General features: G+C 43.8%; 4 protein-coding genes and 1 pseudogene across 5 annotated transcripts; 2 read left to right on the top strand and 3 right to left on the bottom strand.

Annotated features, from left to right (window-relative positions):
• Window positions 1-4,134: 4,134 nt before the first annotated feature.
• LOC311104021 (protein Hook homolog 2-like) lies at window positions 4,135-21,087 on the top strand. Its single transcript, XM_084145669.1, has 22 exons — window positions 4,135-4,292; window positions 5,246-5,328; window positions 8,576-8,648; window positions 8,802-8,852; window positions 9,052-9,184; window positions 9,579-9,646; window positions 9,896-9,958; window positions 10,165-10,245; window positions 12,046-12,209; window positions 12,325-12,465; window positions 12,586-12,787; window positions 12,922-13,032; window positions 13,213-13,300; window positions 13,464-13,530; window positions 14,514-14,651; window positions 15,351-15,438; window positions 16,070-16,104; window positions 16,221-16,303; window positions 16,423-16,526; window positions 18,300-18,407; window positions 18,498-18,569; window positions 18,740-21,087. The coding sequence occupies exons 1-22, from the start codon at window positions 4,248-4,250 to the stop codon at window positions 18,869-18,871; spliced, it is 2,130 nt and encodes a 709-aa protein (XP_084001795.1). The 5' UTR covers window positions 4,135-4,247; the 3' UTR covers window positions 18,872-21,087.
• Window positions 21,088-33,519: 12,432 nt separating this feature from the next.
• On the top strand, window positions 33,520-35,589 carry LOC311103393 (telomerase RNA component interacting RNase-like). The gene is made up of 3 exons (XM_084144959.1): window positions 33,520-34,368; window positions 34,732-34,809; window positions 34,897-35,589. Exons 1-3 carry the CDS (start codon window positions 34,105-34,107, stop codon window positions 34,999-35,001), a joined length of 447 nt encoding a protein of 148 aa, XP_084001085.1. The 5' UTR covers window positions 33,520-34,104; the 3' UTR covers window positions 35,002-35,589.
• Window positions 35,590-35,870: 281 nt separating this feature from the next.
• Window positions 35,871-47,557, bottom strand: LOC311104280 (ubinuclein-2-like). The gene is made up of 17 exons (XM_084146070.1): window positions 46,972-47,557; window positions 46,470-46,601; window positions 46,235-46,342; window positions 45,440-45,550; window positions 45,223-45,329; window positions 44,576-45,041; window positions 42,403-42,473; window positions 42,148-42,277; window positions 41,875-41,981; window positions 41,613-41,723; window positions 40,599-40,742; window positions 40,450-40,500; window positions 40,290-40,332; window positions 39,031-40,158; window positions 38,392-38,596; window positions 36,709-36,777; window positions 35,871-36,481 (listed from the first exon to the last, which is right to left on the bottom strand). Exons 1-17 carry the CDS (start codon window positions 47,281-47,283, stop codon window positions 36,414-36,416), a joined length of 3,363 nt encoding a protein of 1,120 aa, XP_084002196.1. The 5' UTR covers window positions 47,284-47,557; the 3' UTR covers window positions 35,871-36,413.
• A 628-nt stretch (window positions 47,558-48,185) lies between these two features.
• On the bottom strand, window positions 48,186-62,211 carry LOC311103917 (intraflagellar transport protein 56-like; annotated as a pseudogene). The gene is made up of 19 exons: window positions 62,176-62,211; window positions 58,670-58,803; window positions 54,648-54,740; window positions 54,440-54,554; window positions 54,305-54,354; window positions 54,040-54,185; window positions 53,551-53,722; window positions 53,312-53,386; window positions 53,106-53,208; window positions 52,928-52,983; window positions 52,640-52,678; window positions 52,451-52,504; window positions 51,124-51,187; window positions 50,913-51,001; window positions 49,130-49,213; window positions 48,944-49,012; window positions 48,742-48,848; window positions 48,500-48,633; window positions 48,186-48,297 (listed from the first exon to the last, which is right to left on the bottom strand). The product of its transcript is annotated as an intraflagellar transport protein 56-like (transcript).
• A 4,055-nt stretch (window positions 62,212-66,266) lies between these two features.
• LOC311104325 (small ribosomal subunit protein uS2-like) lies at window positions 66,267-69,204 on the bottom strand. The gene is made up of 8 exons (XM_084146139.1): window positions 69,168-69,204; window positions 68,632-68,792; window positions 68,182-68,300; window positions 67,571-67,816; window positions 67,178-67,306; window positions 66,872-67,031; window positions 66,567-66,614; window positions 66,267-66,418 (listed from the first exon to the last, which is right to left on the bottom strand). The coding sequence occupies exons 2-8, from the start codon at window positions 68,762-68,764 to the stop codon at window positions 66,324-66,326; spliced, it is 930 nt and encodes a 309-aa protein (XP_084002265.1). The 5' UTR covers window positions 68,765-68,792; window positions 69,168-69,204; the 3' UTR covers window positions 66,267-66,323.
• Window positions 69,205-70,352: the final 1,148 nt, after the last annotated feature.

Here is a 70,352-nt window from a genome sequence, read left to right as displayed (position 1 = left end):
CCGAGGACTGCAGTTGCCCATCCCTGGGCTACATGAAGGAGAACTTGAGAGCTAAGATGTTTGCTCTTTATTCTTCTTATACACCAGTGCCAGATCAGCATGACATTATGATAGCCTTCAACAGAAGAACTCTGAATCATGTGCTCTGTACATGTGTGTCTATGCCATGGATAAAGTTGCTGAAACCTGTATTGAAAAGGCTATGATGTGAAAACCGGGAAGCGTGTAGGTCCGTGAAGAGTGAATAAGGAACCATCCCCAAATAGTTTTCTTCCAACCGAAGAAACCACAACATTTGAAAAAATTAAATAATTACCCAATCTTTTTCTGATTAACTTCCCTGCCTCCACCCCTCCTCACTTCCCTGGAGGACGCATGTGCGTCAGACTGGGTCGTAAAAGAGGAGAAGTACTGCTTTCTGACTTTCAGGAAGGAAACACATCTGGGGAATAAGGAAAGAAAGAACAAGTAAAAAGAGGAATTAGAGTGAAGGAGGGGGAGTGGGACAAAAATAGTCAACCTCCTCTCAGGCCTCACCAATACCCCCAGCCCACGTCCCATCACTCGGTGTTAGTCAGCAAACCCCTCCCTCAGTGGATGACTAAACCACTGGACCCCCAGCCATGAACCTCACTTCCTTCCAGGTCTCATACTCTTACTTTGGTTTATTCAGGCTGCGGCCCCCTCTCTCTAACCAAACATACACACACCCCTGAAGTGTTCCCCACAGTGGTCGGGGAGTGGGGAGTGGGGGAAAGAGAGCTGGTAAATATACCTCACTGAAAATCTATTCGGTGTCAAAACCATTTCCACAAAGGGTCATGTAAACTCAGTACTATAGTGTTGTACCCTACCTACAGGGGAACATTTAATTTGTTAACTGGCAGGCACACATATTCTTATAAAATATAGTTTTTTTTATTATTATAGTGAATACAGTGCCTTCGGAAAGTATTCAGACTCCTTGACTTAATCCACATTTTTTAAATGTCCATAGCAATCTACACACATTACCCCATAATGACAAAGCAAAAACAGGTTTTTATAAGTTTTGCAAATATATTGAAAAAAATATATATGTATATATCACTTATTTACAGAAGTATTCAGACCCTTTGCTATGAGACTCTAAATTGAGCTCAGGTGCATCCTGTTTCCATTGAACATCCTTGAGCTGTTTCTACTTGATTGGAGTCCACCTGTGGTAAATTCAATTGATTGGACATGATTTGGAAAGGCACACACCTGTCTGTATATATAAGGTCCCACAGTTGACAATGCATGTCAGAGCAAAATCCAAGCCATGAGGTCGAAGGAATTGTCCGTAGAGCTCCAAGATAGGATTGTGACGAGGCACAGATCTGGGGAAGGGTGCCAAAAAATATCTGCAGCATTGAAGGTCCCCAAGAACACAGTGACCTCCATCATTCTTAAATGGAACAAGTTTGGAACCACCAAGACTCTTCCTAGAGCTGGCGACCTGGCAGAACTGAGCAATCGGGGGAGAAGGGCCTTGGTCAGGGAGGTGACCAAGAACCCGATGGTCACTGACAGAGCTCCAGAGTTCCTCTGTGGAGATGGGAGAACCTTCCAGAAGGACAACCATCTCTGCTGCACTCCACGAATCAGGCCTTTATGGTAGAGTGGCCAGACGGAAGCCACTCTTTGGTAAAAGGCACATGACAGCCCGCTTGGAGTTTGCCAAAAGGCACCTAAAGGACTCTCACACCATGAGAAACAAGATTCTCTGGTCTGATGAAACCAAGATTGAACTCTTTGGCATGAATGCCAAGCGTCACGTCTGGAGGAAACCTGTCACCATCCCTACGGTGAAGCATGGTGGTGGCAGCATCATGCTGTGGGGATGTTTTTCAGCGGCAGGGACTGGGAGACTAGTCAGGATCGAGGCAAAGATGAACGGAGCAAAGTACAGAGAGATCCTTGATGAAAACCTGCTCCAGAGCGCTCAGGACCTCAGACTGGGGTGAAGGTTCACCTTCCAACAGGACAACGACCCTAAGCACACAGCCAAGACAATGCAGGAGTGGCTTCTTAATGTCCTTGAGTGGCCCAGCCAGAGCCCGGACTTGAACCCGATCTAACATCTCTGGAGAGACCTGAAAATAGCTGTGCAGCAACGCTCCCCATCCAACCTGACAGAGCTTGAGAGGATCTGCAGAGAAGAATGGGAGAAACTCCCCAAATACAGGTGTGCCAAGCTTGTAGCGTCATACCCAAGAAGACTCAAGGCTGTAATCGCTGCCAAAGGTGCTTCAACAAAGTACTGAGTAAAGGGTCTGAATACTTATGTAAATGTGATGTTTCAGTTTTTTTGCAAATAAAATGGGGGGCGGGGGAACGATTTAATCAATTTTAGAATAAGGCTGTAACTTAACAAAATGTGGGAAAAGTCAAGGGGTCTGAATACTTTCCGAATGCCCTGTATCCCTGAATAAATACCATGGGGATATTGTATTATACTTCTATAATGGATACATTAAATAACATCTAAACACATTTTTGAGACTATATTGGTAGATGGTGGGTGGGCAGAGTTGTAGTCTATAATGGACAGAGGATAAACATGTGCAGTCATTTACACAGAACATTGGCTCTGGTGGTTAGACAAATATGGTTACTATTCGGTAGTGACCAAATAAAGTAGTGACCAAACAAAGTTGACAGGCAGGTCGGGCTGGGAGAGAGGAAGTGAAACAGACATGTCACACAGGTAGGTGTTCTAGGAGAGCAGGTAGCCTACAGTGGGCGGGCCGGGGACGAAGCATGACTTGTTGGGCTGGCCAGAGCAAACAGGAAGTTGGCAAATACATCAGGTTGAACTGTGAGTATTGGAGAGATAAGGGAGAGGTGTAGACAGGGAGATTACTAGAGTATTATTATTAGAGTACTTAGGAAAATAAGTGTGTGTGCGTCCCTCACATTGAGTTGATAAAGCACATTTTCTCAGGTGTCAGATCAATGTGAGAGCTATGCATATACCTAGAATAGATGGTCTACATATATCAGCACTTAGGCATAGTGAATTAAGACACTGGAATAATTTTGAAACCATTGGGCTAATTGCTGTGATACATTAATGTGCCTTGCTTTACAGCCACTAGATAAACACATTTTGACAAAGTGAGATCGTATTTTTTTAAATATATCAATAGGAGGGAATGGTGTTTTTCTATTTTAATTGCTAAACAGAATGGATTTATGTACTTGTTTCTGCTAGGCTAGCTACATGATCTGAGTTTCGCTAGAAGGAGACACCTGTACTCCTCAGTTCTGTGTCATTTTGTCAACTTGAGCCATCTACTGTTCTTTTGTGGGACTATTTCTAACAAATTCCTTTTTTAATTACAAAAAAAGCATGATAAAAGTTTTACTCATTTTCGAAACATACACAATATAACGGCCACAAATTATCTCTACAATACCGCTCTGTTTTGAGCATCAGACATGCGAGACAACCACAAAGACAGTATGAAGATAGGCAGAAACCGCTTCTGCAATAGAATTCCCCGATCACGCTTGTAGGCGATGTCATGACGACGCTGGCCAGCTAGTGCCGCGTTCAAGTGCTAGTTGGAACTAGGAAACTCGGAAATGTCCGACTTTCTAAATGGTTGTAGTTATACACGTACCGCGTTCAACGAATCAGTAAGTTGGAAATATCGGAGTTTTCTAGTTCCAACTAGCATGTGAACGCGGCATCTGCTCATGCGCAGAAACACATAATCGTAACGGTCGTCTCGCGCCAAACTTCGCAAGTGCAATAAAAAAATTAAACGTGTCAGTTTGTCACTTTCACGAGGTTGGAGTAATAACATGTTGAAATACTTAAGACATTGGCTCGAATCTAGGATGTGCCTTTAGAATTTGTAACTTCTCTCATTGACTTCTCAAAGCCCAAACCCCGACCTGGTCTGCTTGGTCTGCTTCGCAAGCGTTCCCAGAAGTCTCGCGATGTTGCGTGCGTCTCTGGGTTTAGAAACTATGTGACAACAACACGTTTTTTGCGTCACCAAAATAGTAAATAGGGTCATGTGTTGCCATGACAATGTTCTTAATACGGAGGCTCACTCGGATTGTTTATGGAGCTAAAACGCGAAAGTCAAGCTAGCTAACAGGAGGCCAAGGTTTGCTGACGTGATAGCGCAAGCTAAAAACAAACTTGAAGCTGAAAGTCTCCCAATCGATTGCTAGTGTGCTAACTGCAGAGTATCAGCAGACAAACCAAAATGAGTCTGGATAAAGCAAAGCTATGCGATTCGTTACTAAATTGGGTAAGTTTTACAAAGTTAAATATGAATGCCAAGTTAGGTAACGTTAACTGGGATAGTTTGCTACCTCAGCTAGCCAGACTGAGTCGTCATCCAAAGCGACCTCTCGCTAGCAGTGAAATGTAGCTCAAACGTGGCGATATGAAATTAGGTGTTAACAATTAAACGTAGCTAGGCATTTGATCGTTAATAGAGCCTTTAACCAGCTCAAATAAAAAAAAACACAATTAGCTAGCTGTCACTATGAAATAAAGTTAGATAACTCTGTGCTAGCTAAATTGTTTTGGTGGTCTACTGTCCACATCAGACATTTTCTTCGTGGACAAGCTCCAAAGTTTCCAGCCAGCAACTGAGTTAGCCACTATCTAATTCAATCAGTACAAAGGTATAGCCAAGCCCCAGCAAGCCAAAGTCACTCTCCTAGCTTGCCTCAAGCTAACTTTCTCAACTCTACGATATGTACCATTGAGATGGTACATATCGTGTAGTTTAAAAACTCAGCCATGAACCCTCCAAATATAGGTTGTTTAGGCTATTTTAAAATTAGCTAGAAATGTGGAATGATCTCTTAACTTGCATTACAAACAACTTGCCAGCTAAGTAGCTAGCTGAGGTATATAATTTAGTGGTTAGCAAACACTTTAGCTGTAGTAATAAAATAAAGGGGAGTATATATATAAAAAACAGAAGTAAAATGGCTTTCCAGCACTTCTAGAAGCCACAGTCAATCAAATGTATTTTATAAAGCACTTTTTTTTTTATCAACAGTTGTCAAAGTGATAGATACCCAGCTTAAAACACCAAATAGCAGGCAATTTGCCCCACGTGTTGGCAGTAGCATTTGCATTGGCAGTAGCAATGATTGTCATGTGAAGTAGAATAAATGAAGACTATTTTTTAAATAAAAATAATCACTAACAAATGTTCTTCTCATTCCTCATGTCCAACCGTTCCAGCTACAGACATTTCAGGTGCCCTCATGCACCAGCAAGCAGGACCTGACAAGCGGAGTGGCTATTGCACACGTTTTACACAGGATGTAAGGGCACAACCTGTTTTTTGTGTGTTTTGAGGTTGGTGATAGTGGTGGTGGGTTAACACAAATCACATTTTATTTGCCACGTGCGCCGAATATAACAGGTGTAGACATTACAGTGAAATGCTTACTTACAAGCCCATAACCAACAATGCAGTTGTTAAGGGTGGCAGGTAACTTAGTGGTTAAGAGCGTTGTGCCAGTAATCGAAAGGTCGCTGGTTCTAATCCCCGAGCCGACTAGGTGAAAAATCTGTCGATGTGTCCTTGAGCAAGGCACTTAACCCTAATTGCTCCTGTAAGTCGCTCTGGATAAGAGCGTCTGCTAATTGACTAAAATGTAATGTAAATGTTAAGTAAAAAATAGATATGTTAAAAAATAAAGAGCAGCAGTAAAATATTTTAAAAAAAACATTTTTTAGTCATTTAGCAGACCCTCTTATCCAGAGCGACTTACAGTGAGTGCATACATTTTCATACTGTAACAGTAGGGAGGCTATATACAGGGGTTACCGGTACAGAGTCAATGTGCGGGGGCACCGGTTAGTCGAGGTAATTGTGGTAATATGTACATGTGGGTAGAGTTAAAGTGACTATGCATAAATAATAAACAGAGTAGCAGCAGCGTAAAAGAGGGGGTTGGGTTTGGGGTGGGGGGGCAATGCAAATAGTCCGGGTAGCCATGATTAGCTGTTCAGGAGTCTTATGGCTTGGAGGTAGAAGCTGTTAAGAAGCCTTTTGGACCTAGACTTGGCGCTTCGGTACCGCTTGCCGTGTGGTATCAGAGAGAACAGTCTATGACTAGGGTGGCTGGAGTCTTTGATAATTTATAGGGCCTTCCTCTGACACCTCCTTGTATAGAGGTCCTGGATAGCAGGAAGCTTGGCCCCAGTGATGTACTGGGCCGTACGCACTACCCTCTGTAGTGCCTTGCGGTCGGAGGCCGAGCAGTTCTCATACCAGGCGGTGATGCAACCAGTCAGGATGCTCTCGATGGTGCAGCTGTATAACTTTTTGAGGATCTGAGGACCCAAATCTTTTCAGTCTCCTGAGGGGGAATAGGCTTTGTCGTGCCCTCTTCATGACTGTCTTGGTGTGTTTGGACCATGATAGTTTGTTGGTGATGTGGACACCAAGGAACTTGACGCTCTCAACCTGTTCCACTACAGCCTCGTCGATGAGAATGGGGGCGTGCTCAGTCCTCTTTTTTTTTTCTTCCTGTAGTCCACAATCATCTCCTTTGTCTTGATCACGTTGAGGGAGAGGTTGTTATCCTGGCACCACACGGCCAGGTCTCTGACCTCCTCCCTATAGACTGTCTCATCATTGTCGGTGATCAGGCCTACCACTGTTGTGTCGTCGGCAAACTGAATGATGGTGTTGGAGTCGTGCCTGGCCATGCAGTCATGGGTGAACAGGGAGTACAGGAGGGGACTGAGCACGCACCCCTGAGGGGCCCCCGTGTTGAGGATCAGCGTGGCAGATGTGTTGTTACCTACCCTTACCACCTGGGGGCGGCCCGTCAGGAAGTCCAGGATGCAGTTGCAGAGGGAGGTGTTTAGTCCCAGGGTCCTTAGCTTAGTGATGAGCTTTGAGGGCACTATGGTGTTGAAAGCTGAGCTGTAATCAATGAATAGCATTCTCATGTAGGTGTTCCTCTTGTCCAGGTGGGAAAGGGCAGTGTGGAGTGCAATAGAGATTGCATCATCTGTGGATCTGTTGGGGCGGTATGCAAATTGGAGTGGGTCTAGGGTTTCTGAGTTAATGGTGTTGATGTGAGCCATGAGCAGCCTTTCAAAGCACTCCATGGCTACAGACGTGAGTGCTACGGGTCGGTAGTCATTTAGGCAGGTTATCTTAGTGTTCTTGGGCACAGGGACTATGGTGGTCTGCATGAAACATGTTGGTATTACAGACTCAGTCAGGGACATGTTGAAAATGTCAGTGAAGACACTTGCCAGTTGGTCAGCGCATGCTTGGAGTACACGTCCTAGTAATCCGTCTGGCCCTGCGGCCTTGTGAATGTTGACCTGCTTAAAAGTCTCACTCACATCGGCTATGGAGAGCGTGATCACATAGTCATCCGGAACAGCTGATGCGCTCATGCATGCTTCAGTGTTGCTTGCCTCGAAGCAAGCATAGAAGTGATTTAGCTTGTCTGGTAGGCTTGTGTCACTGGGCAGCTCATGGCTGTGCTTCCCTTTTGTAGTCTGTAATAGTTTTCAAGCCCTGCCACATCCAACGAGCGTCAGAGCCGGTGTAGTACGATTCAATCTTAGTCTGGCTCTTTGCCTGTTTGATGGTTCGTCTGAGGGCATAGCAGGATTTTTTATACGTGTCCGGGTTAGAGTCCCGATTCTTGAAAGCGACAGCTCTACCCTTTAGCTCAGTGCGGATTTTGCTAGTCGGAACTAGGAAACTCAGAAATGTCCGACTTGCTGATCCGTTGAACGCGGCACGTGTTTTACTGCAACCAGTTAGCAAGTTGGACATTTCAGAATTTCCTAGTTCCGACTAGCATGTGAACGCGGCAAAAGGTCCTTACTTGTAGAACCCATTACCCTGTCACAGTGTCAATTGGCAATAGTACGAGATTTGTGGAGTCCATTCAATCCCAGTCATTATCAATTCCCAGACTGTTTTGCTTGTTAGTTACACACTGACATTTTGATTTCGGCCTTCAGTTAACTACTTTGAATAGAGCCTGATCAGAGCAAATTCAATCATCTATTCAAAAGCCTTTTTGTAAAGTTAGCGGATGGGCTGTTAGTCTGTTTTATTTATATTCCTATGCTTGATAGGGAATAGGTCTACATTTCTCAAGGCCTGGGTCTGGCAGATTGTGCCTAGGTGTGATTTTGTGCAAAGGCTTGTCCATTTTAGGGACTGTCTGTCCAAGCCAAATGACCTTCATACCTCATCTGCTGTAGTATATGTGTGCCTTTCTGTCCACACACACCACACCACACAGAAATGTATCTGTTTTTGTGTCAAACTGGAAACAAGCAGTGTTTTTATCTGAAGGTTAGTTGAATTGGGTAATGGCAATTCTATGATGCCTGTCTTTATATGATAACTCCATATCTGGCCTCAAGCAAGTTTCCAATGATGGCTTGCTTGTTGTGACATTCATTGAGAGTATGACATTAGGGAGTTTGCATTTTCCAGTTTAGAAATACTCTGGCCTGTGGCTTCCTGTGTATTGTATGTCCCTAGAATATGTCTTGTTAAGTGTTTCATCTCGTCAACAGAGACCCCTCCTGGTTTAATGAGGCATGGCTGGGCAGGATCAAGGAGGAGAGTGGGGCCAACTGGCGCCTCAAGGTGCAGTATGAGACAGAAAGATATGACACAGTGCCTCAAGGTTGTCACCTAGGCAACTTAGTGACCACTGGCCTCACTGTTAAAGATGGTGTATTTTCACCAAGGCAAAGATGCCTTTATTCTCCAGCTCAGATTTATTTCATGTTCCTCCAGGTCAGCAACCTGAAGAAGATTCTTCAGAGCATGCTTGAGTACTACCATGATGTGAGTAAAGGCTTTTCCTCATTGATGATCAGAAGGAAGGGATGGATGGTATATGCACGGTTCCTGCATTTCTTTTATGAGCTCAATCTCCTCCAGAAGTTCCTCAGTGTTTCCACCTATCTTAGTCCATTTGAAATGTCATTGCTATATGCATATATTTTCTCACAATCCCCCATTGTCTCCGTCCCTCCATGAACAGGTGCTTGGCCACCAGGTAGCAGACAAGCACCTGCCAGACATCAATCTGATTGGGGAGTTTGGAGATGTGACTGAACTTGGCAAGCTGGTTCAGCTAGTGCTTGGCTGTGCTGTCAGCTGTGAGAAGAAGCAAGGTGAGCTAGCTGGGATAGAGGAGGCCCTGCTGGGTAACAGGAAGCCACCTATGGAGAAAACGCAGGATTAACTGGAGTTAAATCATAACAAATGAAAACGAATGTCTGTAGTTAGCCACGGGTTAATGCAATGACCTGATTGTCACATGAGTTGATAAACTGAGCATTCACTGGTTCGTTCCTACAAAGCCCCAACCATGTACTGTATACAGATGATGATAAAACAGAGTTTTAAAAGACAATGTGGTCCTCAGAGGAACAAGCTAGTGGGTCTGATATGTGAATGCAGGAGAAACCGTTGCACTGTGTGTAAAGCAGTGTGTTTGAGTGTCTGGCTGTCAGACGTGGACGTGATATTCAGTAGACTCTTCCTGTATGATGTTTTTTCTCCTAGAGCAAATCCAGCAGATTATGACCCTGGAGGAGTCCGTCCAGCACGTCGTCATGACAGCCATACAGGAGGTGAGTGGTCAGAGCCTTTTGGACATTTTCCTTTTGTAGATCGGTCTGTCCTCTTGTGAGATTGCACCTAAAAGCACAATTCATTGCTCCCTGAAACTTTTTGATATTTAACAGAAATATACACTATAAAACAGGCAATAGCTCACTTATTGTCCTGCTTACCTCTATATTGACAATGGGTTTCACCATGTGATCTGTCTTTCTGGAGTTTGAACCAGCCAATGACTATATTTTGTTGTTGTGGTGTAGCTCCTAGCTAAAGAGCCAACTGTTCCAGGAAGTCCTGAGACCTATGGGGACTTTGACTACCAGGTGGGACCCGCTCTCTTTTTACCCTGCTGCTCTGAATACATGGAACTTTCACTCCCCTGCAAGTTGGTTTTGTTTCTATTCTTCAATTGCCATCTCATTTACATGTCTTTTGTGGTCTCTCTCTCTCTCTCTCTCCCCCCTTTTGTGTTCTCTACCTCCCTCTGTGCTGTCTATAACCTCCCTTGTGCCTCTCTCTGTGTCCCCAGTCCAGGAAGTATTATTTTCTCAGCGAGGAGGTGGAAGCGAAGGAGGATCTGGGCCAGCGCTGTCGGGACCTGGAGCACCAGGTGGGCAGAGAGGACTGTTTGTTAGTTAGCATGCGGAGTGTGTAACTGCAGCTCTTTGCCATGAGTGAATTGATCCTATTTATTCGCTTGGCTAAGGATTGTTGTCCAGTCTGACTGATTCCTCCTGATGGTTTGTTGTGTAAACGGTGCATAGAGAGTCGTAGAGGACTCTTCTTTGTATCTGTCCCATTATGGCTTCTGTGAGCGCACGGGCAGCGCCATTGAGGCCAACTCCATTTTGAAGAGTGGAGGCTGGTGGGAGGAACTATAGGAGGATGGGCTCATTGTAATGTCTGTTATGGAATAAAAGGAACAGAGTCAAACATGTGGTTTCCATATGTTTGTGTTTGATACCGTTCCATTTATTCCATTACAATGAGCCTGTCCTCCTATACCTCCTCCCACCAGCCTCCACTGATTTTGAAGTAGTCCATTTTCTTCTACTATTTCTATGAGTTAGTAAACAAACTGAGCGGGTGCATACTGCCACCTGGAGTGTGTTGTTTGAACAGGTATAAAGCTAAGATTGGCGATGTACTGCCACCTGCAGTTATGGAATGTTTGCTCACGAATATGATTCATTGGCTGATCCCTCCTGATGTCCTGGATGGAATTATGTGATCCTTCCTTAACCCATAGGAAGTCCCACCTAGTTGACTACTTCAAAATTGTGAAAGTTCTCAATGGCACTGTACATGCTAAAATGGCCTTTTGGGTACTAGAGTCCTCTATTATTCTCTATGAAACAGTGCTAACTGTGCTACTAATGCTGCCTCTGATTAGGAAATGTCATTGGGTACATATACTTAAGTCATTGATCCCCAATAATTACGTTGCATTTAGCTTAGTATTTAGGATTTGAAGGCAATTACCACTGTGTTATGCATTCAGCACATTTCTTAATATGTTAACATATTCTTCACATTAAGAATTTCTCAGTAGTTTTTGTAGTTCTTTACTTTCTCCCTGGTATGATGCTAAAGCAAGCCATTTGTCCTTAAAGTTCAGTGTAGGGTTTTGCTGTGCTCAAACTGGAAAGATGTCCAACGGGTAAGTAATAGACGCCCCCTTTTTAATATTGGAATGCCCGCTTGCCTAAACCACAAACATAGTCAGGGTGGACGTTTTACCCTAAACCACCAAACAACATTCTTGTCCATGTATGGTAACCCCAAGGATAGTTCCTCTTTCTCTCATCAAGCCTCACTAGCTTGAATCCTTAATCAACATCCCTTTCTGAACCCACTCTCCAGTCTCCCCACTTTGTAACAGTTAGTCAGACTGTCTCAGACCTCTGTTTTTCTAGTAATTTCTGTCATGAGCGCCTGGTTGTGACCTGGAGGGGTAATGCTAACAACTGCTCCATTGAGAAAGTGGCCCACCCAACTGAGAACTTAGCAGACCAGCTGACTAACTGTGCTTTGATGTTTGTGCATGTGAAGTTACCACCAAACCCTCATAAAAAAAACATTGCATGTGTTGCAAGAAATGTACAGTGTCTGTTGCTGGATATGCGAGTGTGGCTCTTTTCTTTGCCACTTGTGGAGTGTCTTTTTTGTGTTCAGCATTTTCATGAGTAAATGAGAGGTTTTTGTTTTTTTTGGCCGGTGTTCAGCATTTTGAAGAATGTGTATTTTTTAAAATTTGTGCTCCGCACTTTCTATGTCTCAATGTGTGACTGTTTGTTCGTTTGTCTCTAGGTCTCCTCCCTCTCTAGCCTTGGTTACATGCCATGTGTGACTGGTTCTCTCTCTGTGCCCTCTCCACCCCTGACTATATCTGTGTGTGTTTGATCCTCAGTTGGCAGCCGTCCTGGAGGAGAAGTCTTCCCTGCAGGTGGAGACACATTCCCTTAGGGAGAAGCTCAGCCGCTGTGAGCCACAGGACGCTTCCACCACCATCACTGGCAAGAAGCTGCTGCTGCTACAGAGCCAAATGGAGCAGCTACAGGAGGAGAACTACAGGTCAGAGTCATGCCCTCAACACAGACCTCCAGACTAAATACATTCTACTCTGTACCTGTACTCTTTTGATACAATGAATTGATCATTTTCTATTTGCCCCCTGTTTGTGACACAGACTAGAGAACAGCCGAGATGACATGCGTGTGCGAGGGGAGATTCTAGAGCGTGAGGTTTTGGACATCACTCACCGCAACGAGGAGCTGACCAGCCTCGCCCAGGAGGCCCAGACCCTCAAAGATGAGATGGACATCCTCCGGTGAGCCCAGGGGGAGAGCAGCCTCTCAGTAGTCTGTTGCCTCCTATCCTTCTCTCCTTCCCTTTCCTCTTGCCCCACCCTCAAAACGGCTTCCCCATCTCACCCTCTCTCCTCCCACAGGCACTCGTCTGACCGGGTGAGCCGGCTGGAGGCACTGGTGGAGATGTACAAGCGTAAGCTGGAGGACCTGGGGGACCTGCGCAGACAGGTGCGTCTGCTGGAGGAGCGCAACACTGTCTACATGCAGCGCACATGCGAGCTGGAGGAGGAGCTACGCAGGGCCAACTCAGTCCGCACCCAGCTGGACACATACAAGAGACAGGTGGGCAGAGATGGCAGGGGAGAGGGCTAGAGAATGGGGGAGGGTTAACAAAGGTGTGGAGATGGATGTGTGTATGACATAGGATGCTATGAACTCTCTTCAGACCCTGAATGTGTTTGACTCCCTGCTGTCAGGTCCATGAGCTTCACACCAAGCATTCGTCAGAGGCACTGAAGGCTGAGAAGTGGCAGTTTGAGTACAATAACCTTCACGACAAGTATGATGCCCTGCTCAAGGAGAAAGAGGTGAGAGAGAGGACCTGAGACAACTCCCCTCCAGACAAAGATGTGTTCCTTACAAGGGCATGTCGTCAAAGTGGATATGGATTTAAAATCTGTGAAATTCTGAGGCGGTCACTTTGAACACTTCTAGTAGTATCACATTGAGTGCAGTCTAATCTAATGTTATCCCAATGTGTTTTCCAGCGTTTGATCTCAGAGCGAGACACACTGCGGGAAACCAATGATGAGCTCAGGTGTGCACAGGTCCAACAGAAGGGCCTCAATCAACCAGGTGAGTCCATTGAACACAACTAACATCCTGAATCCTCAGTTTTTCTAAATAACAAGATGGTGCAGGGGGGTTGTTTGTCCTTTTGTGGCAGTTGATAAGACTACTGTCAAAACAAATGTGATATATTTTCTCCTGACATCTTGGCTCTCTCTCTCCCATTCAGGTGGATTATGTGAGGACTCTGGCACATTGGGAAACCTGGCCTCTGAGATGATGCCCACAGAGTTCAAGTATGTGAGTGTGTGTACACGTGAACGTGATCGCTTCATCTGTTATGTGTTATCTATCTGACCTATCAATAGACATACAGTGGTTCAGAATTCAATTGCTCATCAATGTGCCTCATATTAATTTTCAACTGTAGGCTTGGGTGGTATACCGTATACCGGGGTATTTAGAAATGCAGACAGTAGGATTTTATTTATACCATCCAAATAATTTTTTTAACAAAAATTCAGTTGAGCCAGTCACATGGTATATTTGTCTACAAAGAGCATGTGGAGCAAACTGAAGTGTTGTGACGACCACTGTTGAGCAGCACAAGAGAGGTGATCAAGTTACACTTGAAATTCACTTCTAATGTTTGCCAGCTGAAAATCTTAACTGTAAGTTAACTATCTCTGTGCCAAATACATTTTCTCCAGCGCATGGCTCCAGCTATGCATTTGGTTTGCTAACTTGCTAGCTATAGGTGGTTAGCTTGCAAGATCACGCTTCTTGGTTACAGCATAGACAATCAATTCCCTCCTGGATCAAGTGTGAGTAGCCTTTTGAAATGGTTGTTTATCCCTATGAGCTGGGTTCTGTCTTTGCATTTAGTTTGTTCGCTTGCGCTTGTTAGCATTTAGCTAGTGTCCGCTATGGGAATTTGTTAGCATTTGTAAGCGTTTGGACAGAAATTATGCCCTTTGTGTGCACTGCCGTTAATACCGTAAACCCGGTATGGTTCAGGAACTATCTGGATACCGCCCAACCCTAGTGTTCAGCTGTGACAAATGGCAAAGATCTTATTCCTCAGCCACACTCTATTTTTAGAACCAGAATGTGCCCTTGGCTCCATGAATAGAATGGCTCCCAGTCAGATGGCACTGCTGTTAAATTGGCTGAGGCGGAGTTGAATAGTTATTTTGGTGTGTAGTGTACAGACCTTTGCCTCTCTGCCCCACTTCCCTGCCTTCTCTCTGTGACCCCATCCCTTCTGCTTCCTCCACAGGGAGACGGTGGTGCGTCTGCAGAGTGAGAACAAGATGCTGTGTGTCCAGGAGGAGAGCTACAGACAGAGACTGGTGGAGATACAGGGTCAGCTGGAGGAGTCTCAACGCAGCCAGAACACCCTGGAGACACAAAACAGGTGTGTGTGTAGCCATGCGTAACAAAATTATAATCATCTATACGAATACCACTGCATCTCATCCACAAAAGTAAAATGAAGTGTTTTTAGTTCTGCACATTGTGATTTGAATGTATGTATCAAGGTCAATCAGTGCCAATATTAGTCACAGTATATATTGCCAGAGTTTCTGTTTGAGTTTCACATTTGGCTAAAAGGAGGAGTGATCTAGCTAAATGTCAGCTCACCCTCTGGTCTGTGTGTTGAGTTGTGTTGTGTTGTGTGGGCCGGAGCGGAGGATGGACAGCAATGGGCCAGATTGTCCCCCAGCTGTCCGTACAGCGTGTGTGGGGGCTGTTTTTCTGAGTGGACCGTGTGTGACGATGGGTCCAGAGTGTGGGAGGCAGGCAGGCATCTTCAGCAGGAGGAGGAGGAGGAGGAGAGCGTCCTGATCTGTGGAGTACGAGTATGGCTGAAGTGGCTCAATCTTCCCCTAATTAACCACAACACACAGAGAGGAGAGGGGAGTGGGTGGGCGGGACACTGCTAGAATGGATTAATGCAGCGGTTGATGTGACCTTGTATGCATCGCCAGCCTCTTCCACCCACTCACATCATAACCAGCTTAATGGTTTCTTCATTCTCTCTTCCCTTCCCCTGCTCTCCCTCCTACTTTTCTTATCCATTCCTCTCTTTGTTCCATCTCTCTCATCTCTCCAGGTTGAACCAGCAGCAGATCTCTGAGCTGCGGTCCCAGGTGGAGGATCTCCAGAAGGCTCTTCAGGAGCAGGGCAGCAAGGCTGAGGATGTGAGTGGAGAGACAGACCCTCCTCCTCATTTACCCCTCCTCTCCTCCCCTAACATCCTCTTACTCCTGTTACCTTGTCCATACCAATCACTGAGTGGACCCAGTCTTCTCCAATCAAAGACGATAGTATACTGAAAATGTATAGGAATCAGGAATGGAAATGACCAATCTCTCTTAATCGGTTTACCATCTATGGGTCTTAATTCAAATATATATTTTGTTCTCTGTTTTTAATCATTTTAGGTAATTTGTAGTCATTATAATTGGAAAAAAGAGACCTAGACCTCAATATAGTCCTTGGCCCTTGAGGACTGTTGTAGAGTGTATCCTTCTCTCCCCTCCGTTGACTGCCTGCCTGTGACTGTGCTCTCTGAGATTTTGTGTGGGAACATTAACCCTTGTTTGCTGTGTTGATTCACCATTAACGCCTGCCCCTCTGTCTCTCTCTGCCTGCCCCCACCGACCGACATTCTGCCAATCAGGCCATCGTAAGTATGGCCCATCCCTGCCTGGGTTCTGATTTGACTTTGACTACTTCAATTGTGTATTATGCTTGTTATTTGTGTCTGTCTGTCAGAAGTCTGTTTCTCAGTAGTTTGAGTGTTGACTTACTTTCTTCCTCCCTGTTCAGTCCTCCTTACTGAAGAAGAAGCTTGAGGAGCACCTGTGAGTACTATTATCACTGATGCTTGTACACTGCACCTGTGAAGGGAATATTATTATCGCTCTGTAGATTCTTGCACGTCCGGCTCCTCCATGCTTTTCCTCTGTCCTCCTGCCAGGGAGAAGCTCCATGAGGCCCACTCAGACCTGCAGAAGAAGAGAGAGGTCATTGATGACCTGGAGCCCAAAGCGGACGGCAACAGTAAGCAGCCTCTTATTTCCTGCCCTTGGGAGCAGTGCTATCAAATAGTATCAATCTAAGAGCACTCTCAAGCTCTGAAAATGCTGTTAATATTTCCTCTTCAACCTCCCTCCTGTCAGTGGCGAAGAAGATCGATGAGCTGCAGGAGATCCTGAAGAAGAAGGATGAGGACATGAAGCTGATGGAGGACCGCTACAAGCGCTATGTGGAGAAGGCCAGGACGGTCAGTCAACACTCTGCCTGACACTAAACTCATCTGTACAGCACAACAGTGCTTGGCTGCCATCTTAAATCTGAGTTGCCGATATCGTCAAAGATTGTCATGCACATCGTGACATACAGTGGGGGGAAAAAAGTATTTAGTCAGCCACCAATTGTGCAAGTTCTCCCACTTAAAAAGATGAGAGAGGCCTGTAATTTTCATCATAGGTACACGTCAACTATGACAGACAAATTGAGGAAAAAAATTCCTGAAAATCACATTGTAGGATTTTTAATGAATTTATTTGCAAATTATGGTGGAAAATAAGTATTTGGTCAATAACAAAAGTTTCTCAATACTTTCTTATATACCCTTTGTTGGCAATGACACAGGTCAAACATTTTCTGTAAGTCTTCACAAGGTTTTCACACACTGTTGCTGGTATTTTGGCCCATTCCTTCATGCAGATCTCCTCTAGAGCAGTGATGTTTTGGGGCTGTCGCTGGGCAACACGGACTTTCAACTCCCTCCAAAGATGTTCTATGGGGTTGAGATCTGGAGACTGGCTAGGCCACTCCAGGACCTTGAAATGCTTCTTACGAAGCCACTCCTTCGTTGCCCGGGCGGTGTGTTTGGGATCATTGTCATGCTGAAAGACCCAGCCACGTTTCATCTTCAATGCCCTTGCTGATGGAAGGAGGTTTTCCGTCAAAATCTCACGATACATGGCCCCATTCATTCTTTCCTTTACACGGATCAGTCGTCCTGGTCAATTTGCAGAAAAACAGCCCCAAAGCATGATGTTTCCACCCCCATGCTTCACAGTAGGTATGGTGTTCTTTGGATGCAACTCAGCATTCTTTGTCCTCCAAACACGACGAGTTGAGTTTTTACCAAAATGTTCTATTTTGGTTTCATCTGACCATATGACATTCTCCCAATCCTCTTCTGGATCATCCAAATGCACTCTAGCAAACTTCAGACGGGCCTGGACATGTACTGGCTTAAGCAGGGGGACACGTCTGGCACTGCAGGATTTGAGTCCCTGAAGGCGTAGTGTGTTACTGATGGTAGGCTTTGTTACTTTGGTCCAAGCTCTCTGCAGGTCATTCACTAGGTCCCCCCGTGTGGTTCTGGGCTTTTTGCTCACCGTTCTTGTGATCATTTTGACCCCACGGGGTGAGATCTTGCGTGGAGCCCCAGATCGAGGGAGATTATCAGTGGTCTTGTATGTCTTCCATTTCCTAATAATTGCTCCCACAGTTGATTTCTTCAAACCAAGCTGCTTACCTATTGCAGATTCAGTCTTCCCAGCCTGGTGCAGGTCTACAATTTTGTTTCTGGTGTCCTTTGACAGCTCTTTGGTCTTGGCCATAGTGGAGTTTGGAATGTGACTGTTTGAGGTTGTGGACAGGTGTCTTTTATACTGATAACAAGTTCAAACAGGTGCCATTAATACAGGTAACGAGTGGAGGACAGAGGAGCCTCTTAAAGAAGAAGTTACAGGTCTGTGAAAGCCAGATATCTTGCTTGTTTGTAGGTGACCAAATACTTATTTTCCACCATAATTTGCAAATAAATTCATTAAAAATCCTACAATGTGATTTTCTGGATTTTTTTTCCTCAATTTGTCTGTCATAGTTGACGTGTACCTATGATGAAAATTACAGGCCTCTCATCTTTTTAAGTGGGAGAACTTGCACAATTGGTGGCTGACTAAATACTTTTTTTCCCCACTGTAGCTGAGAAATTCCACACCAAGTAAATGTGTGTGTGTATGTGTTCATTGTGCAGGTGATCAAGACTCTGGACCCCAAGCAGCTGCCTCTGACTGTGTCCCCTGACCTCCAGGCCCTCAAGAACCAGTTGACTGAGAGAGACAGGAAGATCCAGCACCTGGAGGTAAGCGCCACCCTTCATTGACTGAGAGAATGCAGATGAGTGGTGCATTGTCTGACCCTCCATATGCATGAACAACTCCTCTGTGTGCAGCATGACTATGAGAAGAGCAGGTCCAGTCATGACCAGGAGGAGAAACTCATCATAAGTGCCTGGTACAACATGGTGAGTAAGCAAACCTCTGTCCGAATGTGCCTAATCTACATAGTAAATTATTAAAGCAGTTGGCATTATATGGTGCTACAATGCAAGCAGTGCAATGACTTGTATAATGGTCTTGGTTTTTCTGGTAGTAAGACATTTACCTTTCTTATGTCTCTATTCCTCTCTCCCAGGGTATGGCCCTGCATCAGAAGGTGGTGGGGGAGCGGTCGGGTCCGTCCAACCAGGCCCAGTCCTTTCTGGCCCAGCAGAGGCAGTCCACCCACGCCAGGAGAGGCCTCGCAGCCCGCCACCAGCCCAGATAAGACATATCCACCCTGGGGGAGGATGTGCTGAGGAGAGTGGAGATGAGGAATGTAAAGGAGGCAAGACATTGTCTATATCTGAGTGTTCATTTCTTCCACACTCCTACTCACTGCTCTGATGCCTTGACGTCTCCTCTGGGTGTTTTGTGAAGATTGCTGCTGCTGCCCCCTGCTGGTCATTCCTGGTACAGGATCTTCTGGAGCATCAGCGATGCAGAGCTACTTACTTACTGCACCTTCAAGTGCATTCAAAGCTGTTAGGACTCATTTGAACAAAGATGAGAGAAATGGGTCTAAATGAGAGCTGGAATGAAGGAACATGAAGTGGATAGAAAGAAGCTGAGCAACTAATCCTTTGTCATAGATTTCTTAGACAATGTTTTTAGCTATAATGTATTATGTTTTCTAAAGGTTTAGATTAGGACATTATGAGAATCAATGCTTTGGAAGGCCACAGTGATGACGAAGATGGAAAGGGATGATTTATGCTGTCAATAGGGTAGGGGTCTTTACCTTCCCCTCCTACTACTTTTATATATTTTCACCCTTATTGTCCGGTCCACTGTCAGGCTAAATAGATATTATCCTCTTACTGCGACTATGACATGGAAACACTAATAAGAGATGCCTATGAGTTGAGATCATGGTGAATTTGTACTATTTGTATTCATTTGTGCCCAAGTCATTTGGAGATTGTGGCTTGTGCTGTGTCTCCTGACAATTTTAAATGTACATGGTGAGAGAGACTGGTGAATCTGGATAATTTTTTTTGGGGTGGGGGGGGCGGTGCGGTGAACTCAATATACTTTTAAATGACTAAAACCAAATTCGAAACTGTAGAAATGATAATGGACCTACGTTCATATAGTTTCTTGACTGTGTCCAGCTCGCTAATAATCACCGAAATGAAAGCTAGACAGTCGGGGAGCATCAAATTCCAAAAACAATGGATGGAGGACAATTGTTTTGCACATTTTGATGGCGAGGAAATGTTGTTGAAGACCGACTGCGTCTCTGGGGAAAAATGAGTTTGTCACCCCTGATCTAGAAGAGCTCAATACCTCTACGATATAAAGGAACACATTTTCTCTGCACACAGTCATGACCTCTTTTTATTTCTGTGAATGGGTTTAGACTTTTCTTTCATGCTGTATCATCTACTTGATTTGAAGAGCAGGAAGAATAGCTTTCTAGACATTTATTTTTGTTTTGTTCAAAATTAACCTCAGCATTTTATGTAGTTGTGTTAGTCTGTATAATAATGTGCAGCAAGGGTACACAGTGTACATAACATCACTTTTCCTCCCTTTTGATAATGGTTCAGTTCATTGCCTCGTGAGAAACTAGAAAAATGTCCCTGAATCTGTTAGGGTAACTACTTTTAAAGACTGCACTTTTGTATCAAATTCCTGCTAGGAGAGTTATGATGTTCACATGTAATGGCAGAAGTTCTGAAAGACTAGCAGATATGGTCCTCTTTTATGTCATGACCATTTTACTGGAAGTATTCGCACAGACTATTGAACAAGCTTTTGTTTCAAGCTGTAATATGGGAATTTAATCTTTGAATGATTGACTAGATTTTCTGATGGACTACATTTTGTGTATTTTTTACTTTTAATTTATCCCCTCTAAAGAGTGAAACTGGGTGTTTTAAAAATATAATTGATTGCACACACCACTTTAGACTGATGTGAATGTAGGAAACGCTGGTGCTTGTGAGAACCAGAATGTGGGGTTATTGATTCCCATTTAATTGATATGCGTGGGCAAACTGGCCTCACTGGATGTTGTCATTGTGTAATCCTGTAGGAAAATAAGGTTTCAAGCTAGCAATGGTATGTAGCTTTTCTCTCATTCTCAGCAGAAGCACTCAACTATAGATGCTTCTGTTCACTGACACTGGAACTTAACTAGCTAATGAACAGACAATGTGTACTCTTTAATGTCATCATTTTTTACAACTGACTATGTTAATTTTTACCTGACATTGTCTCAAGATGAACCTGTGAAGGACAGCACTATTGTTGAACACTACATCTATCTGATTACTTTGACAGTATCCGCTTAAACATGTAACTTCTCTTTGGTACCCAATCTGTCTCATATCAGAGAAACTGCTCTCTGACTTGTACCTAACCTTCTAAGTGTGTAACTACCTGTGCAATGTTATTTACCAGGCTATAAAACCACGACTGTGTGTACATTTAACTTCACTTAGTTTTTTACTCTTTAAGTAGATGTTTATTTGGTATTAAGTTAGGAAGTCAGACTTTTAATTTCAAAGTAGTGAATCAACATTCCAACTGAACTGCTATGTTCAAGCACTGAGATATGGCCTGCACAATTCAACCTGTCCTTTTTGTGACTGGAAATCCCCATTCACATATATATATTGGTAATGGACACTGTCCATTAGCAATATATTACAATGGGCATTTACCATCATAAATTGGACATGCAGGTACATTGCTGTGATGCCCAATCGTCGTTGAACTCAGGATGGTTCTCAGAGCTAGTTGTGCCTCGCTCTTTGGTGTTGATTTCAGCCTGTCAATTTGGTGATGGTAAATCACTGCTTAAATATATTGGAAATGGACAGGGTTCATTAGACACATGTTGCTAGTGCCAACATTTGCATTATGAAATGTTGGCACTGGCAATATATCATGTCTAATGGACACTGTCCATTGGCAATATATTGCAATGGTTTTGTGACAACACAATGCCATAGATGTCACAAGTTTTGAGGGAGCGTGCAATTGGCATGCTGACTGCAGGAATTACTTCCAGAGCTGTTGCCAGAGAATGTAATGTTAATTTCTCTACCATAAGCCACCTCCAATGTCGTTTTAAAGAATTTGGCAGTATATCAAACCGGCCTCAGAACCGCAGACAACGTGTATGGCTTCGTGTGGGAGAGCGGTTTGTTGATGTCAACATTGTGAACAGAGTGGTGGGGTTATGGTATGGGCAGACATAAGCTACAGACAACGAACACAATTGCATTTTCTCTATGGCAATTTGAATCCACTGAGATACCGTGACAAGATCCTGAGGCCCATTGTCGTGCCATTCATCCGCCGCCATCACCTCATGTTTCAGCATAATAATGCACGGCCCCACGTTGCAAGGATCTGTATACAATTCCTAGAAGCTGAAAATGTCCCAGTTCTTCCATGGCCTGCATACTCACCAGACATGTCACCCATTGAGCATGTTTGGATGCTCTGGGTCGACGCATACGACAGCGTGTTCCAGTTCCCACCAATATCCAGCAACTTCACACAACATGTCCATTAGCAATATACAGTATGAGTCAGTGTTTCCTCTCCCTCACTCTTAAGTGGTAATTTCAGTCTGTTTATTTTGTGATGGTAAATCCCTGTTCAAATATATTGGCAATGGACACTGTCCAATTGCAGTATAACATGTTGACACTGGCAATATATCATATGTGTAATGGACACTGTCCATTAGCAATATATTACAATGGCCATTTACCATCACTAATTGGACATGCTGTTACATTGCTGAAATGCCCAATTGTCTGGCTTGTTGAACTCGGGAGGGCCTAGCAGTGATTGATTCCTCTCACTCGCTCGTTGGTGTTGATTTCATCCTGTCAATTTGGTGATGGTAAATCACTGCTTAAATATATTGGAAAAGGACAGTGTCTGTTAGACATACGATATATTGCCATTGCCAACATTTGCAGTATGAAATGTTGGCACTGGCAATATACACTACATTACCAAAAGGGGCTTAGCCCAAACCAGTCAAGCACTTTTTTTTTGTTGATGTAATCTAGTCTTATCATTATGACTAAAATATACAGTGGGGAGAACAAGTATTTGATACACTGCCGATTTTGCAGGTTTTCCTACTTACAAAGCATGTAGAGGTCTGTAAACTTCAACTGTGAGAGACGGAATCTAAAACAAAAATCCACAAAATCACATTGTATGATTTTTAAGTAATTAATTTGCATTTTATTGCATGACATAATTATTTGATCACCTACCAACCAGTAAGAATTCCAGCTCTCACAGACCTGTTAGTTTTTCTTTAAGAAGCCATCCTGTTCTCCACTCATTACCTGTATTAACTGCACCTGTTTGAACTCGTTACCTGTATAAAAGACACCTGTCCACACAATCAAACAGACTCCAACCTCTCCACAATGGCAAGACCAGAGAGCTGTGTAAGGACATCAGGGATAAAATTGTAGACCTGCACAAGGCTGGGATGGGCTACAGGATAATAGGCAAGCAGCTTGGTGAGAAGGCAACAACTGTTGGCGCAATTATTAGAAAATGGAAGAAGTTCAAGATGACGGTCAATCACCCTTGGTCTGGGGCTCCATGCAAGATCTCACCTTGTGGGGCATCCATGATCATGAGCAAGGTGAGGGATCAGCCCAGAACTACACGGCAGGACCTGGTCAATGACCTGAAGAGAGCTGGGACCACAGTCTCAAAGAAAACCATTAGTAACACACTATGCCGTCATGGATTAAAATCCTGCAGCGCACGCAAGGTCCCCCTGCTCAAGCCAGCGCATGTCCAGGCCCGTCTGAAGTTTGCCAATGATCATCTGGATGATCCAGAGGAGGAATGGGAGAAGGTCATGTGGTCTGATGAGACAAAAATAGAGCTTTTTGGTCTAAACTCCACTTGTATGATCTCTGTAATTGCAAACAAAGGTTTCTGTACCAAATATTAAGTTCTGCTTTTCTGATGTATCAAATACTTATGTCATGCAATAAAATGCAAATTAATTACTTTAAAATCATACAATGTGATTTTCTGGATTTTTGTTTTAGATTCTGTCTCTCACAGTTGAAGTGTACCTATGATAAAAATGACAGACCTCTACATGCTTTGTAAGTAGGAAAACCTGCAAAATCGGCAGTGTATCAAATACTTGTTCTCCCCACTGTAATTAAGTCATGTTTTTGTCATTTGAATAATAATTTAGTCTAGTTAATTTCAAAATTATGAAAATAGTGGGCCATTTTAGTCAACTAAATGTCCTTTCATTTTAGTCACATCATATTTGTATTGCCTCATTAACCTATAGTAAACATAAATCACTGACTTCCATGTGCACATACATAGCCTTGTCCTACCAACATATATTTCTGCTGTTGGGAAGAGAATAGGATGTTATGCAGAAAAATGACAAACAATAACAAATTCAGTTTACACAGATATTGCACATTACATTTAAATAAACAGACACGCTTGAGAGTAGCAAAATCACCAGTGTTACAGGATTTGGTTTTTATATTTTGAGGTTGGATGTTAGCAGGTGGGGCGCACCGATTGGTGTCATCTCGTTAGTCAGTCTGTATTACACCTGTGCTGGTTGGTCATCTCATTAGAGGGAATGTGTTTCACCTGTGCTGGCCCAGGTGCTATTGAAGAGTGGCTGGCCCAGTGCTCCAGTTGTCTTGCAAGACCTTCCTATTTGATTTGATTTCTAGACAAGCAATCCTTTATCTGATCTTCCCTGTTTTCGTTGTGTGCCACTTTTTTGACCAGATAGTACCAGTCAGGCAGCCAGATTGGATTAGTCTGCCGCCGAGTGTAAAAATCGTCTGTCCTCGGTTGCAACACTCACTACCGAGTTCCAAACTGCCTCTGGAAGCAACGTCCGCACAATAACTGTTCGTCGGGAACTTCATGAAATGGGTTTCCTTGGCCAAACAGCCGCACACAAGCCTAGGATCACCATGCGCAATGCCAAACGTTGGCTGGAGTGGTGTAAAACATGTTCTCTGGAGTGATGAATCACGCTTCCTATCTGGCAGTTGAACGGCCGAATCTGGGTTTGGCAGATACCAGGAGAGTGCTACCTGTGCCAATGCATAGTGCAGTTTGGTCGAGGAGGAATAATGGTCTGGGGCTGTTTTTCCTGGTTCGGGCTAGGCCCCTTAGTTCGAGAGAAGGGAAATCTTAACGCTACAGCGTACAATGAATTACATTCTAGATAATTCTGTGCTTTCAACTTTGTGGCAACAGTTTGGGGAAGGCCCTTTCCTGTTTCAGCATGACAATGCCCCCGTGCACAAAGTGAGGTCCATACATTTTAGTCATTTTAGCAGATGCTCTTATCCAGAGCGACTTACAGTTAGTGAGTGCATAAAAAAAAAAATCATACTTTTTCACACATTAATGGTTTGTCGAGATCGGTGTGGAAGAACCTGACTGGCCTGCACAGAGCCCTGAACTCAACCCCATAGAACACCTTTTGGATGAATTGAAATGCAGACTGCGAGCCAGGCTAATCGCCCAACTTCAGTGCCCGACCTCACTAATGCTCTTGTGGCTGAATGGAAGCAAGTCCCTGCAGCAATGTTCCAACATCTTGTGGAAAGCCTTCCCAGAAGAGTGGAGGCTGTTATAGCAGGAAAAGGAGGACCAACTCCATATTAATGCCCATGATTTTGGAATGAGATGTTTGACAAGCAGGTGGCCACATACTTTTGGTCAATGTTAATAGTTGGTGAAAGCATAGACTCCACACATGATAAGGATATGTTATTTGTCCGCCTGTGACCTACGATTATCGATTTGCAGCCAGGAGAGTCAAGGATTTCATTTTATACTAAACAACAAACCTCTTCCAAGGTAAACTTCGATTTGGCCTGAGTTTGCGCTAGAGCTACATTGCACGTGTCAAATGAAGCGTTAGGTTATTACGAACTAAAGTAGCCTATTGTCAATGCTCTACGATAATGTATGGGTGAATTAGAACATCAAATGTCCACCCAGTGACAAGATTTTTACGCACGAAAAGCGTGGTGTTTTTATCGTTCAATCTTTTGTGTAGCCTTAGACTGGGAAGGGGGTAAAAGGAAAGATGGACAGTCATGTAGCAAATAAAATAGGCCAGATGGGGAGCGCCGGCCGGACAGGTAGGTAGGTCCGGCCGGGTAGGTAGATGGGACCAGTCGGCCGGCCAGGTAGGTAGGTAGGGCCGGCCAGATTGGACTAGTCGGCCGACTGGTACTAGATAGATAGGTAGGTATCTAGTAACAGCTATCTGGCAACCCATATCTACGCCTTGTACTAAGACACTGTAACCATTTGCTCAAGTGTCAGGCAAAAGCAAAACACCCTCCAAAATGAAGGACCGGGCCGCCCCAGTATCTTCCCCGGCTGCTTAACAGCATCGCCACTTTTTTGTTTGTTTTTTGTAACTCAAGCATGCATGGTGTGAAGGGGTTGGTGGTTTTATATCTGTATTTTTCATTGTATCACTTTTTAATCATTGCATAGAGGGTTATATAACAAATTAAGATATGAGACAAGTTTGTAGTCCAGTCTTTTCTACCATTTTCAACTACAAATAAAATGGGGACTAAAGCTACCACAATACTGGTGCTTTGTTTATGTAGCTCACTTTAACTGCTTTATAATAGAAATACCTACACAGACTCCGTTGATTTGACACTTCAAAAGATGAAGGGACATGGGGACACAGAATTGGAATATAATACTATAATATATTATGGGAAGCCATGGCTAATACTACTGAACGGATTCATTCGTGTCTCCTCTGTCATGAAAACAGGTTGTTTGGGCTAGTTGTCCTTGTATAAATGTCAGGAAAACAATATAAATGTGTTCACTGGCTCTGAGCTGTTTAATTAAATGAGAAAAGAAAGAGGGCTTCAGCCACCTGTATTTGAAAAAGCCAGTGATGAGGATAGTTTTTGTAAGTTGGCCTCCAGTACGGTAGAAGGCGCCATATGCATTAATTTACTAGGCTGATTGACGTGACTGAGGTGAAGAGCTTTTTGAGTCGATGCGACATGGTAGCGATTCAAGAAACATGAACCATTTGAACAGTTTGCTACTACAGCAGATGAAGGAGCAGAAAGATCGTGGAGATATGGGTATTGACAGTGAGGAAGAGGGAAAGGACCTCAGGGAAGCGGTAACAATGCAGAGAGAAAGAAAATAAAGAAATAATAGATACACAATGAGTAACGATAACTTTGCTATATATAATGGGTACCAGTACTGAGTCGATGTTTAAAAAAAAAAAAATGTTTAACCTTTATTTAACCAGGTAAGCAAGTTGAGAATAAGTTCTCGTTTACAACTGCGACCTGGCCAAGATAAAGCAAAGCAGTGCGATAAAAACAACAACACAGAGTTACATATGGGGTAAAACAAAACATAAAGTAAAAAATACCACAGAAAATATATATACAGTGTGTGCAAATGTAGCAAGTTATGGAGGTAAGGCAATAAATAGGCCATAGTGCAATATAATTACAATTAGTATTAACACTGGAATGATAGATGTGCAAGAGATGATGTGCAAATAGATACTGGGGTGCAAATGAGCAAAATAAATAACAATATGGGGATGAGGTAGTTGAGTGGGCTAATTTCAGAAGGGCTGTGTACAGGTGCAGTGATCGGTAAGATGCTCTGACAACTGATGCTTAAAGTTAGTGAGGGAGATAAGAGTCTCCAGCTTCAGAGATTTTTGCAGTTCGTTCCAGTCATTGGCAGCAGAGAACTGGAAGGAATGGCGGCCAAAGGAGGTGTTGGCTTTGGGGATGACCAGTGAGATATACCTGCTGGAGCGCATACTATGGGTGGGTGTTGCTATGGTGACCAATGAGCTAAGATAAGGCGGAGATTTGCCTAGCAGTGATTTATAGATGGCCTGGAGCCAGTGGGTTTGGCGACGAATATGTAGTGAGGAGCAGCCAACAAGAGCGTACAGGTCACAGTGGTGGGTAGTATATGGGGCTTTGGTGACAAAACGGATGGCACTGTGATAGACTACATCCAATTTGCTGAGTAGAGTGTTGGAGGCTATTTTGTAAATGACATCGCCGAAGTCAAGGATCGGTAGGATTGTCCGTTTTACGAGGGCATGTTTGGCAGCATGAGTGAAGGAGGCTTTGTTGCGAAATAGGAAGCCGATTCTAGATTTAACTTTGGATTGGAGATGCTTAATGTGAGTCTGGAAGGAGAGTTTACAGTCTAACCAGACACCTAGGTATTTGTAGTTGTCCACATACTCCCGTCGAGAGTAGTGATTCTAGTCGGGTGGGCGGGTGCCAGCAGCGTTCGATTGAAGAGCATGCATTTAGTTTTACTAGTGTTTAAGAGCAGTTGGAGGCTACGGAAGGAGTGTTGTATGGCATTGAAGCTCGTTTGGAGGTTTGTTAACACAGTGTCCAATGAAGGGCCAGATGTATACAAAATGGTGTTGTCTGCGTAGAGGTGGATCTGAGAGTCACCAGCAGCAAGAGCGACATCATTGATATACACAGAGAAAAGAGTCGGCCCAAGAATTGAACCCTGTGGCACCCCCATAGAGACTGCCATAGGTCCAGACAACAGGCCCTCCGATTTGACACATTGAACTCTATCTGAGAAGTAGTTGGTGAACCAGGCGAGGCAGTCATTTGAGAAACCAAGGCTATTTAGTCTGCCAATAAGAATGCGGTGGTTGACAGAGTCGAAAGCCTTGGCCAGGTCGATAAAGACGGCTGCACAGTACTGTTTATTATCGATCATGGTTATAATATCGTTTAGGACCTTGAGCGTGGCTGAGGTGCACCCATGACCAGCTCGGAAACCGGATTGCATAGCGGAGAAGGTACGGTGGGATTCGAAATGGTCGGTGATCTGTTTGTTAACTTGGCTTTCAAAAACTTTCAAAAGGCAGGGCAGGATGGATATAGGTCTGTAACAGTTTGGATCTAGAGTGTCACCCCCTTTGAAGAGGGGGATGACCGCGGCAGCTTTCCAATCTCTGGGGATCTCAGACGTTACGGAAGAGAGGTTGAACAGGCTAGTAATAGGGGTTGCGACAATTTCGGCGGCTATTTTTAGAAAGAAAGGGTCCAGATTGTCTAGCCCAGATGATTTGTAGGGGTCCAGATTTTGCAGCTCTTTCAGAACATCAGCTGTCTGAATTTGTGTGAAGGAGAAGCGTGGGGGGCATGGGCAAGTTGCAGCGGAGGGTGCAGAGCTGGTGGCCAGGGTAGTGGTAGTCAGGTGGAAAGCATGGCCAGCCGTAGCAAAATACTTGTTGAAATTCATCGATTATTGTAGATTTATCGGTGGTGATAGTGTTTCCTAGCCTCAGTGCAGTGGGCAGCTGGGAGGAGGTGCTCTTGTTCTCCATGGACTTTACAGTGTCCCAAAACATTTTGGAGTTAGTGCTACAGGATGCTAATTTCTGTTTGAAAAAGCAAGCCTTTGCTTTCCTAACTGCTTGTGTATATTGGTTCCTAATTTCCCTGAAAAGTTGCATATCGCGGGGGCTATTCGATGCTAATGCAGTACGCCACAGGATGTTTTTGTGCTGGTCAAGTCTGAGGAGAACCAGGGGCTATATCTGTTCTTAGTTCTGAATTTTTTGAATGGGGCATGCTTATTTAAGATTGAGAGGAAAGCACTTTTAAAGAACAACCAGGCATCCTCTACTGACGGAATGAGATCGATATCCATCCAGGATACCTGGGCCAGGTCAATTAGGAAGGCCTGCTCGCTAAAGTGTTTTAGGGAGCGTTTGACAGTGATGAGGGGTGGTCGTTTGACCGCGGACCCGTTACGGCGCAGGCAATAAGGCAGTGATCGCTGAGATCCTGGATGAAGACAGCGGAGGTGTATTTAGAGGGTAAATTAGTCAGGATGATATCTGTGAGGGATACGAGGTATCCCGATGTGCAGGGGTACGAGGTAATTGAGGTAGATATGTACACTACCGTTCAAAAGTTTGGGGTCACTTAGAAATGTCATTGTTTTCCATGAAAACATACATGAAATAAGTTTGAATAGGAAATATAGCAAAATGAATAGGAAATGTAGTCATTGACAAGGTTAGAAATAATGAATTTTAATTGAAATAATAATTGTGTCCTTCAAACTTTGCTTTCGTCAAAGAATCCTCCATTTGCAGCAATTACAGCCTTGCAGGCTTTCTAGTTGTCAATTGTTGAGGTAATCTGAAGAGATTTCACCCCATGCTTCCTGAAGCACCTCCCACAAGTTGGATTGGCCTGATGGGCACTTCTTATGTACCATACGGTCAAGCTGCTCCCACAACAGCTCCTATAGGGTTGAGATCCGGTGACTGTGCTGGCCACTCCATTATAGACAGAATGCCAGCTGACTGCTTCTTCCCTAAATAGTTATTGCATAGTTTGGAGCTGTGCTTTGGGTCATTGTCCTGTTGTAGGAGGAAATTGGCTCCAATCAAGCGCCGTCCACAGGGTATGGCATGGCGTTGCAAAATGGAGTGATAACCTTCCTTCTTCAAGATCCCTTTCACCCTGTACAAATCTCCCACTTTACCACCACCAAAGCACCCCCAGACCATCACATTGCCTCCACCATGCTTGACAGATGGCATCAAGCACTCCTCCAGCATCTTTTCATTTGGTCTGCGTCTCACAAATGTTCTTCTTTGTGATCCGAACACCTCAAACTTCGATTCGTCTGTCCATAACACTTTTTTCCAATCTTCCTCTGTCCAGTGTCTGTGTTCTTTTGCCCATCTTAATCTTTTCTTTTTATTGGCCAGTCTGAGATATGGCTTTTTCTTTGCAACTCTGCCTAGAAGGTCAGCATTCCTGAGTCGCCTCTTCACTGTTGACGTTGAGACTGGTGTTTTGCGGGTACTATTTAATGATGATGCCAGTTGAGGACCTGTGAGGCATCTGTTTCTCAATCTAGACACTCTAATGTATTTGTCCTCTTGCTCAGTTGTGCTCCGGGGCCTCCCACTCCTCTTTCTATTCTGGTTAGAGCCCGTTTGCGCTGTTCTGTGAAGGGAGTAGTACACAGCGTTGTACGAGATCTTCAGTTTCTTGGCAATTTCTCGCATAGAACAACAATAGACTGATGAGTTTCAGAAGAAAGTTCTTTATTTCTGGCCATTTTGAGCCTGTAATCGAACCCACAATTGCTGATGCTCCAGATACTCAACTAGTCTCAAGAAGGCCAGTTTTATTGCTTCTTTAATCAGCACAACAGTTTTCAGCTGTGCTAACATAATTGCAAAAGGGTTTTCTAATGATCAATTAGCCTTTTAAAATGATCAACTTGGATTAGCAAACACAACGTGCCATTGGAACACAGGACTGATGGTTGCTGATAATGGGCCTCTGTACGCCTGCCTATCTAGATATTCCATTAAAAATCAGCCGTTTCCAGCTACAATAGCCATTTACAACATTAACAATGTCTACACTGTATTTCTGATCAATTTGATGTTATTTTAATGGACAACAAAATTGCTTTTCTTTCGAAAACAATGACATTTCTAAGTGTCCCCAAACTTTTGAACGGTAGTGTATACATATAACTAAGAATAAAATGACAGGTAGAAGTTGTTCAGGGTCCTGTTGGTTCCAGACATGGTGCATCGGTACCGCTTGCCTTGCGGTAGCAGACAGAACAGTCTATGATTTGGGTGGCTGGAGTCTTTTACCATTTTTAGGGCCTTCCTCTACCACCTTCGTGTCGTCTGCAAACTTAATGATGGTGTTGGAATCATGAGCAGCCACGCAGTCGTGGGTGAACAAGGTGTACAGGAGGGGACTAAGCACACCCCTGAGGGGCTCCCATGTTGAGGGTCAGTGTGCGGATGTGTTGTTGCCTATCCTCACCACCTGGGGGCGTCCCTTCAGGAAGTCCAGGATCCAGTTGCAGAGAGAGGTGTTCAGTCCCAGGGTCCTTAGCTTAGTGATGAGCTTGGAGGGCACAATGGTGTTGAACGCTGAGCTGTAGTCAATGACCAGCATTCTCACGTCGGTGTTCTTTTTGTCCAAGTGGGAAAGGGCAGTGTGCAGTGCAATACAAATTAAGTCATCTGTTTGGGCGGTATGCGAATTGGAGGGGGTCCAGGGTGTCTGGGATGATAGTGTTGATGTGAGTCATGACCAGCCTTTTTAAAGCATTTCATGGCTACAGATGTGAGTGCTACGGAGCGATAATCATGTAGACAGGTTACCTTGGCGTTTGTGGTCACAGGGACTATGGTGGTCTGCTTGAAACGTAGGTATTGCAGACTGGGTCAGTGAGAGGTTGAAAATGTCAGTGAAGACACTTGCCAGCTGGTCAGCGCATCAAACAGGCAGCTCTTTGTAAGCGGCATCTCTAGCCTTTAGCTCTGTGCAGATGTTGCATGTCATCCATGGCTTTTGGTTGGGATACTGTATGTCCGTACGGTCAATGTGGGGACGTTGTTGTCGATGCACTTATTAATGAAGCTGGTCACTGATGTGGTAAACTCCTCAATGCCATCGGATGAGGCCCGGAACATATTCCAGTCTGCGCTAGCGAAAGAGTCCTGTACCTTAGCATCCGCTTCATCAGACCACTTCCGTATTGAGCATGTCACTGGTACTTCCTGTTTGAGTTTTTGCTTGTAAGCAGGAATCAGGAGGATAGAGTTATGGTCAGATTTGTCAAATGAAGGGCGAGGGAGAACTTTATGAATTTCTGTGTGTGGCGTAAAGGTGATCTAGAGTTTTTTCGCTTCTAGTTGCACAGGTGACATGCTGGTAGAAAATTTTGAAATCACCGGCCACTAGGAGCGCCGCTTCTGGATGAGCATTTTCTTGTTTGCTTATGGTGGTGAATAGACGTAACAGCTAACAAAAATATAGATTAAAACTCTCTTGGTAAATAGTATGGTCTACAGTTGATGACGTATTCTAACTCAGGCGAGCAGAACCTTGAGACTTCCTCATAGCCGCGGGATGTAGGGGTCTTGAGGGTGCTGCAGCACTCCCTGATTTAGCTTCAATATGTACTTTTTTAGGTGCATTTATCATGTAGTGTGTGTGGCTGGTGTTACGAGACTATCCTGGTGACTGACCAATTGGACATGGCCAGCACTGAGTATGCACACTAATAGGATTGTCAAATTAGATTAATATAATAGTTTGATTTAAGCATTTAGCCTACATGCTGAGCAAGAACAATGATTTCCCTATAAATAATCTTGTTTACATGACACATCTGAAATCAGGCTACCTGATGTGATGTTAATAAATGCACAAAATTGCCAATCAAAATAAACGTTCTACCACAGCGAACATATTATTTTGAGGAAGCCTATTTGATTTAGTGTTTGGACATTCACTCTGGAAATACCTTCGGTCTCTACTGAGTTAGTAAATCAGCTTTTAGTTTTCTTGTACTGTTCCACAAATAAATCATAAAAATGTTCTTACATTTTATGTTTTGGTTCCTCTAGGGTCAATTCAGAAAGTTGACTGAGGACCCTATTACTGATGAATGTGTTTGTTTTTTATGACCGTGATTTTCTTTCTGCTTGCATTTTGTGATGTGTGTCGTTTCTGTCATTCAGGGCTCATCTGTAAACGAGACCTTGGACTCAGTATGACTCCCTGATAAAATAAAGGTTAAATAAAAAGATAGGGCCAAGTAGTGGAATAGTGGTGAGGTTTTAATGGGTGACGTGTTAGTTGGTAGGGCAATTTTTCTTCCCTTTTCATTTCACCAAGTGTAATGAATTCACACTCCAGAACAGTAGGCGGACACAGCTCACACAGTAGATGGCGGCATGCACCTCTAACGAATGTTTGCGGACCACCATAATACCATAGAATAAGAAGATTGACGTGAGGTGCTGACGTAAATGATAAAATGAAATGCAACATGGCGGATAGCAAGTTAAAGAAAACCACATTTGGACAAATGTAGCCAATATATCCGTAATATACTTCACTTTGAGAGTCGTTAAAAAATATATATTATATATAGCTAATGTGGTTAATTTTTGTATTATGCAATAGTTTAGCTACTCATGACTTCACATAATTGTTTGGTCATTAGCTAGCTGACATTTTTCGAATAGCTGGCTACAACGCTTACGTTAGCTAGCCACCAACAACAAGCCTGCATTTTTTTTCGCCGTGAGGACATGTGCTAGCTAGCTGGGAGGTGGACAAGTGTCGCTCCGATTAATTTATGGATTTCCAAGTTTTTACTTTGAGACGCCCGTTCTTTTTTTAATTAGACGGCTTCGTATGCTAGCTACTTTGGCTCAAAGGTTGCTGCTTAGTTTGGGGCTCGGGTGGAGTCTGTCAACGATAGCATTTTTTTTGTCAGGTAACTAACTAGTTAGCCGGCTTTAGTTTGTGTTATTGACACAAACGACCAGAGAGCACAGTTGCAGAAAGGAACTAAGCCCTGCTACGTCGAAAAAAAGTTAACATGGATCCGAAGCGTGGATACAACAGAAGACATCAAAACAGCAGCGATTCGAGCAGTAACAGCCCGGGGTCGCCTGCCAGTCCTGCACCGGGAGTCAGCAAAGCAGCGGCGGGCAATTCATTTGCCAATGATGGAAGTTTTATGGAGATGTTCAAGAAAAAAATGGAGGAAGAGAAAAGGAAAAAAGAAATGGACCAAGATAAAAGTACTGCTGACGAAGGACAGTCGACACAGGAAAAGAAGACTCCAAGTGTGACCAGCTTTGTAAGGGGTTTGGCAGTTGTTAGCTAGAGATTGTAGCCAATGGGATGTCTCAATTAACAAATTACAAACATGATTTTGTTTTTTATCCACCACACACAGCTCACGTTAGTGAATAGTTACGTCACCACCATAGGGATACATTCACACGTGAAGAGGTGCACTGCAGTGTCACCAACGATTAACCTGAAATCCACATCAGGTCTAGACATAGGAAAGCATTCATTAGCTACTCAAGACTTCAGGGATGTTTCCCGTGATAACATAGGCTTGTTCTGTGTTCTCTCGTCTTGTGTAGTCTCCATCATTGGCAGTCCACCCGCAAGGGCTCGTATAACGGTTTCAGTCTTCTATCCCCTAACCCAGGTGGGGAAGCGCAGAGGTGGCTCTAAATTGGCCCTCAAGACTGGCATGGTTGCGAAGAAACAGAAAGTGGATCCTGAGGTTCAATAAATATTTTTTTCCAGATTGTCTTCATGAAATACCACTTGTGTCCTCTAAGCCCTTGTCTAATTATTTATTGTTTTCCAGATGGAGGGCAAGGGGGATGGCTGGACAAAATACATGGCAGAGGTGAAAAAGTATAAAGCCCACCAGTGTGGCGATGATGACAAAACCAGGCCTCTGGTCAAATAGACTCTGGAGAACCTTTAGAAAGAACAATCAACAGGAATTGGGACAGCCATCAAACCTTCTGCCAGACTTTTTACTCATTACAGCTGTATAATTTGTCACCTATTTAATATTTGTTTAATCTTGTTTTTCTCGTTTGCGTTTTGGGTTTAAATGAATGTCAGCTTGTGTGCTGTGTGGGGCAATAGTAGTTTGATGTAGAGTTAAAAAGGCTTTTGGGACTATTGGAGTACATTAATGGTCCTGCCTGATTATTTAAGGTTTATACTGTCAGGATTGTAGCTCCTGGATTAAGTCATGAGTTATTTTTTGAGTTCGGTTGAGATATGGCATTTGATGTCAGCTAAATCAAAGTTGAAATTATAAGCACCGCCCATTGACCTGTGTGTTGTGCCTTGGGTGTGTTGGCTTTGTCTGGACCCCTAACCCTAAAGAACCTCTGCTGTTTCAACCTCAGTCTGGAGGAAGCACAGAAAGTTGTGCAGCCTTGAGTGTTGATTCATTTGCCTTTTTGGGCTGCTTCAGATAAGCAACCGTCAGGCAGTTTCTCCTGTTTGTTACCCCTGTCAAATAAACTTTTGATTAATCAGACTCCATTCCTTTACTCCAGGTAGCATGGCAAAGTGTTTCTTGGCAATACTGACCATTTATGGATTTTAAGAGCCGATATTGAGACTTACTAAAAGTATATCCGAGTGGGAAGAACTAACTTTCCACTATGTGGATGTTACTGGCTTGTTTTCCATTTTTATAGGTTATGTCGTGTTGTAGCACTTCATAAAAGCGAGTGAAGGCACAAGACATGAGGGAACCGACTTACCCATGCTGATGACCATAGAAAGTCACCAATATACAATTTTGTTATAATCCTGCATAGTTCATGGCTTTTTGTTTTATTGAATTTGGTGGAGTTATGTACAGCAAGAAATACAGCTCCAGTCCCTAAACAAATTCAACAATGTTCGCATTAGTATGCTTTCTTACAGGTCTTGATAATAATTACACTGAAAAAGAAGCACCAAATAGACACACTAACCCAGGTATCAGAGAGGGTTACACAAACATATTTGCACACTGACCCTAAAGAATAGTGCATTCACACACACACACCAACAAGCAGACCACTCATTCATTATCCCTCCCTGACCACAGTGATAAAGGTCTGTTCTGTAAACATTGACAAAAACAAACTTGTCATTAAGCCTTACAATTTACAATATTAAAACCGATATCAAATTGCTGTTAAAATAAGTAACGCAGCCGGAAGATTATCGAGAGGGTCCAATTCCCCATTTCAGCCCCATCCTGCGTTTGGGCAGTTCATCTGTCAGTCATTCAAAGTAGTCCTAGTTCCTGATTTGTCCTGATAGCTGTCATATCATAGTGGATGTCCTCAGTGTTCCAAACAGGTGTGGTCAAAGAGACTTCCTCTTCACATCCCCTCCTTGGGTTTGATTGACATCTGGACAGGAAGAGTAGAGTTCTTGAAATATTGATAGGAAACAAAAACAAATATTTAAACACATAACACAAATAACAACCACTGACATGACTAAAGCGACAGGCATGCAACCCACCACCAAACAAGCACAGAGACTACGGAGGGACAGACAGGGAAGATGTCCCCAAGAAAGAAAGAAAACACCAGACATTTGAAGTGACAGCGGGCTGAGAGCAGAGAGCGGGGTCACAGGGAGGGACAGATTTTACCTGAGAAAGCGAGCTGTAAGTGAGGAGGCAGAGCAACCTGAGACCCTGACTGGAGACTCTTTATCAGATCTGAGGAGAGACAGGAGGACATGGGAGGGAGGAGACGACACACAGAGGAGAGTGTAGGTCAAGGGCATGGTGGGATAGGAAAGGCAGTGTAGACTAAACAAGAATGGGAGGCAAGACAAGAAAACAAGTTGAAAGGAAAAAAGATGAGCCAGGTCAAATAGTAAATGGATGTAAAAGCACAGGAGAGCAGTAGATTAATGGAAGAATGACATTTTAAAGAAGAGGCACAGAGGGAGAAGGGGAGAAATGAACCAAAGAAACTATATGTGAGAATGTCAGACAATGGAGAAAAACATTGCATGCTTCCAGACACAACATGGGGATTTAACACAATGGTCCAACAACATAAAATACACAAAAACAAACTCTACACACATACCAAGACATCAACATACACACAGACTAGATTAAAGCAACCCCATCTCAATCAACAGCTGTTCTACATTCATCAACTCCATTCACCAAATGTCATAATCCTTAACGGGAGGATACAGGGCATTCGGAAAGTATTCAGACCCCTTCACTTTTTCCACATTTTGTTAATTTACAGCCTTATTCTAAAATTGATTAAATTGTTTGCCTCCCCCCTCATCAATCTATTCACAATACCCTATAATGACAAAGCAAGAACATGTTTTTAGATTTTTTGGCAAAAAAACAGTAATTTACATAAGTATTCAGACACTGTTCTTTGTTGAAGCACCTTTGGCAGCGATTACAGCCTCGAGTCTTCTTGGGTATGACGATACAAGCTTGGCACACCTGTATTTGGGGAGTTTCTCCCATTCTTCTCTGCAGATCCTCTCAAACTCTGTCAGGTTGGATGGGGAGCGTCGCTGTACAGCTATTTTCAGGTCTCTCCAGAGATGTTCAATCGGGTTCAAGTCCGGGCTCTGGCTAAGCCACAAGGAAATTCAGAGACTTGTCCCGAAGCCACTCCTGCGTTGTCTTGGCTGTGTGCTTATGGTCGTTGTCCTGTTTGAAGGTGAACCGCCGCCCCAGTCTGAGGTCCTGAGCGCTCTCTGTACTTTGCTCTGTTCATCTTTCCCTCGATCCTGACTAGTCTCCCAGACCCTGCTGCTGAAAAACATCCCCACAGCATGATGCTGCCACCACCATGCTTCACTGTAGGGATGGTATTGGCCAGGTGATGAGCGGTGCCTGGTTTCCTCCAGATGTGACGCTTGGCATTCAGGCCAAAGAGTTCAATCTTGGTTTCAACAGACCAGAGAATCTTGTTTCTCATGGTCTGAGAGTCCTTTAGGTGCATTTTGGCAAACTCCAAGCGGGCTGTCATGTGCCTTTTACTGAGGAGCGGCTTCTGTCTGGGCACTCTACCATAAAGGCCTGATTGGTGGAGTGCTGCAGAGATGGTTGTCCTTCTGGAAGGTTTCTTTTTTCTTTTTTTACATTAGCAAAAATGTCTAAAAACCTGTTTTTGTCATTATGGGGTATTGTGTGTAGATTAATGAGAACAATAAATAATTTAATCAATTTTAGAATAAGGCAGTAACGTAACAAAATGTGGAAAAAGTGAAGGGGTCTGAATACTTACCAAAAGCACTGTACATTTTTCAGTTTTTCATGTTTCTGTGGCCTGGCTGTGTCACTCACTCTGGGTCAGGGAGAATGCTGAGCTGTTGCTGGCTGAGGAGCCACTGGCCCCGGTGCTGGAGCCGGCTGTGCCCCCTAATGGGGGCAGGTTTAAGAGTGAAGGGAACTGGAAGGGCAGGGAGACGGGAACCAGCCCCCCCAACATCCCAAAACCCAGTGGGAGAGACGGAGCAGAGCCAAGAAGGCTGCTGCTGGCTGAGGACACCTGGAGGACAAAGGCATATAATTAAGCAATAAGGCCAGAGGGGGTGTGGTATATGGCCAATATACCACGGCTAAGGGCTGTTCTGGATACAGCCCTTAGCCATAGTATATTGGCAATATAACACAACCCCCTGAGGTGCCTTCTTGCTTTCATAAGCTGGTTACCAACGTAATTAGAGCAGCAAAAATTAATGTTTTGTGGTACTCGTGGTATACGGTCTGATATACCACGGCTTTCAGCCAATCAGCATTCAGGGCTTGAACCACCCAGTTTATAATTAGAACTACAGACCCAGACAAAATATAAAACATACACATAGATCAAATACATAAATACACAGATAACACAAACCACACAGACGATAAACTCATTTTGAACATTTGCTGCACCATGACCTTGTCCCACCCATCTACCCTCTCCTACTTCTCACTTACCTGTGGCAATTGAGAAGAGACAGACTGTGTGGAGACAGATTTAATAGGCTTAGCCCCCTGAATGGTTCCACCTGCCGGCCTTTGTCGCTGATTGGTCGAGGTTGTGGTAGGGGAGGGACTGGATCCCGAATGCTTGCTGATGGATGAGGTGTTGGTAAGGCTGGTGTTGGCGCTGCTGCTGATGATCTGAAAGGGGGTCTTCTGCCCTCCTGGAGGGGTGTAGCTGCCCTGGACAAGTTTGGCTGGCCCTCCCGGAGCACCTGAGAAAGGTGGGCGGAACCCTGCTGGGCTTTTGGACGAGTACTGGTGTATACTGGAAGCTGCCTGAGGCCTGGGATTGGGGGAGGGTGAGGAGAAGGTGGTGGGCGTTAAGGGGTTGGGGAGGCGAGGGGTGAGTTTGATGATGGGTGAGGTGCTGCTGTGGGAGGACTTGGTGAGAGTGGCCTGCATGGGGGTGATGAAGTTGGACTGCTGCTGAGCTTGGGCTCCTGAGAGAGAGTGGGAAAAGGAGGGAGAGGGGGAGGAGAGGGGGGGGTCACCGCTGTTGGCTTTAGTATTATTGCTGCCAAAGCCCTTCTGATTGGGGGGCGGCCGTGGCTTAGGCTGGGAGTGAGAGCCGGGAGTGTTGGCTTTACTCAGGCCCATCCCAGCAGGCCTCTGAGTGCTCAGCACTGATTGTCTGTGAGCCTGAGCCAAGGCACCTCCACCCTTCATCGACCCCAACCCCTCGCTCCTCACTGAGGACAGAGAAGGGGAGACGGTGGGAGGCCGAGAGAGAGAGGAGGGGGAGGAGGTAGAGACGTAGAGAGGTGTGTTGGAACTGGGCGTGTTGATGGTGTTCTTCTTGTGCTTCTGGAGAAGAGGTGAGGCGTGGAGGGAGGACGGGGCGGTCTTGGGCCTATCAGGGGAGGGGGGGCTGTCCCCTTGGACCAGGCCCTTGGCTGCGTTGCTGAGGAGGGCCAGGGCCTGGGAGATGGAGTCCAGGGCGGGGGCGGTCAGCTCTTCATCCAGGGAGTCCAGCAGACAGATGGGCTCAGCGGGGGACTGGGAGGGCCGACAGGCCACTGGGGCTACAGGGGAGGGGGTCGCACCAACTGAGGGGGTGGATCTCTGGACCCAACCACCCTCCTGGAACACCAAACAACATAGGAGATAGAAAGAGCAAACAATTAGTGTGATGATCTAAATCTATTCAAACAACAATGGTATTGAAATTACAAGCATGCAAGTAATGCATCAGTAGACTGCAAAACACTAACCTTGGGTTTAGACTTGGGAGTGGGAACCATCTTTTTCTTTGCTCTGGATAACAGTGAAATCAAAAGGAAAATGAGTGCATAATTAAGAACACCAGTGTTAACCTTCACTTAAATATAGTGATTTTTAAAATAAGCAAAGTATATCAAAGTAATGACTCACGGATTGCCTGTGAGGTGACCATGGACCATGAGGCTCTCTTTGAATAGCATCCTGAGGAGGAGAAGAACATGGAGAGATGTGGTGAAATGCAAACTAGGTTAAATGGTCAAATGTTACACTTCAACATGCAAACACACACACACACTGACCTGGCCTGCATCCAGCCCTTGGGCCACAGTGGTTTCACCTCAGTATCCATGAAGACCTTGAGATAGTCCTCTGGAGACAGGGAGCTCTGGCCCTCCAGCTCATAGCAGCCCAGCTTCACCCTCACCAGGTTACACAGCAACATCCTACAGACCAACACACGTTTCACCAACTATGCATTACAATTTGTGCTCCACTGTTGGCGAATGATTTGTTCTTTTTACTGAGTCATGATTCGCTTTTCTGAGTGACTCGTTCATTTTAGTCATTCGTTTGACTTGCTGGCTGCATTTAATTCTACAGCAGGATTCATACGCACTCCTTCTGTGACTCCGGAGATGTGCTCCGACCAACAACTGTTCGTCATATGCGCGCAGGCAAAATAGATAATGCTGCAAGCAGCATAGAGAAGAAAAAATACAAGTTTAGAACTGATAATTGATTGCATGGTGCAAGAATGAACACTATGATGGACACAGCTTTTTAGAACCAAAAGATACACAGCTTCTGCTCAACGAACTCGAGAACGAATCGTTGTGAACTGCAAACGATATTGTGCTTATCACCCTCACACCAGTCAAGCAATGCATTCCGCCAAGAGTTTTTCACAATCTAGTCCGGTTGCGGCCACAACTAGACCTTGTTTCAAATGTACCAAGAAATAATTGTATTTGTATGTCTAGAAATCAACAAATATACATTGTTTAAATCACACTTTTACAAGTCTGTCACAAATGACAGCTCCAATAAGCCCCTTATGGTGAACGACCTATGAACGAGAGGCTTGTAGAATCATGACTATTTCGAGTTTTCAGTTTATCGTTCGCCTGGGGTCCTGCGTGCTCTGGGCATTACTGATTCAAATGAACGAAATGAGTCGAAAGATTCATTCATTTGACTGAACGAGTCGAAAAGCTCTGAGTCAGTAAAAAGAGCCGAACTTCCCATCACTACACTAAACCAAAACACCTGTATAACATAATTGTATGACATTACATTCACAAATGAGAGCTCACCTGAGCTTCTCATCCCAGACAAACTTCTTGCGAGGTCCCATCACTCTCTTCCCAGGCTTCTCCTCATCCTCCTCTTCTGATCCGTTCTTCTCCCCCTCTTCTGACTGCTGCCTGTAAATACACAACCCAGAGAGAACACTGACGAGGCATGGAAAAATAGACAGCAAGGGACAAAAGGGTGAGGACAAAAGGGGAGGTAGGAGAGGAAATAAGAGGTGAACAGAATGCAGGAGAAGAAAGGAGCCAGAGGAGAAGGCCTTACTTGGCCACTTTGGCGATGCAGTCCATGTTGTATCTGGCGATCTGCTCTGGCATCACGCTGCACACAGCCAGCTTCAGCTTCAGTAGAGGGGAACGCAGACGGTCATCCTGGATGACAGCGGATGGAAAGGGTTACAATCACACACACCAGATGACACTCACGCCACACACTCCGTTAACAAACATAATCTACAATTAGATAGAAGCCAAGAACAGGCATATGTGCACACACAAACATACACATAAAATGTCAAACATTTTAGTGCATACACACCTGGATATTGAGGCTGAGTTTCTTTAGGCGTTTGAGCAGAGCCTCCTTGTTGCAGGGCACAAAGGCCTCGAGATGGGAGTAGACTGAAGAGCGCACTGCTGCCGGCTGCTCCTGAACCTGCAACTCAATACTGGCCAACACACAGAGGCAGAGGGTTAGACATTAAGATAAACACTGACTAACACATGCAGAGAGATGGTCAGGGGAGGAAAGACAGTTTGTACAGTTGTAAAGACACTCAGAACTAAGACTCACTCCAGTAGGATGTTGTTCATGTCCAGCGTGAAGAACTTTTTCCTGCCCTCTTGATCAAACTGATGAGAAGCCTGTTTGTTGGAGAATAATTTAAATTCAGAGATTCTATAAAACAAAATAAATTATGCTCAATGGACACTGAAATGTAATGCACCGTAATACAACTTTGCTTCTTTAGTTTAGATTACCTATATCACTGGATACAGTGAGGGAAAAAAGTATTTGATCCCCTGCTGATTTTGTACGTTTGCCCACTGACAAAGAAATGATCAGTCTATAATTTTAATGGTAGGTTTATTTGAACAGTGAGAGACAGAATAACATGTCAAACATGTTATGAATTGATTTGCATTTTAATGTGGGAAATAAGTATTTGACCCCCTCTCAATCAGAAAGATTTCTGGCTCCCAGGTGTCTTTTATACAGGTAACGAGCTGAGATTAGGAGCACACTCTTACAGGGAGTGCTTCTAATCTCAGCTTGTTACCTGTATAAAAGTCACCTGTCCACAGACGCAATCAATCATTCAGATTCCAAACTCTCCACCATGGCCAAGACCAAAGAGCTCTCCAAGGATGTCAGGGACAAGATTGTAGACCTACACAAGGCTGGAATGGGCTACAAGACCATCGCCAAGCAGCTTGGTGAGAAGGAGACAACAGTTGGTGCGATTATTCGCAAATGGAAGAAACACAAAATAACTGTCAATCTCCCTCGGCCTGGGGTTCCATGCAAGATCTCATCTCGTGGAGTTGCAATGATCATGAGAACGGTGAGGAATCAGCCCAGAACTACACAGGAGGATCTTGTCAATGATCTCAAGGCAGCTGGGACCATAGTCACCAAGAAAACAATTGGTAACACACTACGCCATGAAGGACTGAAATCATGCAGTGCCCGCAAGGTCCCCCTGCTCAAGAAGTTTGCCAATGAACATCTGAGTGTTGTGGTCAGATGAGACCAAAATCGAGCTCTTTGGCATCAACTCAACTCGCCGTGTTTGGAGGAGGAGGAATGCTGCCTATGACCCCAAGAACACCATCCCCAACGTCAAACATGGAGGTGGAAACATTATGCTAAGGGGGTGTTTTTCTGCTAAGGGGACAGGACAACTTCACCGCATCAAAGGGACGAGGATGAAAATGGGTCGTGGATGGGTATTCCAGCATGACAATGACCCAAAACACACAGCCAAGGCAACAAAGGAGTGGCTCAAGAAGAAGCACATTGTGGAGGGAGCTGAAGGTTCGAGTTGCCAAACATCAGCCTCGAAACCTTAATGACTTGGAGAAGATCTGCAAAGAGGAGTGGGACAAAATCCCTCCTGAGATGTGTGCAAACCGGATGACCAACTACAAGAAACATCTGACCTCTGTGATTGCCAACAAGGGTTTTGCCACCAAGTACTAAGTCATGTTTTGCAGAGGGGTCAAATACTTATTTCTCTCATTAAAATGCAAATCAATTTATAACATTTTTGACATTCGTTTTTCTGGATGTTGTTGTTGTTATTCTGTCTCTCACTGTTCAAATAAACCTACCATTAAAATTATAGACTGATCATGTCTTTGTCAGTGGGCAAACGTACAAAATCAGCAGGGGATCAGATACTTTTTTCCCTCACTGTAAATAAATCACCTGCCCTTTCACCCCTCCAAGCCTCACCTTATTGTCTAAGCCTCTCTTTGACTCCCTTCGTTCCAGTACCTCTCGCTCTTGGCCTCCTCTCCTCCCTGCCTCCACTCCTCCTCTCTCTACCTTTCTCTCCTCTTCCTGATATTCCTCTCTTGCCCTTTCCCTTCACCCTCACCGTTCTGTCAGAGAAAGAGTGGGAACTTGTTTTCCCCTCATCACCTCCCTCAAAGAACATCACTGCTCTCTTGTTGCCACAGCAACCTCTACTTCTCACTCCTACTTGTGCCCCTGAGAGAATGCCTGTGTTACTCTTGTCTCTTTATGGAAGGAAATATCAGAACGGTGACAATCATCACTTTCCATTTTTAAGGGGGAAAAAAATCAATGCATTCCATGTAATGTGCTTGAACGTTTTCAACGAGCAGTGAGGGCCTTCAGACCCTACAAATCAAACAAAGAAACTGACTGAAGACCTAAAATATCTCTAAATATGAAATATATCTGCAGCTGGATATGATTGAAGATGTCAGTCACTTACCACTCGGAGGTCCTCAATGCGCTTACTGAGAGGAGCAGGCAGTCCATTGGGCAGAGGAGGAGGGGGCAGGAGACCTCCTTGTGCCCCCTGGACCCTACCCTGGACCCTACCCGGAACACCATTCTCCCCCTGTGCAGGGCTGGAGGGCTGAGGAGAGTCCAGCAGCCCAAAGTCCAGGTCGCCCATCATGTCCTGCAGCATGTCATTGTTATTGGCCGAGCCCAGCAGTGACATCATGGCAGGGTCGTTGGCCAGGTCGGCCATGCTGATGTCATTGGTTTTAGGGTGGGTGTTGAGTAGGGCACTGTTGGCGTTGTGCTGGCCACGGGGCAGACAGGGGTTCTTTTTGCGGTTCTCCTCCTTCTCCCGTGTGAAGCGGCGGAGCATGGCGGCCAGATTCAGAGAGTCCTTCATCAACTTCTTCCTCTTCTTCTTCTCTGGCCGGTGGACATTCAGGCCAGACACTCTGGAAGATAACATAAGACCGTTGCGTTGATACATGGAGGTTGTTACAAGCCATAGACATATAGAATGAATATGAAGCACACGGCTCAAGTCAAAGTTGGGCAATAAGTTCATACATCAAATATGAGCTTATACATCAGATAACTTCAGAAGTGGCACAACAGACGTATAACATTGCTCACCCTTGCTTTGGCATCCTGATCTTCCTGGGCTTCTTCTCATCCATGTTACTGCCATCTTGCTTTTTCCTTCGCTTCTTTATCACATGCTCCTCGCCATCTTTCAACTTCTACAGACAAGAGGAACAAAAACTGAGCTTGTCACATGATATAGAAATAGAGTTTAACGCTGAATAATATTTGTTCATATATTGAAAAGGCATGTGTGTGTGTAACCCACCTTGAAGTCCTCTCCCTCTGACTCGGAGGCTGCTCTGAACTGCAGGGTGCCAGTGTTGATGTAGAACCCTCCCAGCTTGGTGTTGAGGGAGGCTGGCACCAGCTCATCATACTGAGGGGGTGAGAGTAGGTAAGGGATAATCAACAAGGGACTATGCATTCTCTGGAAATAATAAACTACATGGAAGGTGTGTTCGACGACACGCTAGCGGAGTGGAACTAACCTTCCATGGAGTTGCATTATTTTCCAAGTTCATTATCCCTTTTATACCATGGCTATAATTTTACAACGTTACAGTTAGAAATGTGTTCAACATCCACTGAAGTAGCTAGCAAGTTTACTAGATATAGTAGCTACAGTAGTTGCCTTGGTAACCAAACAAACAGACTTGCTAGTTTAGCTAACCAAACAATCAGTCCTAGCTTGCCATTATGAAAATTGAATTCAACAATGGCAATAATGTTCTCAATTCGACTTTTGCTTTCAAATGCAGCTCAAACATAGAACATGTAAGAATGAACTACAGCCATTGAATTCTACCGTGCTGATATACTGTGCGTTATAGGGAAATAATGCACGCTCTAGAATGCCCTTCAGGCCAATCAGAAAAGACTATTCAACAATGCCATGGTATAACGGGTTACAAACAGCAGAGAAACTAATATGCAAGTATGGGGGAGAGGAATGCAATGTGTTAATGAAAAAGTATCTATGATACAGTGGCTAAGGGTAAAGTGCAAATATGTTCAAGCATATGTTGACACTTGTTTACATGAGTCTGAAGAGGGTACTTACAGCCTCAGAGTTATCAATGAATGGGTCAGTCTCATCGTAGCCAAAACCAATGTCGATGAGATCCTGCACCCTGTCCTTCCTCTTCTTTTTCCCTGTATTGCCCTGTGACTAGAGGAAACAAACGATTACAATTGATTAGGTGAGAATATACTATATATATATATATAATGCAAATGTAACTAATTAAATCTATGTGTAGGCCTATTTGTTTCCACCACAAAGTAAAGGGACCTACATATTTGCTCTCAAATTTCTTGGCGAGCGCCTCTACTTCTCTTCTCTCCTTCTCGTTGTCTGCAAAGGGGTAGTTGGGGTCCAGGTCTGGCGTCAGGCCTTTAGGAGGTCCTGGAGCAGGAGGCTTCTTCACCTTCAAGAGACAATCACGAATGTCAGAAAATTAGAGTTGGTAAAATGGGTTCAAATGTGGGTTTTTAGTAGCTTATTATTTAATCTTACAGAAGTTGTACATCCAGCAAGATGGGAACTTGATGTGTCATTACCATATTATATGATTTATATAACGGTAATATAAACATGCATATCAAAATTAGAATGTTATAGCCTACATGAAGTTGGCATGCTTACATCATATCTAAGAATACTGTAGCTACAGTTGGCCAACATCGCTCTTGTTGACAACAGCACCAAAGCCTCGAGAGCTTACTTCAAACTGCCTACGCGTTCACCGGCCCGGCCTGTGTTAACACTTGTAGCCTTGACTGATTTCACGACTTTACCTGAGTAGATTGAACCAGTTCACTGTAGTTGAATTCAGCAGATCCCCGTTCGCTGGGTTCGGGCAAGGAGAGGTTCAAGCGCACTGTTACACGTTTTGTTTCCGCTGAATCCCCGTCACCGGCTTTCACGTTACCGAATGGACTAGCACCCGTACCACCTCCTGGCCCGGTTGCTGCACTTCCACCCCCTCCATCTTCCCCCAAACTGATTTCGGCCTCATCTTCCCGGCGGCGTTTCTTGGACTCCGAAGGCGGTGCATTGTTGTTAAAGGAAGAGATTGTGACAAACGGTACTTTTCTCGGCTCGGCCATTTGATGCTGACCGTCACAGAGCCCCTCGCTACGAACACACAAGGGAGGGCGAGACTTCACTGAACTAACGTTACTGTAGCTTGCTATTTAAAATTGGGAATGTTCGACAACTAACGTTAGCTAGCTGGTAAGCTATGTCAACTAATAAAATGACTTAAACCACACAGTGGTATCTTCTGTACCTCCCAGGTTAGCTCCAGGGCCTTTAAATCACGAGGAAGAGTAGTTATAATTGTTTCAATGAAATTGTTAGGTAGCTACCGCAAAGAGGCATCTGAAGTAGCCATCTTGACCATTATTATCATTATTCAGTGAGAGTAGTAACTGGGCGTGCGTATGAAAAGAAAGCGGAAGCAGAACAGTCAGGGAGCAGTCTTTGACCAATTATAGAGTGAGAACGCCCCTCAAGAACCGCCCACTTCGCATACTAGCGCGAATATGGAGAATCGATTGTTCCCTGGCTCTGGCACGCACGCGGGATGTTTTGACGAGGTTGCTTGGAACACTTTTCCCTGGACTGAAGGCACTGGAACAACGCACGACTACCTTTCATTAGAAAATATGCATTGTAACCAACAAATTCGAATGTTTTATATTGCTGTATGCATGATAAGCACTGGTCTTTATGTGCTCTAAAACGTTATGTCAAGGTCAGCAATAGTGAAAGCACAGATGCAGTATAAGATTAAAATATTTATTCACATAGGCAAATATGTACAGAATAAATGTGCAAAAAAAAAAAACACCATACAAATGTACTTACAAAACAACAAACAGGAAAGAGATAAATGCATACTGAACAAACTGGCACTTATGGTGAATTATTGCACTTGACTGTCAGTTTGCCCAAAGGACCCTGTTCTTCATATATGCTATGCATTCTTAAGTAAGGAATGATAACATCACAGAGAAACCCTGTTGTCCTTGGCCCATTTCTTCAGAATCCTGATGATGTATTCCACCTGAGGGTTCCCAGTGTTTCTCAGCAAGGGCAGCACTTCCCTCAAAGCCTCCCTGTAAAATACATACAATTGCGCACATTATAGTAACAAACACTCACATTGTTAGACCTCAGCAATGCAAAATACAGCCCATCATGTCACAAAAATGTGTAGGTCACTGAGCGAAGGACAGATTATTTAAACGCTATTCAAAGTGGTGACATTCATGATCCCATATCAATCCAATAGATTGCTATGGTAGACATGGTACCTACCTGGGTTCTCTGCTGGCCAGAATTAGCTGAAAGATTCCCACACAAGCTCCCCTTTTGCCCTCCCAGTACTCAGGGTTGGGGTCTAATCTCTCTAAGACATCAAATGCTTTTGCTGAGTAGTAGAACTGGCCCATCTGTAGATGAGAGAGAAGAGTTACATATGGTGCAAATGCTCTCAGATTGAAGGTGAAGTGAAACATTTAGGAAGTTGAGTGATTTTGGAATTATTGAAGGAGAGCAACCTTGTAACAGTCGTTGGCAATGAGCTGCAGGAGGCTGAAGGACTCTGCTGAGGTCTCCATCTTCATGTAGAGGTCCCAGGCCAGGCGGGCCTTCTGGTTCATGATGTCTAAAATAGGATAACAGTGTTCATTGACAACAATAGAACAACCACAGTGTTATACCAGCAAATGTTCACATCTTTTAATGAGAAGGAGAACATACAGCAGCGTGCTAGCCAGCTCAGGTACACATAGTCACTCTTGTTCTTGTCATTCTGAATCAACGGAAGATCTGGGAGACAAAGAGAAAGCACACACTTTTAACAGACACTAAAACACATACATTCGTATCAGTGAAAGGTAACAAAGTGATATCAAATAATCCCAAAATTACATGTCAAGGTTTTACCTCCTCTGCCTCCCTGTAGTTGCCAACAGCAGCTTTGGCTTGTGCATAGTTGAAGTTGAAGGCATCATCGTTGTAGAAGTAACTCTGCGCAATGAGAGTTGAGTATTTAGAATCCATTGAAGAATAATAATAGAACATCAATATTCTATGTGGACACATACAGTGCTGCTTGAAAGTATGTGAACCCTACAGGACTGGTCATTATTTTGCAATATTAAAATCCTTATCTAAACCCCAATTCGTAATAAAGACCTGCCAAGTAAATGACCGAAGCAAAAAAAAAAAGAAAAGATTTTCATTGTTTATTTAACAAAAGTGGTTCATTTCACAGAAACTCAGATTTGATGTGTGCAAAAATATGTGAACCCCTTCAGTCAATAGCTGGTGGCACCTCCATTAGCAGCGATAACTTGGACTAAATGTCTCCTATAGCCTGGAAATCAGTCTGACATCTGTTTTGAGGGATTTTTGCCCACTCCTCATTACAGAACTCCGCCAATTGAGTGAGGTTTGAGGGGTGTCTGGCATGAACTGCCCGCTTCAGGTCCTGCCACAGCATCTCGATTGGATTTAGGTCAGGACTTTGACAATCCAAAACACAAATCTTCTTTCTCCTGAGCCATTCTTTGGTAGATTTGCTTAAATGCTTTGGGTCGTTGTCTTGTTGGAAGACCCATTTTCGGCCCAGCTTTAGCTCCTTGACTGACGACCTGATTTTCTGTTCAAGAATCTCCTGGTATACCGCAGAATTCATGGTTCCCTTAAAGATGTGGAGTCGTCCAGGTCCAGAGGAGGAAAAGCAACCCCAGATCTTGACATTCCCACCACCATGCTTGACTGTTGGGATAAGGTTATTTTGGTGGTAGGTATTCGCCAAACATAGCAGTGTTGATTATGACCAAAAAGGTCAATTTTGGACTCATCGGTCCAGAGAATGGACTTCCAGAAACCTTCAGGTTTGTCCAGGTGGTCTCTGGCAAAGTTAAGACGAGCAGTTTGGTTCTTTTTTGACAGCAGAGGCTTCTTCCTAGCAACCCTCCCATGAATGGCATTCCGATTCAGTTTTCTTCTTATTGTTGAAGCATGCAGTTACCTGAGATGCAGCAAGGGAGGTCTGCAAATCTCTAGAGGTTATGTTTGGGTTGGCTTTTACCTGATTTATTGTTCTTGTGGCTCTTGGGGTTATTTTGGAAGAGCGTCCACTTCTAGGCCAAGTTGCTGTCATGTTAAATGTTCTCCATTTGTAAATGATTTACCTCACCTTGGCCTGATGGAGCGCAAATCTTTTTTAGATGATTTTATAGCCTTCCCCAGACTGATGTGCTCTCACTACCCTCGTCCTGATGTCCTCTGAGATCTCCTTTCCTCTCAGCATGGTGTGCTTTGCATTCACCCGGATGGGTAACACCAAACTGACCAGGTTTCTTATCTCTATTTATCAGAGTCCCGCCCTAACGATCTCTCCTTTGATTGGTTCATTTGGTAGCTAATTATCTACCCACCTGATTCTACTTACCTACTTGATTTAACCAATGCAACTTGGGGTTCACTTATTTTTGCACCTGCACAAATTCCTTTTTAATTTTGTTTTTCTACTACACGCATGATTTCCTCTACACCAACATATGTTATTGGTAAATATAAACCTGTTATGTCAGATCAAAAAGACTGGTTCTGATTAAATGAAGATTTCATGGTAAAAAAACTGAAAAAAGTGTAATTGCAGAAGGGGTTCAGGTACTTTCAAGCAGCGCTGTATGTCAGGGTATTATGCTGTGCTTACCTTGACAGAGTTGAGGTAGATGAGCACATCCTCAAACTGCCTTAGCAGAAAGAAACAAGAGGCCATGCACTGTCTGCCAGGGATGGTGTCTAAGACACAGGGAAAGGAATTGTTAAAGAAAGCACCAGTATAAAAATGTATTTACCACTGAATTAGTGCAGTACAAAAATAAAATTCAAGTCAGTATATTAAATATCTGAGGAGCACTCACCACATTCGCTAGCTGAGCCACCAACCAGCTGGAAAAACTGCTGAGCAATCTTCAGATGATCTCTCTGTAATGGAAAAATAACATGATAATGTCACACAAACAAAATCAGGCGGGTATCAAGGCAGAACTATAGATATACTGTACATTAATCTATAGTTATATATATATATACACTGAACCAAAATATAAACACAACAATTTCAAAGATTTTACTGAGTTACAGTTCATATAAGGAAATCTGTCAATTTAAATAAAATGCATTAGGTCCTAATCTATGGATTTCACATGACTGGCAATACAGATATGCATCTGTTGATCACAGGTACCTTAAAAAAAAGGTATGGGCGTGGATCAGAAAACCAGTCAGTATCTGGTGTGACCACTATTTGCCTCATGCAGCACGACACATCTCATTCGCATAGAGTTGATCAGGCTGTTGATTGTGGCCTGTGGAATGATGTCCCACTCATCTTCAATGGCTGTGCAAAGTTGCTGGATATTGGTGGGAACTGGAACATGCTGTCGTACACATCGATCCAGAGCATCCAAAACATGCTCAATGGGTGACATGTCTGGTGAGTATGCAGGCCATGGAAGAACTGGGACATTTTCAGCTTCCAGGAATTATGTACATATCCTTGCGACATGGGGCTGTGCATTATCATGCTGAAACATGAGGTGATGGCTACAGATGAATGACACGACAATGGGCCTCAGGATCTCGTCACGGTATCTCTGTGCATTCAAATTACCTTAGATAAAATGCAATTGTGTTCATTGTCCGTAGCTTATGCCTGCCCTTACCATAACCCCACAATGGGGCACTCTGTTCCCAACATTGACATCAGCAAACCTCTCGCCCACATGACGCCATACATGTGGTCTGCGGTTGTGAGGCCAGTTGGACGTACTGCCAAATTCTCTAAAACGACGATGATAGAGAAATGAAAATTATATTATCTGGCAACAGTTCTTGTGGACATTCCTGCAGTCAGCATGCCAATTGCACGCTCCCTCAAAACTTGAGACATCTGTGGCATTGTGTTGTGTGACAAAACTGCACATTTTAGAGTGGCCTTTTATTTTTCCCAGCACAAGATGCACCTGTGTAATGAGCATGCTGTTTAAATTAATCAGCTTCTTGATATGCCACACCTGTCAGGTAGATGGATTATCTTGGCAAAGGAGAAATGCTCACTAAATTTGATAGAAATAAGCTTTTTGTGCGTATGGAACATTTCTGGGATCTTTTATTTCAGCTCATGAAACATGGGACCAACACTTATTTTTGTTCAGTGTAGTATCTAAATGTATCTCTGGTACTCACCGACCCCATCTCCTGTCCCAGTGCAGCATTCACAACCCCCTTCAAGATGTACTCCTGAAAAAGAGGCAGGGAGAGGTTAGAGCACATATGCACTTACCATACACCACTTTATGGCTAAGACTGCACTAACCCTGGCAAAGAGAAGAGGAGGATAGGGAAAGAGAGAGCTGGCCGCACACACACACTTACTGTACGCTGATGTACATTAAGACTAATACTGCCCTGAACCTGAGAGAGAGAGAGAGACAGAAAGGGGGAGGTTAATACACAAACGCCTACCACAAATTACTACGCTGCAAACGTAGAACTACACTATCCTGGTAGAAGGAGGAAGAGGAAAAGGGAGAGCAGGGAAGAGAGGATAAGATTACTGTTCCCTAAAAGAGCTGAGGGGCATGAGACGAATGATAGGCGGGTTGAAAAATGAAAAAGAGGGAGAGAAATCTGAAAATGGTGAATGGAAATAGAGGAACTAACCTGTGGTGTGGTGGGTTCTAAGTCTTTGATGAGCTGGTAGGACTCCTGGACATCATCTGAGAGAGATAGAAAAATACAACTACTGTCCATATATTAACAGTAAAACAACACACTTAGTTATCAATTAGTTATCATTAGATTGGCATTGCATTAGTCAGTGATAAAAGTGGAGGCCTACCTTGTCTGAGGTAGTAGATGACCAGATTGAGACGAGCCTCAGTAATGACATCAATCAGTGGAGGCAGCACTTGCAAGGCTCCCTCCCCGCCACGAAACACCACCTGAACACCAGAGAAAGAATAATTTGCTTGCATGCTGTTACACGTGAGGTGCAAACTGCTCAGCCTCCCTATGTTCCCTAAGCTGATAAGTCATGACTCTCACCAGGTTGTGTCGGATTAACTCCTTGGCAAACTCAAAGGAGCTGGAGGAGATATATATCAGGTTCTTCAGCTCAGTCTGAGAGAAGAAAAATGTGATTTTAGTTGTTTAATACTACAATGTTATACGTCACTGAGTCACTGATTGAAGCCTTACAAACATGAACAAAGCAACATTCATAGCCAAACAAGGTTTAATTTTGAGAATGATTTGCTCAGGACTCTTGTGTCGAGTTGCGTTACCTCTGCTGCTTTTCCGTTTTAGAGCCTGAAGTGGTTGCAGGCCTCGAGGTTGAGAGCGATGGTGGAGTCTGGGACGCTCTGCAGGTAAACAGCCAGCACCTCCTGGGACACATCGTAGTAGTCCAGCTTGTAGTAGCATAGAGCCACATACACATTCAGGGCCAGGAAGTCTCTGCAGCAGACACAGGATGAACATAGCATGAGCTCCCTCGACTCACAGTAGGCACAATGAACCCACTCATTCGTGATAATATGTATGGACTGACACTACGTGCATGTCGATTGTCCTTTCTAATCCTTAATACATCTCTCTTTCCCGCCCTCTCACCTGCATGAGCAGTCACTATCCTCCTCTCCAGTCTCTGTTATCTTCTCTCTGTCTCAACACAGGGAAACTATCACTCTCCCTCCCTCCACTCACTCTCTAACTCCCCCTCTCCACTTGGAGTGTTGCCTGGTGTCTCTGTGGTGCATTCTGTTGCCTGTCACCTGTTCTGCAGCAGGATGCGTTTGTAGATGTCGATGGCCTCCTGGTAGTGAGAGCGCATGTAGTGGATGGAGGCCAGGCTGAGCTGGTCCTCTGTCACATCCTCCAACTCCTGGTGGAAACCCATCAGCTGCTTTTCATCATTGAACTGAATAATTAAAAAAATAATAGACCAGAAATAAGGGTATAATAGAACAAATTCTGTTATATCAGTTGTTTGGTACCATAGCACTGTATGAATGAGTTAGCGATAAGGCAAAAGCTGACCTTGTGAGCCAAGTGGAACAGTAGTCGATTCTGCAGCTGGCATTTAGGGGCTGAATGAGACAGAGGAAGCACGTAAGGTCAGGGAGAAAAGGTCTTTACTTTTCCATATCACCTTTTGTAAGGTGGATGTGGTACCCTTGAGTGAAGCCTCCTCTGCTTCCTTGTAAAGCCCCAGGAAGAAGAGAGCACAGGCCAGGTAGACCCACACATCCGGGCGGCAGCCTGGTTTCTCTGTCAGGGCCTTGTATTCCTGAGGAAGAAATTGACACATAGGACAGGAAAACAGGAAAATACTTTCACACACCCAAACCAATGTTACTCAATTCAATAAAGGTTTTCAAACCTCCATGGCTCTCTTGTAGTCACCAAGGTGGAAAGCACAGTAGGCCAACCACAGGTCTGCATCCTCCCCTCGCTCGCCAACATTGCGCTGAAACTGAGCAAATTCAACCATATTGATAGGATGAGCATCATCTTCCGCAGACAGTAATGTAAGCACTGCATGGTTCAAATAAATATACAGTGAGGGAAAAACGTATTTGATCCCCTGCTGATTTTGTACGTTTGCCCACTGACAAAGAAATGATCAGTCTATAATTTTAATGGTAGGTTTATTTAAACAGTGAGAGACAGAATAACAACAACAAAATCCAGAAAAACGCATGTCAAAAATGTTATAAATTGATTTGCATTTTAATGAGGGAAATAAGTATTTGACCCCTCTGCAAAACATGACTTAGTACTTGGTGGCAAAACCCTTGTTGGCAATCAGAGGTCAGACGTTTCTTGTAGTTGGCCACCAGGTTTGCACACATCTCAGGAGGGATTTTGTCCCACTCCTCTTTGCAGATCTTCTCCAAGTCATTAAGGTTTCGAGGCTGACATTTGGCAACTCGAACCTTCAGCTCCCTCCACAGATTTTCTATGGGATTAAGGTCTGGAGACTGGCTAGGCCACTCCAGGACCTTAATGTGCTTCTTCTTGAGCCACTCCTTTGTTGCCTTGGCCGTGTGTTTTGGGTCATTGTCATGCTGGAATTCCCATCCACAACCCATTTTCAATGCCCTGGCTGAGGGAAGGAGGTTCTCACCCAAGATTTGACGGTACATGGCCCCGTCCATCGTCCCTTTGATGCGGTGAAGTTGTCCTGTCCCCTTAGCAGAAAAACACCCCCAAAGCATAATGTTTCCACCTCCATGTTTGACGGTGGGGGATGGTGTTCTTGGGGTCATATGCAGCATTCCTCCTCCTCCGAGTTGAGTTGATGCCAAAGAGCTCCATTTTGGTCTCATCTGACCACAACACTTTCACCCAGTTCTCCTCTGAATCATTCAGATGTTCATTGGCAAACTTCATACGGGCATGTATATGTGCTTTCTTGAGCAGGGGGACCTTGCGGGCGCTGCAGGATTTCAGTCCTTCACGGCGTTGTGTGTTACCAATTGTTTTCTTGGTGACTATGGTCCCAGCTGCCTTGAGATCATTGACAAGATCCTACCGTGTAGTTCTGGGCTGATTCCTCACCGTTCTCATGATCATTGCAACTCCACGAGGTGAGATCTTGCATGGAGCCCCAGGCCAAGGGAGATTCACAGTTATTTTGTGTTTCTTCCATTTGCAAATAATCGCACCAACGGTTGTCACCTTCTCACCAAGCTGCTTGGCGATGGTCTTGTAGCCTATTCCAGCCTTGTGTAGGTCTACAATCTTGTCCCTGACATCCTTGGAGAGCTCTTTGGTCTTGGCCATGGTGGAGAGTTTGGAATCGGATTGATTGATTGCTTCTGTGGACAGGTGTCGTTTATACAGGTAACAAGCTGACATTAGGAGCACTCCCTGTAAGAGTGTGCTCCTAATCTCAGCTCGTTACCTGTATAAAAGACACCTGGGAGCCAGAAATCTTTCTGATTGAGAGGGGATCAAATACTTATTTCCCTCATTAAAATGCAAATCAATTTATAACATTTTTGACATGCGGTTTTCTGGATTTTGTTGTTGTTATTCTGTCTCTCACTGTTCAAATAAACCTACCATTAAAATTATAGACTGATCATTTCTTTGTCAGTGGGCAAATGTAGAAAATCAGCAGGGGATCAAATACTTTTTTCCCCTCACTATATATATATATATATATATATATATATATATATATATATATATATATATATATATATATATATATATATATATATATATATATATATATATATACACACACACACAGTGGGGAGAACAAGTATTTGATACACTGCCGATTTTGCAGGTTTTCCTACTTACAAAGCATGTAGAGCTCTGTAATTTTTATCATAGGTACACTTCAACTGTGAGAGACGGAATCTAAAACAAAAATCCAGAAAATCACATTGTATGATTTTTAAGTAATTAATTTGCATTTTATTGCATGGCATAAGTATTTGATACATCAGAAAAGCAGAACTTAATATTTGGTACAGAAACCTTTGTTTGCAATTACAGAGATCATACGTTTCCTGTTGGTCTTGACCAGGTTTGCACACACTGCAGCAGGGATTTTGGCCCACTCCTCCATACAGACCTTCTCCAGATCCTTCAGGTTTCGGGGCTGTCGCTGGGCAATACAGACTTTCAGCTCCCTCCTAAGATTTTCTATTGGGTTCAGGTCTGGAGACTGGCTAGGCCACTCCAGGACCTTAAAATGCTTTTTACGGAGCCACTCCTTAGTTGCCCTGGCTGTGTGTTTCGGGTCGTTGTTATGCTGGAAGACCCAGCCACGACCCATCTTCAATGCTCTTACTGAGGGAAGGAGGTTGTTGGCCAAGATCTCGTGATACATGGCCCCATCCATCCTCCCCTCAATACGGTGCAGTCGTCCTGTCCCCTTTGCAGAAAAGCATCCCCAAAGAATGATGTTTCCACCTCCATGCCTTACGGTTGGGATGGTGTTCTTGGGGTTGTACTCATCCTTCTTCTTCCTCCAAACACGGCGAGTGGAGTTTAAACCAAAAAGCTATATTTTTGTCTCATCAGACCACATGACCTTCTCCCATTCCTCCTCTGGATCATCCAGATGGTCATTGGCAAACTTCAGACGGGCCTGGACATGCGCTGGCTTGAGCAGGGGGACCTTGCGTGCGCTGCAGGATTTTAATCCATGACGGCGTAGTGTGTTACTAATGGTTTTCTTTGAGACTGTGGTCCCAGCTCTCTTCAGGTCATTGACCTGGTCCTGCCGTGTAGTTCTGGGCTGATCCCTCACCTTCCTCATGATCAATGATGCCCCACGAGGTGAGATCTTGCATGGAGCCCCAGACCGAGGGTGATTGACCGTCATCTTGAACTTCTTCCATTTTCTAATAATTGCGCCAACAGTTGTTGCCTTCTCACCAAGCTGCTTGCCTATTGTCCTGTAGCCCATCCCAGCCTTGTGCAGGTCTACAATTGTATCCCTGATGTCCTTACACAGCTCTCTGGTCTTGGCCATTGTGGAGAGGTTGGAGTCTGTTTGATTGAGTGTGTGGACAGGTGTCTTTTATACAGGTAACGAGTTGAGAACAGGAGGGCTTCTTAAAGAAAAACTAACAGGTCTGTGAGAGCCGGAATTCTTACTGGTTGGTAGGTGATCAAATACTTATGTCATGCAATAAAATGCAAATGAATTACTTAAAAATCATACAATGTGATTTTCTGGATTTTTGTTTTAGATTCCGTCTCTCACAGTTGAAGTGTACCTATGATAAAAATTAAAGACCTCTACATGCTTTGTAAGTAGGAAAACCTGCAAAATCGGCAGTGTATCAAATACTTGTTCTCCCCACTGTATATACTACCATTCCAAAGTTTGGGGACACTTAGAAATGTCCTTGTTTTCGAAAGAAAAGCACAAAATAAATTATGTTAAAATAACATCAAATTGATCAGAAATACAGTGGAGACATTGTTAATGTTGTAAATGGCTATTGTAGCTGGAAACGGCTGATTTTTTTATGGAATATCTACATAGGCGTACAGAGGCCCATTATCAGCAACCATCAGTCCTGTGTTCCAATGGTTTGCTAATCCAAGTTGATCATTTTAAAAGGCTAATTGATCATTAGAAAACCCTTGTGCAATTATGTTAGCACAGCTGAAAACTGTTGTGCTGATTAAAGAAGCAATAAAACTGGCCTTCTTGAGACTAGTTGAGTATCTGGAGCATCAGCAATTGTGGGTTCAATTACAGGCTCAAAATGGCCAGAAACAAATAACTTTCTTCTGAAACTCGTCAGTCTATTCTTGTTCGGAGAAATGAAAGCTATTCCATGCCTTCATTTCAACGGTAGTGTATATAACAGCTCTATAAACCTATATGTCACACTTCAGGAGGAATGCAGCCAGAGTGGCATTTACCTCCAGCAATGTAATGGCACCCAGATAGTCTCTTTGGATTAGGAAGTCCTCCACAAGGGGTGACTTTTTTCTTTGATCTTCTTATTTACTGGGATCTCCCTACCAACAGCTGCTGGCTTTACTCTGGACAGAATCTGAGAGAATGAACATGAAAATTATAATTATTTTGATGATTTGGGTAGAACTCTACAGCTGGTGCTGTCCACAACAGAGCCAGACATAATTAGTAAGGGCCCATCCAACTAGTTACTTGCTGGGCTGCAACCTGGTCTCAGAGTATTTCGTATTATTCTGTAAAACCGAGACACTCCATTTAGTATGATATGTTGTTTTTCATATGATATGTTGTTTTGTCGTATGTTATGTATTAATTTGTGGCTGTCCATCACCCATGTTCTATGATATGTTACGAATTAGAATTCGTATTATGTTACACATTTGCTAAATGTACAATTTAAATTATTAAGAATTGGCTAAACATACAATATGGTACGAATTTGCATCAACCCTGACCACCCTAAGTAACCATACCAAACGTAACATACTCATTTCAGTATCCCAGATTTAAATGTACTGTTACCTCTAGTCTAAGAGACCAGGCTGGTGTGCTAGGTATATGAATCCAGCACGGCAATGTTTACAGACTATTTAGTGTGGTAGCTAACCTAACGTTAATGCTACATTTCATAGACTAGGCAAAGGTTAAATAGCTAGCTAGCTAACAGTACGTTAATGTTAGCGAACGTTACGTTAGCGTAGCTGCATTCAGTACAGCAAACATAAACTTACCATGGCCAGTGGCGTTAGTCCTCACGAAAGCACAGTAACAGCGCTCAGATAATCAGACAAGATAAATGTTTTTCTAATCAAGAAATATATGTTAACCCAGCTAGCTAATGTAACAGATAGCTGTTGACAAGCATGGAAGCTCTGGTCGCCAAGCAACGTCCCCACCCCTCTTTATGTTAAATTCACACTACAATCACCCCAGATTTTTTTAACACCTCTCTATCAAGTATTTTATCTACTTTTCAGATGCATTTTATACCTCAATTTCACTATTTTGCCCTTGTCCCTGACCCAGCCTTTTGAGCTTCTACTATGTTTTTCTGTGAGAAAACATGAATAAACTACTAGAGAAAGAGTAAATTAAAGCAAATCTACAGTGGGGAAAAAAAGTATTTAGTCAGCCACCAATTGTGCAAGTTCTCCCACTTAAAAAGATGAGAGAGGTCTGTAATTTCATAGGTACACGTCAACTATGACAGACAAATTGAGAAGAAAAAAATCCAGAAAATCACATTGTAGGATTTTTTATGAATTTATTTGCAAATTATGGTGGAAAATAAGTCTTTGGTCACCTACAAACAAGCAAGATTTCTGGCTCTCACAGACCTGTAACTTCTTCTTTAAGAGGCTCCTCTGTCCTCCACTCGTTACCTGTATTAATGGCACCTGTTTGAACTTGTTATCAGTATAAAAGACACCTGTCCACAACCTCAAACAGTCACACTCCAAACTCCACTATGGCCAAGACCAAAGAGCTGTCAAAGGACACCAGAAACAAAATTGTAGACCTGCACCAGGCTGGGAAGACTGAATCTACAATAGGTAAGCAGCTTGGTTTGAAGAAATCAACTGTGGGAGCAATTATTAGGAAATGGAAGACATACAAGACCACTGATAATCTCCCTCGGTCTGGGGCTCCACGCAAGATCTCACCCTGTGGGGTCAAAATGATCACAAGAACGGTGAGCAAAAATCCCAGAACCACACGGGGGGACCTAGTGAATGACCTGCAGAGAGCTGGGACCAAAGTAACAAAGCCTACCATCAGGAACACACTACGCCGCCAGGGACTCAAATCCTGCAGTGCCAGACGTGTCCCCCTGCTTAAGCCAGTACATGTCCAGGCCCGTCTGAAGTTTGCTAGAGTGCATTTGGATGATCCAGAAGAGGATTGGGAGAATGTCATATGGTCAGATGAAACCAAAATAGAACTTTTTGGTAAAAACTCAACTCGTCGTGTTTGGAGGACAAAGAATGCTGAGTTGCATCCAAAGAACACCATACCTACTGTGAAGCATGGGGGTGGAAACATCATGCTTTGGGGCTGTTTTTCTGCAAAGGGACCAGGACGACTGATCCGTGTAAAGGAAAGAATGAATGGGGCCATGTATCGTGAGATTTTGAGTGAAAACCTCCTTCCATCAGCAAGGGCATTGAAGATGAAACGTGGCTGGGTCTTTCAGCATGACAATGATCCCAAACACACCGCCCGGGCAACGAAGGAGTGGCTTCGTAAGAAGCATTTCAAGGTCCTGGAGTGGCCTAGCCAGTCTCCAGATCTCAACCCCATAGAAAATCTTTGGAGGGAGTTGAAAGTCTGTGTTGCCCAGCGACAGCCCCAAAACATCACTGCTCTAGAGGAGATCTGCATGGAGGAATGGGCCAAAAACCAGCAACGGTGTGTGAAAACCTTGTGAAGACTTACAGAAAACATTTGACCTGTGTCATTGCCAACAAAGGGTATATAACAAAGTATTGAGAAACTTTTGTTATTGACCAAATACTTATTTTCCACCATAATTTGCAAATAAATTCATTAAAAATCCTACAATGTGATTTTCTGGATTTATTTTTCTCATTTTGTCTGTCATAGTTGACGTGTACCTATGATGAAAATTACAGGCCTCTCTCATCTTTTTAAGTGGGAGAACTTGCACAATTGGTGGCTGACTAAATACTTTTTTTCCCCACTGTATATCAATATTTATTGTGAGTATGCCCTTTATATTTACACAAAATATACCTGTCCTTTGGTAGTGGTGTCATTTCCACCACTTAGGGCGGACAGTTGTTCCAGATATGATATCCAGAAGTTGAAGAAAAATATTGCTTGTGTAGAGAATATTTTTATTGTCAGTCATTTCCAAACAGGCTATAATTTCTTTAATTTGTGGTAGAATTTTGATTTTGTTGATAAAAAATGTAGTGTAAACTATATGCTAGCTGTAATACTAGCCAAAGCATGCTAAGCAGTCTGTAATTTTTCTCCAAAAACTGTAGAAGCGTCATTTCCATCACAAACTTAACTGTGGTGGAAATGACAGAACGTGGTGTAAATGACAAAAATCCATTATGTTATTAGTTTAAACTTTTTTTTTACTTTAGGCTTATTTAATCATGTTTTAAATTAATTTAATCTAGAAAATGCTCCAAGGTCACAGACACAGAAACAAAATAAAATAATGATCCTATACCAGGAACATCTGCAAAAAAGACAGGGAGAGATACTGGAAGAAAAAAAGAGAAGGGAGAAGTGAAATCTGAGCTTACAAAGTGAGAACAAAGCAGCAAGAGAAGGCAATGGAAATGCAACCAACGGAATAGAAAACAGATTTTAAAGAGAACAGTTGCAATGGAGACCTACCTATCAGGCAGCACACCACCTTAGTCACCAGATGACTTGCAGCCAGAGGGCAACATACCTGCCCCTAACTTACCTGCCCCTGATGCACGCCCTGATACCCCTTCCTCATCGTCTGCAACAGGAATGAGAAGTCGAATACTTGCTGGAAGGGAAAAGGTTGGAAGAGGTCATTCAAAAACGTACAGAGATCTTTGCATGACAAATGTCAAACTTGATAAAGCTTTACGGAAAGCTGAGAAATACAAAAAAAAAGGTATGATCATCTGATGAAGAAAATGGAGAGACAAGATTCCCCAAAGACAAAACCGCAAATGAAGGAAACTCTGAAGAACTTGAGAAGGATTTTATTGTATCAAAATGCCATCATTGCAGAGTTAAAGCAAAAGTATCAAAACATGTGCAGTACCAAGGACAAACAAGTGGCTTCAAAATGCTCAGCGGCAACATCCTGAGAAAGTATGGCCTGGTCAAAGCTGCAAACAGAGAATTTGGATTTTCAGCAAAAGCAATGAGGGCAAATGAAAACAGGCCAACAAGTCAATACTCCAGGAAAAAGCAGTGTAACAGAATTAGCACAGAAGAGAAAATCACTAGATTCTATGAACGTGATGACAACAGTAGAGCAATAACAGGGGAAAAGGACACACTAATGAGGAACAAGAAAAACAAGCAGAAGCACTTCTTGAATGGCACAATTCAGAACCTTTATCAGAATTTTAAGAGGGAATATTCAGAGATTAAAATGTCCTACTATGAATTCTGCAAAATACGGTGCATTCGGAAAGTATTCGGACCCCTTGACTTTTTCCACCTTTTGTTACGTTACAGCCTTATTCTAAAATGGATTAAATTGTTTTCCCCCCTCAATCTACACACAATACCCCATAATGACAAAGCAAAAACAGGTTTTTAGACATATTTGCACATTTATAAAAAAAAAACTACTGAAATATCACATTTACATAAGTATTGAGACCCTTCACTCAGTACTTTGTTGAAGCACCTTTGGCAGTGATTACAGCCTCAAGTGTATTTATTTATTTTTTTGTCATTTAGCAGACGCTCTTATCCAGAGCAACTTACAGGAGCAATTAGGGTTAAGTGCCTTGCTCAAGGGCACATCGAAAGATTTTTCACCTAGTCGGCTCGGGGATTAGAACCAGTGGCCTTTCGGTTACTGGCACAACGCTCTTAACCACTAAGCTACCTGCCACCCGTCTTCTTGGGTATGATGCTACAAGCGTGGCACACCTGTATTTGGGGAGTTTCTCCCATTCTTCTCTGCAGATCCTCTCAAGCTCTGTCAGGTTGGATGGGGAGTGTCGCTGCACAACTATTTTCAGTTCAAGTCCGGGCTCTTGCTGGGCCACTCAGAGACTTGTCCCGAAGCCACTCCTGCGTTGTCTTGGCTGTGTGCTTAGGGTCGTTGTCCTGTTGGAAGGTGAACCGTCGCACCAGTCTGAGGTCCTGAGCACTCTGGAGCAGGTTTTCATCAAGGATCTCTCTGTACTTTGCTCTGTTCATCTTTCCCTCGATCCTGACTAGTCTCCCAGTCCCTGTCGCTGAAAAACATCCCCACAGCATGATGCTGCCACAACCATGCTTCACCGTAGGGATGGTGCCAGGTTTCCTCCAGACGTGACGCTTGGCATTCAGGCCAAAAAGTTTATTATTGGTTTCATCAGACCAGAGAATCTTGTTTCTTATGGTCTGAGAGTCTTTAGGTGCCTTTTGGCAAACTCCAAGCGGGCTGTCATGTGCCTTTTACTGAGAAGTGGCTTCCGTCTGGCCACTCTACCATAAAGGCCTGATTGGTGGAGTGCTGCAGAGATGGTTGTCCATCTGGAAGGTTCTCCCATCTCCACAGAGGAACTCTGGAGCTCTGTCAGAGTGACCATCGGGTTCTTGGTCACCTCCCTGACAAGGCCCTTCTCCCCCGATTGCTCAGTTTGGCTGGGCGGCCAGTGCTATGAAGAGTCTTGGTGGTTCCAAACATCTTCCATTTAAGAATGATGGAGGCCACTGTGTTCTTGGGTACCTGCAATGCTGCATAAATGTTTTGGTAGCCTTCCCCAGATCTGTGCCTCGACACAATCCTGTCTCTGAGCTCTACGGACAATTCCTTCGACCTCGTGGCTTGGTTTTTGCTCTGACATGCACTGTCAACTGTGAGACCTTTTATAGACAGGTGTGTGCCTTTCCAAATCATGTCCAATCCATTGAATTTACCACAGGTGGACTGCAATCAAGTTGTAGAAACATCTCAAGGATGAGCAATGGAAACAGGATGCACCTGAGCAAAATTTTGAGTCTCATAGCAAAGGGTCTGAATACTTATGTAAATAAGGTATTTCTGTTTTTCATTTTTAATACATTTACAAAGATTTCTAAAAACATGTTTTCACTTTGTCATTATGGGGTATTGTGTGAATATTGATGAGGATTTTTATTTATTTAATCCATTTAGAATAAGGCTGTAACATAACAAAATGTGGAAAGAATCAAGGGGTCTGAATGTTTTCCGAATGCACTGTACGTCCTTTTATCTGTTTTTCATTTTTAATACAGTTACAAAGATTTCTAAAAACATATTTTCACTTTGTCATTATGGGGTATTGTGTGAATATTGATGAGGATTTTTATTTATTTAATCCATTTAGAATAAGGCTGTAACATAACAAAATGTGGAAAGAATCAAGGGGTCTGAATGTTTTCCGAATGCACTGTACGTCCTTTTAAGGTTGTCAAACCAACAGTCCAGGATAGGGACACATGCCTCTGCAAAACCCAGGCCAACCTCCAGTTCGTGGCGGACCACAAAGTGATCAGTTGCAGCAACATTGAGAACCTTGAGTCTTTGTGCTGTGAAAACCTGAAGAAAAAGTGCATGTACACAGAGCGCTCCCTTTGCCAAGCAAAATAGCTTAAAACATCTGACTTTGATGCTGGTGAGCAGACATGGTGGTTTGAGTGGAAAAACAAAGCTGAAGAGAGAAGAAAAACAAAGAGGGAAACATGGAGAAGTTCCCTGTACATTTGATAGTAAAACAAAAGGTGTGTGGCACACTGCAGATTCTACTGGAGGACTTCTCCAAAGGATTGAAAGAGAAGTTGGGGAAACACATGTACAACATTCGACACCAATACTCCAAACTGAGAGAATTAAAAGATAATCTGCGAAGAGGAGATCATCGTGTATATTGACTTTGCAGAGAACTACCTGTGTAAATACATCAGTGAAATCCAGGCAGTTCACTTTGGTGATTGTCACAAGCAGGTGACCCTCCACACCTGTGTTGGATATACCACAAATGATAGTTTCACTTTGCTCACTGAGCTCTTCTATGCAGATGACCCCTCTGCAATCTGGGCCCATCTCTCAAAAACACTGGCCTACTTCCTTGAGCTCTGCCCATCGGCTACTTATTGAATTTTAATTTGTCTTATAAATGTTTAATGGTTGTTCAAAATGTTCAGAATAAAATATTCTCATACCTTTATTTTATCACATCATGTAATTTCCACCACACCCATATTTGATGTAAATGAGTATATTATGTGTAATGAACATTGATTTGTTTTAGATACAGAAATAATTTGGTTGTTATCTCACAAAAAGGTTGGGTGGAAATGGTTTATACATTCATGCATCTGGTTGAATTATTAGTATTAGGAAAACCTTAAATCACTTAAAATATTCAATACAAGTTCATGTACAAATGTGTTATAAATTGTATATTTAATTTAACTAAAATGGATCTTTAATGACAATGGAAATAACTTATCTATGGGAGTCTGAGAAAATACAAATATATAAATGAATAGTACAATCACAGCCATTTAATTCCTGAATAGTACAATCAGCCATTATTTCTAGACAAATCAAAGAATAATACTGGTAAAATTGTGTTTTAATTTCAAAAAGCTTGCAGGGCCAAAGTGCCCTAAGTTGCAGAATCACACAACAGTGCAATTATAGAGACGTTCCCCTTTTGACAGCAATAAGAGAGTTCAACATATGGCAGTCTAATTAAATGTTAAAGAATTCTTTCAATGTGAAATGTAAGCATAACAATCAGTTGTGTTAATATACTATATATAATGTAGTATTGCCGTTAAGGTCACTTGCCTATACTTGTGTTCATAAATTCAGTCAGGGGTCAGTTTGTACAACAACAAAAAAGCAATTTATTGTACTGCCAAACATTAGGCCACCATTGCTTAGGACCAAGCAGCAGTCTCCCCACCCCATTCAGAGGCCTGGGCAGTGGGGGCAGCTGACCAATCCTCAGTGGCTGGCTGGGCACTCCAGTCCTCTGCAAGAGAGAAAACGTTAGAGGTGCAAATACATGACCAACAATCACTCATTTCGGTATATTTGAGTAGATTAAACAATCAACCCAACTGATGACAATTATGTCACATCAATTACAGAGAAGCTGATGTTAAGCTCACGTCACTCACCAGTTAACCCCTCAACGGCTGCAGCAGATGGCTTGGCAGACGCAGCAGCTAAAAGTAAATTAGGATTACACCAAAACATGAGAACTTTCAGACAAACATCTGCTAGGTCCTGAAATCCAACACAAAATTATATTTTGAAAATGCTGCCAAGTGCATCAGTCAAGAACCTAAAACCAAGTCTCAGCATAGTGGTGTAGGCCATCATTGTAAATAAGAATTTGTTCTTAACTGACTTGCCTAGTTAAATAAAAGGTAAAATAAATTATAAATAGTGGAACCAGAAACCATATCTTCACTTTCCTTACCTGCAGAGAACTGCTGGATGGGGACAGAGGGCACAGCCACTCCCTCAGACCAGTCAGCCACCTCAGGCTGGGTGAACTCAGCTGCTGGAGCGGTCCACTCTCCCTGGAACTCCTCCTTTCCAACAGCCTTCTCAGCTGCAGCCTGTTCCTCCTTCTCAATCTACCAGGGAAAACAATGAGTGTCAGGCTAACAAGGCAAACAGAACATACAAGATCCATTACTGTTGAGAAATAAGGCAAGCTTGCCCTACCAGTAAATTTGGAGTATATTGGTTTAAGTATGTGTCTAAAAGGCCTGCTTCTTACCTCCTCTGGGTCCCTGTAGAAGTAGAGATCAGGCATGACCTCCCAGGGGTGCTCCCTGGAGATGGTGCCCCTCATCCTCAGCACCTCCCTGGACAGCATCCACCACATCAGACCCACAGAGTGGTGACCCTGGAGCACAGATCAGACCATGAACAACTACACCAATGAGACATGAACACCAGTCCTTTACAGAAATATGTAGCAAGGCCTATACCTAATTCCCCCTCCCTCTTACCCACGGATGGAGTAAGGGGAGAAAAAAAGGCCCTGCGTTTTATGTAGCACACATCCTACACCCAGCACCGCACTGACAGGACTGCGCCGGGCTCTAACGGTGTGCAAAACAAACACCAACCAAGAAACTCACGTAGGTGTTAGGTGTAAGAGTCTAACCTTGTTGTTGCAGGGGATGGCGATGTCGACATATCTGAGTGGGGAGTCAGTGTTGCACAGGGCGATGGTGGGGATGTTGACATAAGATGCTTCAGTCAGGGGCTGATGGTCGGCACGGGGGTCTGTCACGATTAGGAGGCGGGGCTCCCTGAAGGCAGCCTGGATCTGATTGGTGAAGGTTCCGGGGGTGAAACGACCGTGGAAGGTGGTGGCGCCAGTGGCTGAGGCAAACTTCAGCACAGCTCTCTACAAAATGTATATGAAAGGTTATTGGAGACCAAGATGCCGACAGCATGTGTAACACCCATCACTGCCCTTGGAATCTAAAGGCAAGTGGCACTAGACAGCATGCAGAATGTGTGGCTCAGGTCACTATCAAACTCCAGTCATTGGGCGGTAGCCCTACTGATTTTAACGAAAAGCCATCCCAATCTCTCTAGCAAACTTCCAACACCTGCACACCAGCATCAGTGCCAGGCTTTAATTGTGTGCATGCATGCAGCCATATCTATACAGAAACAGATGTCAAATTGATGGGTAAACACACATGGCAAGTATTAGGTTAGATTAATTATTCACCGTGTCCACTACGCTGCCAGTTGGAGCTGTACCTGTCCAGTGTTCCTGGAGGAGATGACACAGACGTCAGCTGGGTTCTCAATGGCAACAATGGCACGGGCTGCCAGCAGTAGTTTCTCCCAGGTCTTCCTCAGGTTGATAATGTACACACCTGAGGACAGGGGGCAGTCAGTACACCCAGATCTGTGCCCAGTTTACCCTGCCCAAATGTGCTCCATCTAGTGAGGGAAAGAATCAGTGATCACCACTCTAGTTCTGTGAGCTGAAAGGGACAGAACCATTTGTTCCAGCCCAGCATTGAAGCAGAAATCCATTTAAACTATTCATCAAGACTTTTAATAGCTGAATCAGGCATGCTTGTGCCAGAACAGCAGCCTGAATAGACAGTATCCCTCCACAACCAGGGTGGGTTGACCACTGGCATATACCACAAGTAGTTTTGTTCCAGAGTGTTTGGGTGTTCAGGACTGCCAACCACTCACCATCACTCTTCCGCTTGTAGATGTAGTGCTCCATTTGGAAGTCCATGTTGGTTCCTCCCAGATGGGTTCCTGCAGCCAGGAACTTCAGCACATCCTCCTCCTTCATTTGAAGGACATCTAGATTTCCAGACATCTTGACCACTTTCCCTGTGTTATGAGTGCTGGAAGAAATAGAACAAGGGACCAGCAGTCAAAAGATAAGTAAACAATAACATTTATTCAACAATTATTCCAGGCCCAGACATTGTAGTTGATAGGGCCATCTACGCGATGCGCTTAAGCGCGAGGGGACCATTGCCTATAATTAAATGGCCTGGCTAGTGTACTTGGCAGGACACCGTGCCCTAAACAGCATGTCAGGCGCGTGTCTACTCGACACGTTAGCGTTAGCTTTCAAGTCATATATATATAACCTTCCAATTCAAACATCTAGAAAGACTAATGTGACACATTCTACACATATTCACTGATTACTTCGTCTATTTAAGTGACATTTGACAAGAGTTAAAAAGCGTGAAACGTCATTTAAAACTTACCACGAACCAACGTCAAATCTGTACCACGCGGCGTCAAAAAGGAAGATTGGAGGTAATTACGCCAAATATATACTCAAGTTTCCAAGCACATGATTGGTTGTTTCACTGACTGTAAATATAACCATCTACTTGCATATTTTATTCACTAGATGGCGCCAACACTCCAGCGCACTAGCAGCACAGAGTAACGTAGGGCTTGGGTGAAGCCGGTAACTAGACGTCGGACGAGGAGCCCATATTAAGACAATGCGATGGAAAGACCATATTAAGACAATGGGGAGACGTTGACTTCTCGGTTAGAGTGGCCTGTGTTGCAACTTTATTTGCTAGAGATACGGAGTTCCAGGTGAAGGTATCACAATATGTACATAGCAGGGGCGGTGTGTTCAATAGGGCGATATGGGCGACGCACTGCCAAACGGGAAAAGGAAGGGATTTTTTTTCTAATCAATTATATCACGGCAACAGTAGTTATCAGTGTTGTAATCTAGACGTCTGATCTGCCACAGTGCCACTAAATGTCCAATCAGGCTAAAGTCGTGCTTCAAATGGCCCCCCCCCCTTTTGGGGCGATTTCAGTCAGGTTGAAAATCGCCCAGAAGTCTGTCATAGACTCCCATGTAAAATCTATTTTTTTCAAATATCAGAGCTTTCAATACAATCTCTATGGGTTTCTGAGGGCTTGCACTTACGCGCTTTCGTCATACGTAACATAACCATGAACGTAACTAAGAAAAGAGCGGGTAGCCTCATCAATCAATTCACTACTACTGTGAAAATGGCTAGGCTTCAGTGCAACTCGATTGTGTCTTTGAAAGAAGTTCCTTTTTGTCGGCGAACAAATGAAGATAAATTGGCAACGAAACAATTAGGACCTCCCAGACCAAATGTAATAATTCAACAGGTTTCTACTAAAGGGGGGAAGTCCTACACCCGAGGATTTTCCAAAAATTGGTACGAACGAAAAACCTGGCTAGCAGGCTGCGATGTAGCTAATGCAGTCTTCTGCTACACCCTGCTTACTCTTTCACCCTGAAGGCGGTACGGCAGACAGCACCGCTTGGACAGCGACTGGTGTGTAACGGACATGCACCATCTTTCAGGAAAGATTAAGAAACATGAGCTGTCAAAGACCCACATGGATTGCTGTTTGAGATTGTCTGCTTTGGGGAGAGTGAACATTCC

The sequence above is a fragment of the Coregonus lavaretus genome (genome assembly GCF_964263955.1).
Source record: "Coregonus lavaretus genome assembly, chromosome: 28".
Classification (NCBI taxonomy): domain Eukaryota; kingdom Metazoa; phylum Chordata; class Actinopteri; order Salmoniformes; family Salmonidae; genus Coregonus; species Coregonus lavaretus.
This window is presented reverse-complemented; position numbering and strand designations above follow the sequence as displayed.

What these genes read in the sequence shown, in the direction of transcription:
- LOC311104325 (XM_084146139.1), bottom strand. Translation starts at nt 68,764, where the DNA reads ATGTCTGGAAATCTAGATGTCCTTCAAATGAAGGAGGAGGATGTGCTG. An exon ending in CCATCCCCTGCAACAACAAG is followed by an intron (nt 67,307 to 67,570) that starts GTTAGACTCTTA and finishes TCTGTGCTCCAG; the next exon opens with GGTCACCACTCTGTGGGTCT. An exon ending in AGCCGTTGAGGGGTTAACTG is followed by an intron (nt 66,419 to 66,566) that starts GTGAGTGACGTG and finishes TCTCTCTTGCAG; the next exon opens with AGGACTGGAGTGCCCAGCCA.
- LOC311103393 (XM_084144959.1), top strand. Translation starts at nt 34,105, where the DNA reads ATGGATCCGAAGCGTGGATACAACAGAAGACATCAAAACAGCAGCGAT. An exon ending in CTCCAAGTGTGACCAGCTTT is followed by an intron (nt 34,369 to 34,731) that starts GTAAGGGGTTTG and finishes CCCCTAACCCAG; the next exon opens with GTGGGGAAGCGCAGAGGTGG. An exon ending in AACAGAAAGTGGATCCTGAG is followed by an intron (nt 34,810 to 34,896) that starts GTTCAATAAATA and finishes ATTGTTTTCCAG; the next exon opens with ATGGAGGGCAAGGGGGATGG.
- LOC311104021 (XM_084145669.1), top strand. Translation starts at nt 4,248, where the DNA reads ATGAGTCTGGATAAAGCAAAGCTATGCGATTCGTTACTAAATTGG. An exon ending in TGGACACATACAAGAGACAG is followed by an intron (nt 12,788 to 12,921) that starts GTGGGCAGAGAT and finishes CCCTGCTGTCAG; the next exon opens with GTCCATGAGCTTCACACCAA. An exon ending in CCCTGCTCAAGGAGAAAGAG is followed by an intron (nt 13,033 to 13,212) that starts GTGAGAGAGAGG and finishes TGTGTTTTCCAG; the next exon opens with CGTTTGATCTCAGAGCGAGA.
- LOC311104280 (XM_084146070.1), bottom strand. Translation starts at nt 47,283, where the DNA reads ATGGCCGAGCCGAGAAAAGTACCGTTTGTCACAATCTCTTCCTTTAAC. An exon ending in AGAAATTTGAGAGCAAATAT is followed by an intron (nt 46,343 to 46,469) that starts GTAGGTCCCTTT and finishes TGTTTCCTCTAG; the next exon opens with TCACAGGGCAATACAGGGAA. An exon ending in AAGGGCTGGATGCAGGCCAG is followed by an intron (nt 40,501 to 40,598) that starts GTCAGTGTGTGT and finishes TCTCCTCCTCAG; the next exon opens with GATGCTATTCAAAGAGAGCC.